Here is a 72,089-nt window from a genome sequence, read left to right as displayed (position 1 = left end):
TCTCAAATCAGAGTGGGCCCCTGGGTCATGGACTCATGATAATCCCGTCTTTGAGATGTTCTACATCCTATCAAGCTGTGTCCCTTTTATGTGGCATCATGCTATTCCCATCACTGATGTCTCCATAGCTTACCAAAGCATCCAGGATTGTTTTCTGGATCTAAGGCTTTGAAATCTAAGCCCAGGGAAGGAGCACCCGGGGGCTCAGCATATACCTCTTGATCAATATCTCTGATTTCCAGACAATGATAATGGACCAATATTGGTCTCTTAAAGGCAGCATCGGCCTCTGATTTGACAAACTCTGTTAACTTTCTAAATGCCCAGGGTCCAAAGGATATGAGCAAAAGTAATTCTACCACAGGACCCAAAATACTGGGCAACAAGGTAGAGAGGCATGGAGAAGTGGAAAACCAATTCTGGTACCAGGATTCACTTTTTTCTCTTTCTCTTTTTCTGTTTTCTAAACTCTCTTTTACCTTTTTCAGACTATCTTCTACTAACCCTGTCTTATCTGTATAAAAACAGCATTCCTCTTTTAAAGCAGCACACAGTCCTCCATGTTGGAGAAAAAGCAAATCTAACCCTCTTCTATTTTGTAACATTACCTCAGAAAGTGAAGTAACAAAATCTTTAAGGTTCTTTAACCCAGCGTGCATCTCCTTAAGATCTCTATCTATAGCCATACTAAGTTGGGTATACTGTTGATTGGAGGTCCCTAAGGAGGCTATCCTTCTTCCTGCCCCGCTGCGGCTTCTAATCCAAGGAGAACCATGAAGGTGACAGCAGGGATAGGCTCTCTCCTGTGCCTCGATGGAAGTGTGACTGTGCCTTTCTCCCAGAATCCTAGAAAATCAACAGGAAGATGTACTGTCAAACGAGGAAGCAATTTAGTCAAAACACAATATTCTCTGCCTTTTAAAAAGTTGGAAGTAACTATAAAGGTAGTTAAACCTGAAGAGCAGGCAAAATAAGTATTATTAGGGGCCATAACATATTGAAAGTTATTATTAACAACCAGAGTTTGATTACACACTTCAAACAGGGGCGAGGGGGGAAGCTTCTGGGGTCCCAAATGACAGAGACCCATACCAGATATTTGGCCAAGACTCAGCCCTTCTTTAGACTCCAGATGCAGTCTCAGGAAGGAAGTATCATTGGTGGCAATCACCTCTCCAGAAAGGAGTATTCCTTCTTAAAAAAGGAGGCTGGGACACATAACAAACCCAGCAATACCTAATAAGGGTAGAATTGGCCTCATGAATGGCTTGTAGCGAGTCATTAATCATGGTAACAATAAGTTCTGCTGAGGAGGGCAGGCCTGCAGGGAGTGTGGGTTGAAAGAAGGTAATAGAGACATTGTTATAAGATGGAACAGACTCTTTAGGGGCTGCTGGATGAAGTATAAGATTAGATCCTATGGCTATTTGTTTTTGAATGTTGTGAATGGTTAAGCAATTTTATTTTGAAAATAAATCCAGGATCCTTATTAGTAACATACATACAAAGACCCCACTCTACACCTCGGAGGCATGTCTCTAAAGAAATCTTTGTGCCTGCCTCAGGAAATGAAAATTTGAGAGGATTACACCAGCTGAAGGTGGCATGAGAATTCGAACATTAGGCCATCAAGGTTTCATTTCTATTGGAGTTTTCCCATCCTTTTTTTAACTTGAATATAATCCCAAGAGGAAACAGGATTCCACTAAGCATCTCCAGTGGTCTCACACACCCACGGTGCACAATAAAATGAATCACAATACCCACATTTATAATTTAAGGATCTATCTCTATGAGCCCCAGGGCAAACATAAAATTCTTATTCTCTAATATTAGTGTGAAGGTGGACAGTATCGCACCCAACATAATGCACATTGATCCTGGACCCATGAGGGGCCTTTTCCAAGGGCAAATACTTATCAGGCAAACCCCAATAAGAGTTTCCTCCTGCAGCCAATTTACAGAGATCTGGGGTCAAAATGGGCCACGAGGGCGATGCTGAAATACTGGATGTGGCATAGGCAACATCTCCAGACTAATTAATAGCCATCCAAGTGAAATTAAAAACCTGATGTGGAGAAGCAGAATCTACTCTTTGTTATCAAACAAGGGCTTGAGTTTTCCTGTAGTGAGTTTGAGGTAGTGGTGAAGCCAATTAATATAGCCTAAAAGACACTGAAAATCATTAAGTGTAAGAAGTGAATCCTTTCTAGTTGGTATTTTTTGAGAAATGATCTTGTTAGGGAAGAGCTCAAATCCAAAAAAACAAATGTGGAGGTTGGAGTTGTACCTTCTAAGGAGAAATTTGTAAGCCCTGTTGCTGAAGAGCAGATATAAGCTGTTGGGAAGCCTGATGACAATGATAAGTATTAGCTCCAGCCAGAAAAATATCATCCATGTAATGGACAATATAAAGATTAGGGAAGAGAAGCCTAAAGGGATCAACAGCCTGAGCAACTAAACACTTTCTTTTTTTTTTTTTTCTAAAAAAGTGTGGGACTAATAGCCATGCCCTGGGGGAGAACCCTTCATTGAAAACAAGGGGAGGTTTCTACAAAACTAATTATGGAAAGGCTGAAGGCAAAGCGTTTACAATCATCTGCGTGTAGAGGAATGGAAAAGAAAAAATCTAAGATTTGTTTAATCTATAACAATTTTACAATAATTCTTAGTGATGGCAATGGGGGATGGCAGGCCAGGTTGTAATGTCCCCATGGGAACCATAGTTTTTGTTGATGACAGATAAGTCTTGTAATAGGTGCCAATTTCCTGATCTTTTCTGTATGACAAATATGAGTATATTCCAAGGAGATGTGGAGGGCTCAATATGCCCAGCGGCCAGCTGTACCTGCTCTAACTCTACGGCCCCTGATAACTTTTAGGAAGAAAGGGACCATTGGTCAATCCAGACAGTATCATCAGTCTTCCAAGTGATTCTATTAGCCTGGGGTGCAGGGGAGCAATGGACCTCAAGAAAAACCTTTATACCCTAGCACATTATGATCACTCTTATGTGAAATGCTTATGGGTGTAGGCAAGCCTTGGCCCTCCTTTCCTAGGCCTTGTCCTGACAAAAAGCTTGAGACAACATCTGTTAGGTTACAATCTCATTTGGTTACAATTCATCTGAGAGAGAATATCTCTTCTCCACAATTTAACTGGCAGGGCTTCAACAGCAAAAGGCTTCATTGTGCCAGAATTTCCTTCTGAATCCCATGTCAAAATTTTAGAATTCTGTAAGGTATTTTTAGACTGGCCAATGCACTGTAAATGTGTAAGGGAAGTTTGAAGTGGCCAAGTCAAGGGCCAGGAATTTTTTGCAAGGAAGGTGGCATCAGCCCCTGTATCCACAATGCCCTCAAACCATCAACCCTCTAAATTAAGGCGTAGCATAAGACATTCTCTAGACACCATCTGGACCCAGAAAAGATCTGAGGACCTTGGCTGAGAGCCCCCCCCCATGCCTCCCAGTAACCGGGTTCTGGGTGTTCAAGGGGGGGGGGGCAAAGCCTGTGCAACCCTCTGTACTTGAGGGAGTAATATCACCTTGTAGAGATGGTGGAAAGACCACAGGTGCACAAAGATCATGAGTGGAGGGGTAAGGAGGGTGCCTAGAACGTACCACTGTGTTTCCACGGGTAGCCAATCAGGGTTGCAATATCAGGCAGCCTCTTCCTCCAAATCACTCTCCTCAGAGGGACTTAGCTTATTGTCCTGAGGCTTCTTAAAAATGTGACAGTTAAGCTTTGATTCTTGGAATTTTGGCTCACTGGATGTGGCTCCATTGGTGGGCAGTTGAGGATAGAGGGGTTGGACAGGCTTTTTGGGGTGAGCAGCCTGGTCCTCTGGGGAAGACATATCAATAATAACGGAGGGGCATGTTGAGGGAGGTTGTGGCAACTGCAGGTCTGCAATCTTTACAGAGGACATAGAGAAGAAGAGAGAAATTGGTTTAAGGAAATCCTCAGCCAATGAAACAATCTTGCCTGCCTCAGTTGAGGATGACTTAATGACATCTCTAATAAGACCCCAATAACTAAAGGTCTGAGTAGGCACTGCATCTGGTCATTCTTTATTTAAAAGTTCATTAAGATCACGTCCTACATTTTCCCATTTGAGGTGATGACTCTCTGGTCCGTCTATTATGAACCATTTACAGACTTGGGAGACAAAGATAAAAATTTTGTGAAATCTTAATGTTTAACTCTAACTCCTTTTTCACTGAGAGAGGCTTTGAGATCCTTAATGAAAAGTGCTACTTTAGAAAGTTTTTGACCCATTTTTTAGGATGGAGAAATGTAGACTCATCGAAGAAGACTTTCTCTCATGAGAGGTGAGAGCACTCCTCAAAACGACTTTATAGCTTGTAGTGGTGACCGTCTCAGGAAAATGGACTCCATCTGGCAAGGGTCTGTACCTCGAGCCCCATGTTTGGACGCCATTTGTCCCGATCTGCAAGACTCAGTTATTCGGGGTTCTTAGGGCAACCATGCCTGAAAGAGAAATGGGCAAGAAAAAAGGAGCGAGACCAAGCAATAATTATCAAGGTCTGTTTATTGTTAGCAAGGTTACAGAATATAAGTGGTAAGAAGGAGGAAGTAAAGAGAAACTTGCCATGCCTCAGCCCAGGGCGGGAGTGGATCTGCATAAGATGTTATCTACTCTTAGCTTAGGGAACATTCTGTGGTTTTTCTCAGGAAGTTTGCAGATACTATTAACTGACCTTGATGTTCTATCAGCTGTCATTTCAAAAGGTCAGAAGTTTCTCAAGAAGGGAGGGGAACTTTGGATTATGGCTCAGTGTTGGTCTCCAACAATTGGGAGGTATGGAGCTGTGTAACTGGAACAAATGTATCTTGTGTGCTAGTTGGGTACTTGCCTTGATATATGCTATTTATTTTGCACTTCAGGCTTTTTCCCTACATGTTGCCATTTTGAATATTTTAGAAAAATTGAGATCTTTGAATATTAAGGGGACAGCAACAAATCATCAGAAAGCATTCACATTTTTTTATATTTTGCTTATAGCCAATTTAGCTGCTCCTCATTCTCTGTGATATGAGGAGTTGAAAACACTCTTTTTAGTCAGATCCTTCCATTACTCTTTCTCTGGCTTGATAGACTGAAATCTATCTAAAAAAACTATATAAAATAATATTGTCCTCTTAAGTGCTTTATATGAGTTCAATTCTCATGATAGAGATAGACATAAATAATCTAAATATAGAATATTTATTAAAGTATGGGACAACTTCTATAACTGTGAACTGATATATTGTTCAGAATTTTGTATTTAAAAATTATTGACTATAGTATTAATTTTTAATGTTTCTTAGTAAATGTGAGTCTTAACTCAAACAATATTTTCGTGGACTAATTAGTTCATGTGTCCCCAGTATCTGTGATATATACATATAGTTTGGATAGGACAAAATACAGAGGAAGAGATAGATGATGAATGGATGATAGACAGAGAAAAAGTCAGAAAGAGACAGATCAAAGACAGAGAGTGAGAGATAAGTGGACAGAGAGAAAGAGACATGTAATATGATATATTAGATACTTAGGGAGAGAGAGGTAGCACAGAGATAGATATGTATAGAGCTGATAAATTACATATAAATAAGTGCATACACACATGCATACATACGTACTTACATACAGACATATAGACATACAAATATGCATACATTCACATCTGCATATTTATATACAGAGAAAGCAGAGAGACCTATAAACAGAGTAAGAAAACTAGACAATGAAGAAAGTAAGATCCTTTTTAAGTTTATTGTTGTTATTATTTCCCCCTTTCCCCCTCAACAATCCTTCCCCCTATACACCCTACCAATCTTCTCTAAATGGTGGATGCCTTCCTGGGTATGCAACCACCCTGGCATATATATTCTCTGTGAGGCTGTGTATACCCTCTGCCACTAAGGCTACACAAGGCATTCCAGCATTTAGAACATATTCTAATGACAGGCAATAGCTCTAGGGATAGCCCCCACTTCATTTGTTGGGGGACACATGGAAACAAAGTTTTCATTTGTTACACATGTACAGGGAGGCCTACTTCCCGCCCAGAATATTCTTTATTTTGTGATTCAGTCTTTGAGATATGTAAGGGTAGAGATTAGTTAACTCTGTTTGTCTTCCTGTTGATATCCATTCCAATTAGATGCCCCAGACCTTCTTCCTATTCTTCCATAGCTCCATATATGGTTTGGCTGTGGATATCTGCTTCTGTTTGTGTCAGTTGCTGTTTTGAGCCTCTCAAAGGACAGTTATGCTAGACTTCTGTCAGTAAATATATAATTAATTGTGTGAGAGTTAGTTACTTTCCCAGGGGATATGTGGGGAATTGCAGGCTCATCTCCAGTCAAGCTGAGGTCTGAACCCCAATGGTCATAATTCACCTACATGACAGGGTAGGTGTTCCCTCATGCTCCTGGAATCCCAGCCCCTGCCTAAGGTACCACCTCCCACAGCCTCAACAAGAGAACCATGGTCAGTATCACATAAGCATGGCTGGGCTGAAACCCTGCTAAAAGCTTTCCACTTAACCTTTTACTCTCCAGTTAAAATAAAAAGAAAACAGGGGGAAGTATGCCTCTCCCCTCATCCAGATAAGCCTGCGACAGGATTGCATGAATAGTGCTTTTAACCAAAAAATTCTCTTGCTTCTTTTTCTAAATGCTCTTTTTTCTCTCTAGCATTCAACATATATGTCAAAAAATTCTTACAACTTGTTTAAAATTTCCTTTAAGGTGAAAAAGTTGTCCAATCCTTAATTAATAGCTGGTTTTCTTTTACAGGAGAACTGTTATCTGCCTACTCCAGTTACACAATTAGTATGATATTTTCTTCTTTCGCCATCCACAAGGAACTGGGATGTGCTCCTAAGCAAACCATTACAGGCATAACTTTTGCTATCCACACTATGATAGATATCCTCTGCTTGTGTTCTGCTTCTTTGCTATAATTACTACAGGTCTATCTCCACACGAGGTCTGCTGCAACAGCTCCACCTGAGACAGCACCATCTACTGAGACTTACAGACAAAAGCTGCCTTCCTCCAAAAATCTCATCTGACTGAAGGCTCCCAAGACAAGTATTGAACCCTATTGAAGAAAGTCCTGGGACCTTCGAGCTACAGATGGAATCTTTTTGCTAAAGCCAAATGGCTGTTGAACTTTGGGCAAAGTTATATGATAGTGAGGAAAGCATAATGTCTATATAGATTAACTGATTGCTCTTCAAAAATGGATGTTTTTCCCTCAAATTGTACTACCCATGAAACAACTGACTGATGGTACACTCTTTTGCCTTCTAAACTAAATCTCTTGCCTTCTCAACTCTTACCCTTAACTCTCCTTACTACTCTGGCATTGTTCTGCTACTTCTCTAGTCTATATATTGTCTTATGATATTTCCATCCACTCTAAATTTTCACAATTAATGACACAGTCACATCAGTGACCCCCCCCCCACGCCAAATGTTTTTTCTAATAAAAAAAAGAGGAAGAAATCTGGGGAATTGCAGGCTGGTCTCCAGTTGAGCTGAGGTCTGAACACTGTAGGTATTCCCTCATGCTCCTGGAATTCCAGTCCCTGCCTAAGGTACCACCTCCCACAGCCCCCACAAGAGAATCATGGTCAGTAGTCATGTAAGCAATGGCCCAATCTTCTGACCTTCAGGCTAAACACATTTCCAGTGACCTAGCAACAGTGAAGACCATAAGAAGGGGTGTTCAGCCCACACCTCACTCTTTTATTCCTTTGTCCTCTCACCTCTCTCTTCTCTCACTTCTCTCTCCTCTTCCCTTTCTCTTTGTCTTCCTCTTTCCTTTCTTCTCTCTTCTCTCCTTCTCTCTCTCTCCCCCCCTTCCTCCTTTCTACCTTCTCTCTTCCCCCTGCATTTCCATAATAAATCTCTAAACCCACAGAGTCTCTGCTCTGCTCCATCAAATTCCAGTGAACACTCTGATCAATGTTGGGAACTTCTTCCCTCTTCCCTCTCTCCCGAAACCTTTGTGGCTTTAGCAAAGTAGCTCTGGGAAGGGGGGGGGGGCTCCTCAGGCAGGGCTGCCCCTTGACCATCACCTGAAGAGTGGGATAGAGGAATGCCCACCCAAGGATGAGTGGATAGGGTAGATAGCAGCCCTCCCATGCCTGAATGACCAGAGAATAGGGAAAATCTTGTGGGGTGTGGGCTTCTTTTTCCTTCCACTCTTCCCCAGGGCCCCAGGTACCCCCCTTTTTAGATTTTGTTCCCAAAAGGGATGGGTCTCATGTTGGGCTGGTTATTGTTTGGCCAGCCCCCCAGGATCTGTTCCATTAGATCTCCCTGAATGTCCTTTATACAGGATAAATTTTGGATTGACAGATAGGTGAGTGTATCAGAGTCCCTATCACACTATTGTGTTTCCTGTCAGGCAACAATAAGTGGTACGTACCTCCACTGTCCATAGACCCAATACTGTGAATTACATTCATGTACATCCCCATTGATTGCTGAGTCCTCTTATGTCCCAGGAATATGTCACTTCCTGGAGAGATGCTCTACATCCTCATCCCCATCAGTTGCAGATTACCATTCATTTTGTCAACATCTTTTGAAAACACATCAACAAAAGAACAAAAATGACAACAGCAGGTAACCGAAACAATCTTGAAAAAAGAACAGGACCTTGTGAAAAATTAACATCCCTGTTGACAAGGAGCACTAGAGAGCAATAGTACCCAAAAGTATACTTGTACAAAAAGAGACACATTGACCAATGAATTTGTATCTGAGACCTAGAAGCAAATCTACACACCTGTGAGAATCTGGTTTTGAAAAATTTACCAAAAACATCAACAAATGATACTGGTCTAACTGGATGACTGCATACAGGAGAATGAAAATAGATCCATATTTTTCAGCTTCCAAAAAGTTCAAGTTCAACTGGATCAATGTCCTCAACAACAGTAACAACCAAAAGATACACTAAGTCTCACAGAGGAGAAAGAGAGAAAAAAAAATGTTGAATGCGTTAATAAAGGGGACAATTTCCTGAACAAATAAACAATGGCTCAGCCTCTAAGAAAAAAGTGATAAGTAGGATACCATGAAATAGCAAAGTTTCTGTAACATAAAGGACACTGTCAGTCGTACAAAACACAAGACTCCAGATTGTGATGGGACATTCCTCAACCTCAGATTTGACAGCAGCTATTATCCAAAAATTATAAAGATTTAAATGAGTTAAACACCATCTACTCAAATAACCCAATTTAAAAATGGGCACACACAGATCTAAACAGAGAATTTTGACCAGAGAAATCTCAAGGGACAAGAAACACTTAAAGAAATGTTAAATGTCCTCAGTTATTAAAAGTTAAAAGTTAAAAAGTTAAAAGTCAGAGAAAGGCAAGTCAAAATAAAATCTTAAACCAAGGAAAGGAAAGTTACTAGATTCAAGTCCACAGAGAAAATATCCTAAGTACTGAGATTCTCAACAGTGCTCCATGAGGAACCAAGTCAAAATGAAAGTAAATATAGTATTCTAAACATGTCCAAAAGAAAGTACGTAACATAGACACAAATGACAGGACCATATGTGGTTTAATGAACATAATCACTGCCTATTTTCATTCAATTTTAACCAGAATGTATTTACTTCTATTAAGATTTAATATCCTAACATGACTGCTTATTGCTTTCTGAACATTACTTAGTGGTCTGTAGCTCTTTATATATTGTCTCATTAGCTTTCTACATTGACAGCAGCTTGTATATATTGCTGCTCAGTTTCTCATCATATATTGACAGTCATGTTGGTGATATTTTATATAATTTTACAGGTAACTGCTTCCTGTTCAGAGATACAAACTCTTAGCAGACATGCTGGTTTCATGTCTCTTGAAATTGCCTCCCACTTTTTACCAACTAACCCTGAGCCTTTGTTTCTTAGTATGTTGCAAATACACCAGTATTAATTTGATCTTCAAAATTCTGAGTTTTTAATGACTGTGGTTTTCTTTAATGATCTGCATTTGTTGCTGAGATATATTCCTTTATGATTGCAGGAAACAAGATCTATGTGTGAATATGAACATCACAATTTAGAATGTTTAGAGAGAATGTTGTGCTTGGGACAAACATCAGTAGCTGACAGTAATTTGCAGAGAAGAGGTATTGCGGATGAAAGAAAGAAGTGAGTTAGACAAAATATTTAGGAGAATCTTGCAGTCCTGACTCCCTGACAATCAAATTTCCTTTTTAGTTTAGTTATATGAAACTCTGTGTGTAGAGATCTATTCCTTTTTTGTTTTGTTTTATTTCTTTTTTTTTTTCAGTTTTTTTTCTTTCCATTTTTTATTAGGTATTTAGCACATTTACATTTCCAATGCTATACCAAAAGTCCCCCATACCCACCCACCCCCACTCCCCTACCCGCCCACTCCCCCTTTTTGGCCCTGGCTTTCCCCTGTTCTGGTGCATATAAAGTTAGTGTGTCCAATGGGCCTCTCTTTCCAGTGATGGCCGACTAGGCCATCTTTTGATACATATGCAGCTAGAGTCAAGAGCTCCGGGGTACTGGTTAGTTCATAATGTTGATCCACCTATAGGGTTGCAGATCCCTTTAGCTCCTTGGGTACTTTCTCTAGCTCCTCCATTGGGAGTCCTGTGATCCATCCATTAGCTGACTGTGGGCATCCACTTCTGTGTTTGCTAGGCCCCGGCATAGTCTCACAAGAGACAGCTACATCTGGGTCCTTTGGATAAAATCTTGCTAGTGTATGCAATGGTGTCAGCGTTTGGATGCTGATTATGGGGTGGATCCCTGGATAAGGCAGTCTCTACATGGTCCATCCTTTCATCTCAGCTCCAAACTTTGTCTCTGTAACTCCTTCCAAGGGTGTTTTGTTCCCACTTCTTAGGAGGGGCTTAGTGTCCAAACTTCAGTCTTCATTTTTCTTGAGTTTCATGTGTTTAGGAAATTGTATCTTATATCTTGGGTATCCTAGGTTTTGGGCTAATATCCACTTATAAGTGAGTACATATTGTGTGAGTTCCTTTGTGAATGTGTTACCTCACTCAGGATGATGCCCTCCAGGTCCATCCATTTGGCTAGGAATTTCATAAATTCATTCTTTTTAATAGCTGAGTAGTACTCCATTGTGAAGATGTACCACATTTTCTGTATCCATTCCTCTGTTGAGGGGCATCTGGGTTCTTTCCAGCTTCTGGCTATTATAAATAAGGCTGCTATGAACATAGTGGAGCATGTGTCCTTCTTACCAGTTTGGGCATCTTCTGGATATATGCCCAGGAGAGGTATTGCTGGATCCTCCGGTAGTACTATGTCCAATTTTCTGAGGAACTGCCAGACGGATTTCCAGAGTGGTTGTACAAGCCTGCAATCCCACCAACAATGGAGGAGTGTTCCTCTTTCTCCACATCCTCGCCAGCATCTGCTGTCACCTGAATTTTTGATCTTAGACAATCTGACTGGTGTGAGGTAGAATCTCAGGGTTGTTTTGATTTGCATTTCCCTGATGATTAAGGATGTTGAACATTTTTTCAGGTGCTTCTCTGCCATTCGGTATTCCTCAGGTGACAATTCTTTGTTCAGTTCTGAGCCCCATTTTTAAATGGGGTTGTTTGATTTTCTGAAGTCCACCTTCTTGAGTTCTTTATATATGTTGGATATTAGTCCCCTATCTGATTTAGGATAGGTAAAGATCCTTTCCCAATCTGTTGGTGGTCTCTTTGTCTTATTGACAGTGTCTTTTGCCTTGCAGAAACTTTGGAGTTTCATTAGGTCCCATTTGTCAATTCTCGATCTTACAGCACAAGCCATTGCTGTTCTGTTCAGGAATTTTTCCCCTGTGCCCATATCTTCAAGGATTTTCCACACTTTCTCCTCTATAAGTTTCAGTGTCTCTGGTTTTATGTGAAGTTCTTTGATCCATTTAGATGTGACCTTAGTACAAGGAGATAAGTATGGATCGATTTGCATTCTTCTACATGATAACAACCAGTTGTGCCAGCACCATTTGTTGAAAATGCTGTCTTTCTTCCACTGGATGGTTTTAGCTCCCTTGTCGAAGATCAAGTGACCATAGGTGTGTGGGTTCATTTCTGGGTCTTCAATTCTATTCCATTGGTCTACTTGTCTGTCTCTATACCAGTACCATGCAGTTTTTACCACAATTGCTCTGTAGTAAAGCTTTAGGTCAGGCATGGTGATTCTACCAGAGGTTCTTTTATCCTTGAGAAGAGTTTTTGCTATCCTAGGTTTTTTGTTATTCCAGATGAATTTGCAAATTGCTCCTTCTAATTCGTTGAAGAATTGAGCTGGAATTTTGATGGGGATTGCATTGAATCTGTAGATTGCTTTTGGCAAGATAGCCATTTTTACAATATTGATCCTGCCAATCCATGAGCATGGGAGATCTTTCCATCTTCTGAGATCTTCTTTAATTTCTTTCTTCAGAGACTTGAAGTTTTTATCATACAGATCTTTCACTTCCTTAGTTAGAGTCACGCCGAGATATTTTATATTATTTGTGACTATTGAGAAGGGTGTTGTTTCCCTAATTTCTTTCTCAGCCTGTTTATTCTTTGTGTAGAGAAAGGCCATTGACTTGATTGAGTTAATTTTATATCCAGCTACTTCACCGAAGCTGTTTATCAGGTTTAGGAGTTCTCTGGTGGAATTTTTAGGGTCACTTATATATACTATCATATCATCTGCAAAAAGTGATATTTTGACTTCCTCCTTTCCAATTTGTATCCCCTTGATCTCCTTTTGTCGTCGAATTGCTCTGGCTAATACTTCAAGTACTATGTTGAAAAGGTAGGGAGAAAGTGGGCAGCCTTGTCTAGTCCCTGATTTTAGTGGGATTGCTTCCAGCTTCTCTCCATTTACTTTGATGTTGGCTACTGGTTTGCTGTAGATTGCTTTTATCATGTTTAGGTATGGGCCTTGAATTCCTGATCTTTCCAGAACTTTTATCATGAATGGGTGTTGGATCTTGTCAAATGCTTTTTCTGCATCCAACGAGATGATCATGTGGTTTTTGTCTTTGAGTTTGTTTATATAGTGGATTACATTGATGGATTTTCATATATTAAACCATCCCTGCATCCCTGGAATAAAACCTACTTGGTCAGGATGGATGATTGCTTTAATGTGTTCTTGGATTCGGTTAGTGAGAATTTTATTGAGGATTTTTACATCGATATTCATAAGAGAAATTGGTCTGAAGTTCTCTATCTTTGTTGGATCTTTCTGTGGTTTAGGTATCAGAGTAATAGTGGCTTCATAAAATGAATTGGGTATTGGACTTTCTACTTCTATCTTGTGAAAAAGTTTGTGCAGAACTGGAATTAGATCTTCTTTGAAGGTCTGATAGAACTCTGCACTAAACCCGTCTGGTCCTGGACTTTTTTTGGCTGGGAGACTATTTATAACTGCTTCTATTTCTTTAGGGGATATGGGACTGTTTAGAAGGTCAACTTGATCCTGATTCAACTTTGGTACCTGGTATCTGTCCAGATATTTGTCCATTTCGTCCAGGATTTCCAGTTTTGTTGAGTATAGCCTTTTGTAGAAGGATCTGATGGTGTTTTGGATTTCTTCAGGATCTGTTGTTATGTCTCCCTTTTCAGTTCTGATTTTGTTAATTAGTGTTTTGTCTCTGTGCCCTCTAGTGAGTCTAGCTAAGGGTTTATCTATCTTGTTGATTTTCTCAAAGAACCAACTCCTCGTTTGGTTAATTCTTTGAATAGTTCTTCTTGTTTCCACTTGGTTGATTTCACCCCTGAGTATCCCGTCCCGCGGGATTCAGTTATTCGTGGGTGCGAGGGGGACCGCAAACCTGGAAGGAAATGGGAGTAAAAGAAAGAAGAGTCGGAGGACCAAGTAGATCGAACCTATCAAGGTCTCGTTTATTAGGCTGAGGTGCCTTCTTTTTAAAGCATACATCGCGGGGAATATGGGAGGGGTCGAGGGAGAATTATACAAAGAACAAAGAAGTGGGCATCTGCTGACATGGGGGCTGAAGTCAGGCGCCAGGCAGCGGGCACTCTGGATCTTATCTCTGGAACATCGATCCTCCTTGACAGCCTTGGGGGTCAGGCTAGGCTCAGGCGTAACTCATGTCCTTGGATGGCATGGGAACTCAGGAAGAGATAGGGGAGAGGGGACTATAATTCAGCTTTTACAGCCTCAGGTGCCAGGAAAGGAATAGGGAGGAAAGGGGGGTGACAACCAGTTCTCAGTACAAGGCCATTTGGCCTGCTAGGGAGATTGTGAAGGGCTCACTTTCTCACGGGATGGTCTCTGACATCTCCCCCTTCTGAATTAAATTAAATAAGGCCACACTTAACTGAGGTGATCAACTAATCTTTTTCATCTTTAGATGAGCGGGCATTACCATGGCTGGGGGGGACATTGACCCGATTCCTCCCGTGGGTGCTGTCACAGGCCCACACTTGTGGCTCTCGGTATCTTTTGGGGAGGTGAGGCAGAACCTTTGAAAAAATTATTAATTGTAACTGAAATTAGATACCAACCTCTTTCTAACCGGGTTTGTCTCTCAGGGAACTCAGAAACGGTCTATTTGGACCTTCCCCTGCAATACTTAGTTTGCACCCATGCTGGGCCCATACTGGATTCGTATTTATTACGAACCAGCATGCACAATTCTGAGTTTTGTGCAGCTCTCGTAGGAGAATTATCAACCTCAGACTCAGTAAGGCCTCTGTAGGAATTATGCCAATTGTAACACCACAATTTGTGGCTCTCAAGCTATAATAGGAGCTGGAGGTCACCCTTCTTTGTCCCTATTGTCTCCAAAACCTAAGGAACCAAGGGGACTCTGCTATAACAGCAAGGGTGGAAAACTGGAGACGAGTTGCTGTTTCTGTCTCGGTGGGAGGGGGATCTTCTTCGTCTGAGTCCCGGACATCCAGCTGATGGTAGTGGACTGCAACCGGCTTACTTAAAGCAGCTTCAATCTGTGACTTAACAAAACTGGTTAATCTTTTAAAGGCCCAGGGGCCAAAAGACAAAAGCAGTAGAATACCCAAGAAAGGTCTCAAGAGTGTGGGAAGCAAGGTAGTGACCCAAGGAGAAGTAGAAAACCAATTTTTATACCAAAATTCTTGTTTTTCTCTGTTGTTTTCTCTCTTCTAAACTAGCTCTAACTTTGTCTATGTTATCTTGAACTAAGCCAGTCTTGTCAGAGTAAAGACAACATTCTTCTAATACCTGAAATTTCTGTCTTTGTAGCCTTAATATGTTATATCCTGTTTTATTGTTGAGACCACTACTTCTAAGACATTAACCTTTGCCTCTAATTTTTTATCTACAATAAGTTGCTAATATACGTATGCATATCATAAACAAAATGATCAGTATGCAGCTGTTGATCCAAAGCTGTGGTAGATATTGAAGTTAAAATTGCAACTAAAGCAGTAAATCTAAAAATTGCTCATTTGACCTTTTCTAAGTTTGTATTTCTGAATTTTTTAAACTAAGGATCATTTCTTAATTTTAACAGGCAGCAAAACATAAGGAGGTCTCTTTAACAAAATCATAACAGCAAATTCCTTATCTAAATTAGGATCCACAGGATTAGTTAATTGACAACAATTACAATGAATATGAAAAGACTTGTCAAGATTGGTGATCTTAACTCTTAAAATTATCTAACAATATAGCATATAGGTAAGGTACAAAAGCTTTTACAGCTATAGGGGAGTTGGCCTGAATGGCCAAAAACAGTGTCTCTGATGAAATCTTGTTAAATACACTGTAGCAGTCTCTCTTATCCCGTCCCACGGGTCATCATTTATAGTTGTCCTCAAGTGGACACTAGGTAGGCTCTCATTGTTGTAGCCCATGGCGAAGATAGGAAGTTTCTTCATCTTGTTTGTAAGTGTCTGTTCTCTCTGATTCTTCTTTTTCTGTGCACTCAACACAGCTTTCTTGTCATCACTGCCAGGGCACTCATGAACTCACAGGTCAGTCTGTCACACGAATCATACTGGAAGCTAGCATGCTTTTGCAGCATTCTGTGGATAAAACAGAAACACCGCCCCCTTTTCCCCATAATAACCTTCTGTTTAGGCTCATGCCATGTGTCAATGAGTGGGTCCTTTTCATCTAACCTAGACATGATTATGTCTAGTTTTAAGATATTATGAGGCATTTATTAAGTTCTTAGACATCTAAAATTTAAAACTCTTAATAATAAAAGTATGATTTAAATAATGCACAGGGGGTATAATTTTTCCCCTTTTTTGTTTTTAAGAAGATAGAGTTTTAAAGTTTTATAATACCTTGTCTTTGAGAATTAAAAAATTTTTGACAAAACCACTTAAATACTGGACTGTTATAGTAGGTTTTAATATAACATGGACAGTGACTAATTACACTTTCAATTGTTTCTCTTGAAGAGAGATTGTAACTAGAATGTTTGAAAAGTTATTATAGTCACGTGTGTATAATTTATATATTTATTAATCAGAAATAAGAGAAAGTCTTTAAGTTGTCTCTGTAAATAACTATCTTCTAGGGAAAACCAGTTTGATCAGTAAGTCTAAAACCCAAATAATTATAAGGATCCTGAGTTTGTATCTTTTCAGGAGCTATCTGTAATCCTTATCAGTTAAAGCTTTATGTAAACCTCTATAACACAAAAGCAAATCCTGGGGGTCTTTTCCAGGCAACCTAGGATAATTTCTTAACTGTCTAAAAACAGTCTTCTTAAAGGAACAGTATTTTTTTCTTATAAGTTGCATAAGCAATTGCAAGCTAGAGAATTAATATTGACTATTAACATACAACTTAAAGCTTGACTGTTCAACATTTTTAAACACCATCTTAGCACACAATTTAATTATCTGTGCTGAAACAGGAGGAAACTCAAAAGAATAATCATGTGATTTAAATCACATATACTTTTCTCTTATATAAAGGCTATTTTTTAAACACAGTAAATGGGATGCATGCATGCATGAATTTTAGAAGATATACAAGCATGCATAAAATAATTTTTTAAACTATATTAGGATAATGATTATCAATTTTACTTTATATGATGGTATGTTTAGAACAACATCTGGCTAGGTCTGTAATAAGGCTCTAAGAAGTGCCATACAAGCCGTGCTGAGGCTGCTCCCCTCCGAGCTCAGCCTTAACCCAAATGCAAACCTTTTTTTATCTAAACACTCTGCCAGAGTCTTGTCTCAAAGACTATCTCTATGTAGAAGTATCCTTAAAGACCTGTTTTCTTGTGTTTGTTCAAGTTGTTTAGAAAGATTCTAACCTTGAGTTCCCAATTTTAAGCTAACTTTCTGTTACAAGCAAAAGGCTGCCTGCCCCTTTAAGAGCTCCGTTTGCAATCAGGCCCTCAGCAAGGCTTTTTCAGCTGTACTTGGCTCCCAGCCACAGTGTAGCTAACTTATCAACTTGTGCTGTGTAATTTTGAAACTGCTTTTTAAACAAGTTTTAACCATTTATATTTTTCAACATGAAACACAGAACAATAATCATTTAAACAACATAACAAAAACAAACATGACAGACATATGGACAATTTGTTTTGATGCATCAAAAACAGACAATAGACAGACAGGGAATAGAACTTGGTGTCTCAAAGGGACACAGATATTTTAACCAGAGCTAAGAATATCTCTATAGGAGGCAGAGAGAAAACGGGACGTCTCCTGCTTTCCCTCTGTCTCTAGGAGAGCTCTGAAGTAGCTTATTTTCATTTTTTCTCTTTTTTGCTAAAAGATCTCAAACAGGGGATAACTGCTTTTCTAAAACTTATTTTCTTTCTCTCATGTTCAGAGTCTACTTCCTTATCTCCTTCTTCTGGGAATACTTCCAGAGAAGGGAGAGGAGGTACAATGGCTGCTTTTGATAGTTACTTTTCAATAAGAAAAAACAGTTGTAGGGACTGCATCGGGACAGAAAAGACAGTTGCAGGGACCACATCGGGACCCTCATTAGCTAGTTTATCATTTAAATCTCTACCTACCTTTCACCATTTTTTACAACGTATCTCTGCTTCATCTATAATAAACCATGGACATACCTGGTCTATGAAAATAAAAAGTCTATTTAATCTTTTTTTTTTTTTTTTTAACTCGTACTCTTCTTTCTCTGAGAGCTATCTTTAAACCTTTGATGAAGGCTGCCTCTTTAGATAGCTTATGTCCCATAACCTGAAGTGGAGATGACTCAACTCACCAAGGACTTCTCGCTCTTCCGTGAGCAGCGGAAGGTGTCCTTCACTACTTTTAAATTCTTGGGGTCGCGACGAACTTCTCTGGAACCTCCACTGATTAGGAATTACGATCCGGACCTCGCCCCACGTTGGGCGCCACTTATCCCGTCCCGCGGGATTCAGTTATTCGTGGGTGCGAGGGGGACCGCAAACCTGGAAGGAAATGGGAGTAAAAGAAAGAAGAGTCGGAGGACCAAGTAGATCGAACCTATCAAGGTCTCGTTTATTAGGCTGAGGTGCCTTCTTTTTAAAGCATACATCGCGGGGAATATGGGAGGGGTCGAGGGAGAATTATACAAAGAACAAAGAAGTGGGCATCTGCTGACATGGGGGCTGAAGTCAGGCGCCAGGCAGCGGGCACTCTGGATCTTATCTCTGGAACATCGATCCTCCTTGACAGCCTTGGGGGTCAGGCTAGGCTCAGGCGTAACTCATGTCCTTGGATGGCATGGGAACTCAGGAAGAGATAGGGGAGAGGGGACTATAATTCAGCTTTTACAGCCTCAGGTGCCAGGAAAGGAATAGGGAGGAAAGGGGGGTGACAACCAGTTCTCAGTACAAGGCCATTTGGCCTGCTAGGGAGATTGTGAAGGGCTCACTTTCTCACGGGATGGTCTCTGACACCTGAGTTTGATTATTTCCTGCCGTCTACTCCTCTTGGGTGAATTTGCTTCCTTTTTTTCTAGAGCTTTTAGATGTGTTGTCAAGCTGCTAGTATGTGCTCTCTCCCGTTTCTTCATGGAGGCACTCATAGCTATGAGTTTCCCTCTTAGAAAAGCTTTCATTGTGTCCCAAAGGTTTGGGTATGTTGTGGCTTCATTTTCATTAAACTCTAAAAAGTCTTTAATTTCTTTCTTTATTCCTTCCTTGACCAAGGTATCATTGAGAAGAGTCTTGTTCAGTTTCCACGTGAGTGTTGGCTTTCTGTTATTTTTTTTTTTTGTTATTGAAGATCAGCCTTAGTGCATGGTGATCTGATAGGATACATGGGACAATTTCAATATTTTTTAATCTGTTGAGGCCTGTTTTGTGACCTATTATGTGGTCAATTTTGGAGAAGGTACCATGAGGTGCTGAGAAGAAGGTATATCCTTTTGTTTTAGGATAAAATGTTCTGTAGATATCTGTCAGATCCATTTGTTTCATGACTTCTGTTAATTTCAGTGTGTCCCTGTTTAGTTTCTGTTTCCATGATCTGTCCATTGGTGAAACTGGTGTGTTGAAGTCTCCCACTATTATTGTGTGAGGTGCAATGTGTGCTTTGAGTTTTACTAAAGTTTCTTTAATGAATGTGGCTGCCCTTGTATTTGGAGCATAGATATTCAGAATTGAGAGTTCCTCTTGGAGGATTTTACCTTTGATGAGAACAAAGTGCCCCTCCTTGTCTTTTTTGATGACTTTGGGTTGGAAGTCAATCTTATCAGATATTAGGATGGCTACTCCAGCTTGTTTCTTCATACCATTTGCTTGGAAAATTGTTTTCCAGCCTTTTATTCTGAGGTAGTGTCTATCTTTTTCTCTGAGATGTGTCTCCTGTAAACAGCAAAATGTTGGGTCTTGTTTGTGTAGACAGTTTGTTAGTCTATGTCTTTTTATTGGGGAGTTGAGACCATTGATGTTAAGAGATATTAAGGAAAAGTAATTGTTGCTTCCTGTTATTTTTGTTGTTAAAGTTGGCATTCTGTTCTTGTGGCTGTCTTCTTTTAGGTTTGTTGAGGGATTTCCTTCTTGTTTTTTCTAGGGTATTGTTCCCTTTCTTGTATGGGTTTTTTTTTTCTGTTATTAACCTTTGAAGGGCTGGATTCGTGGAGAGATAATGTGTTAATTTGGTTTTGTCGTGGAATACTTTGGTTTCTCCATCTATGGTAATTGAGAGTTTAGCTGGGTATAGTAGCCTGGGCTGGAATTTGTGTTCTCTTATTGTCTGTATAACATCTGTCCAGGCTCTTCTGGCTTTCATAGTCTCTGGTGAAAAATCTGGTGTAATTCTGATAGGCTTGCCTTTGTATGTTACTTGACCTTTTTCCCTTACCACTTTTAGTATTCTATCTTTATTTAGTGCATTTGTTGTTCTGATTATTATGTGTCGGGAGGAATTTCTTTTCTGGTCCAGTCTATTTGGAGTTCTGTAGGCTTCTTGTATGTTCATAGGTATCTCTTTCTTTATATTTGGGAAGTTTTCTTCAATAATTTTGTTGAAGATTTTTGCTGGTCCTTTGGGTTGAAAATCTTCATTCTCATCCACTCCTATTATCAGTAGGTTTGGTCTTCTCATTGTGTCCTGGATTTCCTGGATATTTTGAGTTAGGATCTTTTTGCATTTTCCATTTTCTTTGATTGTTGTGCCGATGTTCTCTATGGAATCTTCTGCACCTGAGATTCTCTCTTCCATCTCTTGTATTCTGTTGCTGATGCTCGCATCTATGGTTCCAGATTTCTTTCCTAGGGTTTCTATCTCCAGTGTTGCCTCACTTTGAGTTTTCTTTATTGTGTCTACTTCCCTTTTTAGGTCTAGTATGGTTTTGTTCATTTCCATCACCTGTTTGTATGTTTTTTCCTCTTTTTCTTTAAGGACTTCTACCTGTTTGATTGTGTTTTCCTGTTTTGCTTTAAGGACTTGTAACTCTTTAGCAGTGTTCTCCTGTATTTCTTTAAGTGATTTATTAAAGTCCTTCTTGATGTCCTCTACCATCATCATGAGATATGCTTTTAAATCTAGGTCTAGGTTTTCGGGTGTGTTGGGGTGCCCTGGACTGGGCGAAGTGGGAGTGCTGGGTTTTGATGATGGTGAGTGGTCTTGGTTCCTGTTAGTAGGATTCCTACGTTTACCTTTCGCCTTCTGGTAATCTCTGGAGTTAGTAGTTATAGTTGACTCTGTTTAGAGATTGTTCTTCTGGTGATTCTGTTACCGTCTCTCAGCAGACCTGGGAGACAGATTCTCTCCTCTGAGTTTCAGTGCTCAGAGCACTCTCTGCTGGCAAGCTCTCTTACAGGGAAGGTGCACAGATATCTTGTTTTTGGACCTCCTCCTGGTCGAAGAAGAAGGCCCAAAACAGGGCCTCTCTCAGAAGCTGTGTTGCTTTGGCAGTTCCCAGAAGCTGTCAGCTTCTGTGGTGCAGACTCTCACCTGTGCAGACTAAATTCCTAAGTTCCAGGGAGTCCTGGAACCAAGATGGTGACCGCTGCTCCTGAGGCTGAGGCCGTCTCCCGAGCCAGGCGGACACCTGTCCTCTGGTCCGGACGGTGGCCGGCTGTCTGTGGCCCGCCAAGAGTGCTGCCTCAGCGGCTCTGTGCTTCTGCCCGTCCCAGAAGCTGTCCGGTTCTCTGGCGCACCCACTAACCTGTTCAGACTAATTTCCTAAGTTCTGCTGAGTCCCGGAACCAAGATGGCGACTGCTGCTGCTGAGGCTGAGGCCGCCTCCCAAGCCAGGCGAACACCTGTCCTCTGGTCCGGATGGTGGCCGGTTGTCTGCGGCCCGCCCAGGCTGCTGCCTCAGCGGCTCTGTGCTTCTGCCCGTCCCAGAAGCTGTCCGGTTCTCTGGCGCACCCTCTAACCTGTTCAGACTAATTTCCTAGGTCCCGCGGAGTCCCGGAACCCAGATGGTGACAGCTGCTGCTGAGGCTGAGGCCGCCTCCCAAGCCAGGTGGACACCTGTCCTCTGGTCGGGATGGTGGCCGGTTGTCTGCAGCCCGCCCAGGCTGCTGCCTCAGCAGCTCTCTTGTTTTATTTCATATGTCATATGTTTAGTCATTATTGATAATTCATGAAAGAGCAGAATAGTCTTTTATAACTGTTTCCCCTTAACAAATATATCTTATCACTTAAGATTACTGAGGTAAATTTTGTAAAGGCATGACATTCCTTTTCTTGGTAAGAACAAAATCTGTGCACAGAGTGAAGAAAGGTTGAACAAGGAAGGCACAACTTGGAATCAATTCCATTAATAGGCGCCAATCTTTGTCATTATTACTCATATAAATTTGTGTTTGAAGATATGAGCTTACACTGCTTGGTCTGAGACCCCACACCAAAATGTAGCAGAAGACAGCATTGTGTGGCCTCAATGAGAGAGGAGGATCCTAAAACTTTAGAGACTTTATGCCCAAAGAAAGGGAAAGGCCTGGGGCAGGATGAGCACTATCTCCAAGGTAAAGGAGAATGGGAATGAGTTGAAGAAATCTGAAAAAGGAGAACAATAGGGGGCCAACTTTTTGGTTGTAAATTAATAATAATTTTAAAAATAGAATCAAGATAGATGTTTTCCCAAGACATGACAGACGATTCTCAGGCTGGCAACTGTTGAGGTTTCAAGGGCAGTAGACATAAATACAACATGCCAGCTAGCATGGTAACCTTTTATGTTCCAATTGCTGTGTTATCAATTTTTAATGTCCAAAGTACTAATTGTCATTTGGGTACAGGAATACATTCAGTCCAAACTTACTGTAATTATTTTGAAATACTGGTACAATGCAATATTTATTTTTTATATCATGATAAAACTTCATTTGTTTAATAGTGGTCTTATGTTGTTCTTTGGTCATTAGACACCACAGAGGCCTTTTGTAACCTAACTTCCACAAGTAAGAGAAGTCCTGAGTTTTTTATCGTTTTTTGTTTGTTTGTTTGTTTTGTTTTGTTTTGTTTTGTTTTTTGTTTTTGTTTTTGTTTTGTTTTTTTTTTGTTTTTTTTTCATTCATCCAGTCTTTCTCTTTCTATCAGGATAAGCACTGTGAAAGAAATATAAATGCCAGACATTTTAACTTTGTTGGTGTATTTTTATTTTATGGGGAAACATACCTTAGGTAAAAACCCAATCTTATATGCCATGATATTGCCTGAGTGAATTGTAAGAAAAGGCTTTTAATTTGATCCTGTTGCACATTCTTTTCACACTTAATCTTTTTTTGCTTTTTCAACGTTTACTTTATTGGGATTTTTTTTCTCTTTTGTTAATTCAAAAGCATATTTTCTAAATATAGCTTGAAACCATTTCATAATAGGGTGATCTATGTCATATCTATGTGTTTCATAACCTCTACAATGAAAGGTTATCTTCAAGTAGACCCAGATAAGGCTACTGAAAAGCAGGGTAGGTAGTATACTTAAGAAATTCTTGGGGAAACTTATGAAAATACACATGGAATGTGGCATAAATGATTCTGAAGAAATTTTACTTCAATCTAATATCTCCAAGGTATACAAATAACAAAAGCCTCTCTACAGCCTGCAGTAGGTAGAGATTCAGAAAACTATTGAAAAGCAGTTGATCATGATCTTAACATAGAGGTCTAATTAATTAGGTCTTTGTGAAACAGCTGTGTTGTCTATTTGATTTTCACTGTTCCCATTATGTATGAGTTTGCCAATGGGTGTGCCACTGTTACCTTAGTAATATGTTAGGTATATGTTTCCCTCATGCCATTTGTGCTACTGGGAAGACTTAAATAGATTTCCAATGAAGACATAAAGCCCCTCTAGTTGAGCTGGCCAATAGACAAATATGAAAGTTACAAGGATATAGTTATTAGAGAAAGATAGACCATGACAAAATGCCCTATGTTGTTGTTCTAACCATTTTATATTTGGTTTCTTTCATATAACCCTGGGGACAGAAAAAATATTATTTTAAGTATAATGTATATTATTTGTACAAAATAATAATGAATCATGGAGGAATGAGTAATAATAAAATCAAAAGTTATAAGTGATTTTGAATTATAATTGAGTATTTTATACGAGTGTACAGAACATTAGGTTAGAGAAAATTGAATGACTAAAAATCAAATGAATAATTTATATTAAAAAAAATAAAATTCAACACGAACAAGTTCTGTTACCAGGAATTCTCAGATGAGTTGATGCACCAGATAGGTAAATACTATATAATATATGTGTAATTGACTAAATTTAAATGCATATGGCAGTAGTCATGAAACTTACATACAGTTGAACATGTCACAAATTTTGTCAAACTATGAATATGGGCTCTAGTTGGATTGCTCTGATTGACACATATTATATTTTGAATAATAAAACATTTTTCTGAATGAAACTTCACACTGAGTTAGTAGGTAACATATAATGTCATGAACTAGAATGCCATAAAATTATAAATATTTTCATTTAATTTAAGACAGGTGGTGGATTCAATATAAATAAATAAATTCAAACAAAACATTATATATATATATATATATATATATATATATATATATATATATATATATATATATATATAAATTCAATAAGAGATTTCCAAACATTATGTTGTTCATTTCCAAATATGGTATATTGAAAAGTAAATATGTAATAAATTTAAAAACAAGTTATATGACAATTTTATTGTTATTATGATTAAATAATAAACATTAAGAAATTACTTTCAAATGGATTTTGTAAACTAAATGTTTTGTCATTTCAGGAAGAAAAAAAATTCTCATGAACTTTAATAAAATTAAAAAAAATAAATAAAAAAGAAGAGTTTTCATTGAGAAAGGACACAAATATTTGACGTGATCTAGGAATGGAGCCATCAGTTCTTAGACTCAGAGAAGCTGTTTAACATATCAGAGAACAATATATGAATGATGCCATTCATGAGGTTGTTAAAATAAAAGGTAAATTTTTTCAACTATATTTTAGGAAAATTCTTCTTTCTAGAGGATGTTTTCTTCCTGATATAATTAAATGAATTCTTGTCTGGTCTCAACAAGATAATGTAACACTTGGGACCAAATATGAAGGCAAGGAGTGCTGTGCTAGAAGCCAAGATAGAGAATACTTCCATGGCTACCATGACCTTCCCTTTAGTGCTGTGGTAGACAGGAAGAAAGGTGACCCAGACACAGAAGAACACCAGCATACTGAATGACAGAAATTTGGATTCATTGAATGTATCTGGCAAATTTCTAGACAAGAAGGCCATAGCTTAACTCCCAAGGGCCATGAAGCAGAGGTATCCCAGGACCGAATGGAAGGCAACAGATGAGCCCTTGTTGCACAAAATGATGATATGTCCATACTCCATATGAGCATCTTGGTCAATGAATGGTGGGGATGCTGCCATCCATATTCCACAAATAAGAAGTTGGATCAGGGTGCAGATTGGAATGATGTAGTTAGGACCCCTTGATATCATTAGCCACCTTACAATTCTCCCTGGAAAACTGACCTTAAAGGCAAGGACTACAGTGATAGCTTTGGCCAACACAGTAGCAAGAGCCATAGTGAAAGCAACTGCAAATGTGGTCTGCTGGAGGATGCAGGAAGCTGTGGTTGGCTTACCAATGAAGTTCAAAGAACATAAGAAACAGAAGGTGAGTGTGATGAACAAAATGTAACTCAGAGCTCGATTATTTGCCTTGACAATAGGAGTGTCTCTGTGCTTCACAAAGATGCCAATAACAAAGGCAGTGAGTGCACATAAGCACAAAGCTATGCTTGCTAATGCCATCCCCAAGGTGTCTTCATAGGCCAGAAAGCTCACAGATTTTTGGAAGCAGTTGCTCTTCTCTGCATTTGCATAATGTCTCTCTGGACACTTCACACACGTGTCTACATCTGGTCAGAAATATAGGTTACCTTGAGATCAGGAGTTCAGTCTCTGAAGATTTCTTATATTTTTAGACATCTCTAAATACAGGGACTGTCACAGAAGTCGTTGTATTTTACTTTTTCATGGACAAAGTAATAGTACACTGGTATGAATAAATCTAGATTTAGAAACTGCTCCTTAATCATTAAATATTTCGTTCCATATTTATGTTCACATACCATAGGATTTGATGCAATCTTTATTTAAATACTACCATCACACACCTTCCCTTTTCTACCATCAGATTTAACTCAAAACTCCTTGAGCTCCCTACATCTACCTACTACATTTTAATAGCCACTGAGTCCATATAGATGAGCCAGTGTATGCACAACTGGGTGATAGCTTCAGTGGGAAAATATTTATAATTTCAAGCCCTACCCTTGTAAACAAAACTATTATATTTGTTTAGGTACCCTTCAACTTCCAATAAATTCCTTAAAATTTCATGGTTGTCACTTAAATTTTATTACCTAAATGCATTTGTTCTCTGTATATACGATATTTCTCTTCCTTTACTGACAATGCTGTAACTCTTTTGAAATTTACTACAATACTAAATTACCTTGTAAACATCTTCTGTGACCTTGATTGTACTTATATTTGACAGATTTGTTTAATTTTATTATGGGATATGTAAATTAGAGGAAATATTTTTCCTAATTTTTCCAGTTAATGCTTTCTTTTATGTGAATTCTAAATTTACTTTTCTCCATAAAATTTATTGTGTTTTTATATTCTATACATTCTCTACTGGAGGTTATGAAATAGATACTATTACATTTGATAGTGCTCAAAATTACCAAACAATATATTTTCATAACATTTAAAGCAAGCATATATTTTCATAGACAGACTATTCTTAGAAAATGTGAGAGATTTTGAAAAAAAAATGCTCTGCTATGGAACTTTTAAATATTTTCATAAATACTATGATGAACATAAAATAGATGCAGCAAAATTTATAAACTATATTATGTTGGTATGGTAGATTGAATATGCTAGGTTTAAAGAGTGGCACTATTTTAAAGTGTGGCCTTGTTGAAAGAATTATGTCATTGTGGAAATGGGTTTTAAGACCCTCATCCTAGATAACTTGAAATCAGGCTTTTCCTAGAATGTTTTACCTGAATATTTTGAACTCTTAGCTCCTCCTGTGCCATGCATGCCTGGCTGCTGTCACTCTCTGAACTTGAGTATGTTTTACTAAACCTCTGAATCTGTAATTCAGTTCCAATGAAATGTTGTCCTTATAAAAGTTGACCGTGTAAAAGTGATTGCTTACAGCAGTAAAACCCCAAGACATAAGTTAGTACCTAGAGTGTTATTCCTTTGATCGACCTGTTTATGGTTTTCATTGGAAGAATTTGGGTTTTGAGATTTTGGATGGAAACAGTAGAATGTTTAAGTTAGGCTTAATGTGCCATTCTTGTAGGAATATGGGGACCTTTGTGGCTGAGGATGATTTTATCTATAGAAGCCTGGGTCTAGATGTTTCAGAGTAGAAGTGTTTTAATATGGAGGTCCTCTTGTAATATTTTGGTGAAGTGTGTGGATACCCTTTGCCTTTGTCTAAGGAGTTTACCTGAGGCTAAGATAAAGAGGTTTATATTAACAGAATTAATAAAGGAAATCCCAAATAACTGAACAGAGATTTGGATCTCTGGAAAAGTCATATGAAGAGCATTTTCTTACAACCACAGCCATCGTAGAAAGGAAAAATAGAAAACATATGTTTTAAGTAAAATAAAGGGGCACCAGAAAATTAAATTAAGCTGAATGCTAGTTTCAAGGAGAAAAAAGTAAATTGAGTAGTGATCTCTGAGCAAGATCTCACCAACCAAACACTATTTTTTTGTTTTTGCAATTGAAAAGGGAATACATTTGAGTTTTAATATGGAGTGAACTACAATCCAGAAATAGAGGGCAAACATGTGAAAGAGACCTTGACGCTCGAAGACAAAGGCTTTTGACCCAGACCATGGACAACAGTGGCCATGAGAAATTTAGACCTAGGCATGATGGTACACTTTTTCCTTCCAGTAGACAGAGTCAAGTTGATCTCTGAGTTTGAAGCCAACCTGTGACAGGAAAAATTCAAAGTAGAGATAACCTTAAAACAAGGGGTGTTAGTATATGCATTACATCTCAGCATTCTGGAGTCAGAGCCATAGAGATCTTGAGTTCAAGGTTAATTTACAGAGAAATCCAATGACAGCCAAGTTCATACAGTTATATAGTTGTAAAACAAAAGCTGAAAATAGAATAGGGGGAGAGATATTCTAGCCCCATTAAGAAGCTGAACTTGTGAGCATTGGCCATGTGGCAATGTCTTATGAGTCAAAAAGAGAAGGAGATACCAGAACAATTTAATCTGGATAGATGGAGCTATAAATCACCAATAATTAAGAAAAGATCTGCATCACTGAGGAGAAATTATGTGGGAAGTGTCTTCTGAGATTAAAAATGCTATGTTCCACAGATACCCAAAGTTATAACACAATTTGCTGCTTAACTTGGTGTTAGAGACACCCAGGTTTTACTGGATTTGAAAGTATGAAGGGGGTCCTGGAGAGTAACTGGTGATTGATATTTTGAGAAGCCAGGAAATGACATTGGTAAAGGTAAAGCCTCATTTGAAGTTGATGGCACAGGAATAGAGAGATCATGCAAAAAAAAAAAAGTGAGACTTAGCACTATTAATAGAGCCTATGAGAGGCTGCTAATGAAGCCTAGCTGCAGAGCAAAAATGCAGTGTACTGCAGATGCCAATAGAATTGTTTGATCACAAAAACCATCAGCAAAAGTAGAGTGTAGTCAACCAGAATCTAAAGTGCTAGATCACAGTGCTGGAGAAATAATGCAATGAAGAACCTAGAAAATCATGTGTAGACCCCAGACTGTGGAGGAAGACGAAGGAATAATGGTGAAATAGCCTTTGAAAATACCAAAGTGTTCAAGATTCTAGAACCATGGGATATATGCTGAGGAAAGCTGATAGCAGGGATTCGAATCAGCACAGGTGAATGAAATGTGTTTCAATCAACTAAGATGAAAAAATGGTGGATCCCTGAAGACCTCCTTGACATCAAACATGGAAATCCAGAGTTTAGAGTTTTCCCAACTGGCCTGTGACTTTCTTTGAGGCTTACACTGAAGAGTTTAAATTAATGTCTGAAGAGTTTTGTACTTGGATTTTTAACATTGTTGAAACTTATAAAATATGTGGATGTTATAAGTTTGACAATACACACTTTTTTAATGATATGCCTAGCTATTGCCTTTATAGATATAAATATACCTATGGCACCTCGGGTATGTAATGTCCCAGTTGAATATGTTTGGCTTGGGGACTGGCACTCTTTGTAGGTTTGTCTTGTTGAAGGAAGTGTGTCATTGTTGGAAGGGGCTTTAAAACCCTTATTTTATGTGCCAATAAACCAGTCTTTTACTAGCAGCCTTCAGAAGAAGATATAGAATTCTCAGGCCCTCTGCATCATGCCAGATTTAATGAAGCCATGTTCCTACCTTGATGATAATTGACTGGAGTTTTGAACTGCTAAGCCAGCACAAATTAAATGTTGTGCTTTTATGTGTTGACTTTTTAATGGTGTTTGTTCACAGCATTAAAAACATATGACAGTGTATTACACAATATTTCTATATTTCTAAAAATGTAATTGATAATCAAAGTATCTATTTAATTTCATCAATAACATTGAATTGTGTATTTTAAAAAATAAAATATAGTATTATCTTAGTGTTCAAGTTTCTATCAACAATATTTTTAAACATACAATGTTTAGCATTTCTTTGAGCTGCATATTTTTGAGCAATATCATTAATTAACAGAAAATAGCCAGATTTGTTCTTAGTGTCTGAATGGCTCTATTTATTTATTTACTTATTTATTTTTATTTTTTATTTTTTTAGTTTTTTGAAACAGGGTTTCTATGTATAGCCCTGTCTTTCCTGGAACTCACTCAGTAGACCAGTCTGGCCTCGAACTCAGAAAGCTGCCTGCCTCTGGCTCCCAAGTACTGGGATTAAAGGTGTGTGCCACCATACCCGGTTCTGAATGGCTCTTTTTATGCATACAGAGGATACATTAAAATTCATTTATTTATTCATGTGTTTGTCTGAGTCTGGGGGGGAGGCATTTGTATGTAAGGATTTCACTTGTGTGAAATTTTATACAAAGTAAAATGTATTATTATTGATAGAAGACAGTATGGACACTTCATAAGATTCAGAATTCTCCATATGAAATTGATAATTGTTGTTTCAAATTTTTTGAAGAATTTTGTTGGAATTTTGGTGTTGTTTGCATTTTAATTGGGCATTTCTTTTGGTCAGAAGGCCATTTGCACTATGTTAATTATATTGACCTACAAGAACAGGAGCTGATTTCATCTTTTGATATCATCCTCAATTTCTCTCTTCAAGGACTCGAGCTTTTTGTCATACAGATTTTTTGCTTACTTGGTTAGAGGTACATGAATTAGGTATTATTTTTGTTTATTGTGAACAGTATTGTTTCTTTAACATCCTTCACAGACATGTTATTGCTTACATACAGGAAGGTTCTGATTTCTTTGAGTTAATTTTGTATCTGCCCACATTCTTGAGTGGTTATATCAGCTGTAGGAATTCTCATTTAGAATTTCAGGAATGCAGAAATGGTTCAATTTATAATTAATTAATGTAATCCACTATATAAACAAACTCAATATAAAACATCTCATTAGAAGCAGAAAAGACATTTGACAATATACAGCACCCCATCATATTAAAAGTATTTGGAAGATCAGGACATCAAGGCCCTTATATAAATATTATAAAAACAATATACAGCAAGCAATCACCCAACCTCAAATTAAATGGAGAGATACTTGAAACAATCCTAGTAAATTACAGGAAAAAGACAAGGATGCCTACTCTCTCATTATCTATTCAATATAGTACTTGAAGTTCTAGAGAGAGCCATGAGACAACAATAGCACATCAGAAGGACACACATTTGAAAAGAAAGAGTCAAGGTATCACTATTTGTGCATGGCATGTTAGTTTACATTACCAACCTCAAAATATCTACCAGAGTTCTTCTACAGCTAATACACAACTTAAGCAAAGTAGCTGGATATTAATTTCACTCAAACAAATAAGTAGAATTCATCTGCCCAAGAGATAACAAAACTGAGAAGAAAAAATCAAACCCTTCACAATATGCAGAAGTCCTATAAAGTATCTTGATATAACACTTATCAAGTAAATGAAAGATCTATATGACAATAACTTCAAGTCCTTTAAGAAAGACTTTGAAGAAGAACTTAAAAAATGGAGAGAACTCCAAAACTCAGAGATTTGTAGGATTAACAGAGTAAATATGGCCATCCTACCTAAAGCAATTAATAGATTCAATGCAATCACCATCAAGATTCCAACAAAGTTCTTCACAAACGTTGAAAGAGCAATTCTCAACTTCATATAGAAAAACAAAAACCCAGAATAGAAAAATCAATTCGTTTTTTTCGTTTGTTTATTTTTTGTTTGTTTGGTTTTTTTTTTTTGGTGTTTTTTGTTTTGTTTTTTGTTTGTTTGTTTGTTTGTTTTCAGTTTTTTTTTTTTTTTTTTTTTGGTTTTTTCGAGACAGGGTTACTCTGTGTAGCCTTGGCTGTCCTGGAACTGACTTTCAAGACCATGTTGGACTTGAACTCTGAAATTCTCCTGCCTCTGCCTCACAAGTGCTGGGATTAAAGGCATGCACCACCATGCCCAGGTGAAAAATCCATTCTTAATAGAAAAAGAACTACTCGAGTAATTATAACCCCTAAACTCAACCTGTACTACAGAGCTATTGTGAAGACAAATCAAAACAAAACAAAACAAAATAAAACAAAACAAAACAAAAACCAGCCAAACAATCAACCAAACAAACAAACAAGCAAATAAAAAACACATTTTATTGGTCCATATATAGATAGGCCATTCAATGGAATAGAAGTGAAGACCCAGAAATAAGTCCACGTATATATGGATTTTATATATATAGTTAGATAGGGTTCCTCTATAGCCCTGGATGTCCTGGAATTCACTTTGTAGACCAGGATGGTCTTGAACTAAGAAATCTGCCTGCATCTGCCTCCTGAGTGCGGGGATTAAAGACGTGCACCAACATGCCCAGCAGGACACTTTATATTTTCAACGAAGCCAATAACGAACAATAAAAGAAAGAAAGAAAGAAAGAAAGAAAGAAAGAAAGAAAGAAAGAAAGAAAGAAAGAAAGAAAGAAGGGAGGGAGGGAGGGAGGGAGGGAGGGAGGGAGGGAGGGAGGGAGGGAGGGAGGAAGGAAGGAAGGACATACCATGAATGATCCTGGTCTAATTAACAGTATGTATTCAGCAGTATGAAAAATATCTGTAATTATCAACTTGCAGAATATTCAATACCAAGTGGATCAAGGAACTCTGTAAAAAACAAAGAATTCATAAGAGTGGAATATCAAATGGCTAAAAGACACTTAAAAACTAAAGTCCTTAGTGATAGTGAAATGCAAATCAAAACAACACTTAGATTTCAAGAATGGTTGAGATCAATAACTCAGGAAAGAGCACATGCTGACAAGGATGTGGACAAAATGAAACTCTCCACTATTAGTTTTGGAATTGTATGAATGGTTCAATATATGGAAATCCCTCAAACACAAACACAAAAACCATCTGATCATCCCATTAGAAGCCGAGAAAGCATTTGACAATATCTAACACCCATTCATCATAAAGGATTTGGAACGATAAGGTATTCAAGGCCCATACTTATACATAATAAAAGCAACATACAGCAAACCAGTAGCCAACATCAAACCAAATGTAGATAAACTTGAAGCAATCCCACTAAAATCAGGGACTTGGACAAGGCTGCCCTCTCTCTCCCTACCTATTCAATATAGTATTTGAAGTCCTACACAGAAAAATTAGACAATAAAAGTATATCAAAGGGATACAAATTGGAAAGAAAGAAGTCAAAATATCACTCTTTGCAGATGGTATGATAGTATATGTATTAGAGACACCAAAAATTCCACCAGGGAACTCCTAAAACTGATAAACAACTTCAGTGATGTAGCTTGATATAAAATTAACTGAAAAAAAATCAGTGCCCTTTCTCTACTCAAAGGATAAACAGGCTGAGAAAGAAAATGGAAAAACCACATTCTTTACAATAGTCACAAATAATATAAAATATCTTGGTGTGACTCTAACTAAGAAAGTGAAAGGTCTGTATGATAAGGACTTCAAGTCTCTGAAGAAAAAAATCAAAGAAGATTGCAGAAGATAGAAAGATCCCCTACGTTCATGGGTTGGCAGGATTAATATAGTAAAAATGGTTATGCTGCCAAAAGCAAACTAAAGATTCAATCCAATCCCCACCAAAATTCCAACTCAATTCTTCATGATTAAAAAGGGCAATTTGCAAATACTTCTGTCATAACAAAAATCCTAAGATAGCAAAAACTATTCCCAACAATATAAGAATCTCTGGTATAATCACCATCCCTGACCTCGAGGTATACTACAGAAAAATTGAAATACAAACTGCATTTTATTGGTACATTGACAGACAGGTAGATCAATGGAATAGAATTGAAGACACAGAAATGAGTCCACACACATATGGTCACTTGATCTTTGACAAAGGCGGTAAAACCATCCAGTGTAAAAAAAAGACTATATTTACAACAAATGGTACTGGTTCAGCTGGTGGTTAGCATGTAGAAGGAGAATTGATCCATTCTTATCTCCTTGTACAAAGCTTAAGTCTAAGTGGATCAAGGTACTCCACATAAAACCATTGATACTGAAATATATAGCAGAGATGGTGGGGAAGAGCTTTGAAGATATGGGAACAGGGGAAAATTCCTGAAGAGGACACCACGGGATTTTACTCTAAGATCAAATATCTACAAATGAAACATAAAATTACAAAGATTCTGTAAGGCAAAAGACACAGTCAATAAGACAAATTGGCAACCACCAGATTGGGAAAAGCTCTTTACAAATCCTGAATCCCATAGGTGGCTAATATCCAATAAATATAAAGAACTCAAGAATTTAGACTCCAGAAAACCAAATAAGCCTACTGAATACTGAATACCTGAGAAGCACCTAAAAATGTTAAACATCATTAATCATCAGTGAAATGTAAATCAAAGCAACCCTGAGATTCCACCTCACACCAGTCTGAATGGCTAAGATAAAAAACTCAGGTGACAGCAGAAGGTGGCAAGAATGTGGAGAAAGAGGAACACATCTTCATTGCTCGTGGTAATCTAAGCTCCTATAGCCACTCTGGAAATCAGTTTCACTCTTCCTCAGAAATATGGACATAATAATTCAGGAAGATGAAGCAATACCACTCCTGGGTATATACATACAAGATGCTGCAACTTGTAATAAGGATACATGTTCCACTATGTTCATAGTAGACTTATTTATAGTAGCCAGAAGCTGGAAATAACACAGATGTCCCTCAACAGAGGAATGGATACATCTACACAATGCAGTACTATGTAGCTATTAAAAACAATGAATTAATAAAATTCTTAGACAAATGGTTGGATCTAGAGGATATAATCCTAAGTGAGGTAACTAAGTCACAAAAGAACACACATGATATTCACTCATTGATAAGAGGATATTATCCCAGAAATTCAGTATAGCCAAGAAAAAAATTTGTAAAACACATGGAAGTTAAGAAGAAGGACGAACAATGGATAGATACTTCAATCCTTCTTAGAAAGGGGAACAAAATACCCATGAAAGGAATTACAGGGATAAAATTCAGAGCAGAGACTGAAGGAATGGCCATTCTTAGATTGCCCAAACTGTGGATCCATCCCATAATTTGGGAGTTTCAAACTGGTACAAACACTCTTGAAATATATCTGGCAGTTCCTCAGAAAATTGGAAATAGACCTATACCCAACTATACCACTTTTGGGTATATACCCCAAAAATGGCCCAATGCATCAAGGAACACATGCTCATCAATGTTTATAGTGGTCTTATTTGTAAGAGCCCAAAAGGTAGAACCAACTCATGTCCTATAACAGAAGAATGGATGCAGAATATGTGGTATTATTAATCAGTTACTAAAAGCAGTGTCATAATGCGATTTGAAGGATCATGGATGAAGCTAAAAATATCATTCTGATTGTAGTAACCTAGACCCAAAAGGACATATATCATAAGTTCTCAGTAGTAAGTCGATATTACCACCCCCCCAAAAAAAAGGACACACAGAAGGATACACTTAGGATGTATCTCACAGTTTCAAAATTTAGGAAGCAGAAAGGCTAAGATAGGGATGAAGGAATAAGTTAATGGACTGTGGGAGGGTTGCCACAGAGTGGGAACAATGATTGGATTGTAAATAAAGAAATGAATTCATTAAATGTGGTGTGTACTCATAGATTTAGAGTATTTGTTCAGTTACATAATAGAAGTAACCATAAATGCATCCAGGGATAAATCTTGATTTGAAGGAAGCTGCAGGAAAAAAATAACATATAAAGTAAAATAATAGAGTCCAGATGTCACATGGACTTTTATAACCTAAAGCCAGTCCCTAGATATGCACCTTCCCCTAAAAGAACACAACCCTAACTCTTTTCTAATCAGTCCAGTTTAAAAAAAAAAAATCTGTAAAATTCTTATCCAAGAGAAGCCAGAAAATTACTAAAATTTTCAGTGTACAGAATAACACAAAATAATTCTGTTTTTTGATCACAGAGAAATTGTCCCCATAAACTCAAAACAAAAGAAAATGTTTCAGATGTATGCTGCCTTTACCCAGGCAAATTTCAGTATAGATATCAGAGGTAGTCATTAAGAATCCCCCATCTCCAGAAAATGAGGTATTAACAATTGATAGCTACTTGGAATATAATCAGCTGTATACTTCAGTGTGGCGAGTATGGTTGGTTAACAACCATTAATTGACATACACACATGTAAGTATACATTAGTATCATGAACTTAATTAGATAGTTTAAAGACAGATTCGGGGAATGAGAAAAGGGGGTAAATAAATCTGGGAAGAGTGTGAGTAATGAATGTGATGAAAACACATTGTAGCAAATTATCAAACAAATAAAAATGAGAAATGAGCTATTAATTATTTCTATGAAAATGCAACAGATCTGACTCTTATATGGTTCTTAAAAATCATTGAAATACATTTTCAAAAAATCTGTGATACTTAATTAAAATGTGTTAAATGGAAGAGTAAATTGAAAAACATTGAAAGTACAGAGGAATATACTATATCATCCAATATCAGTATTGGCACTAGATTAAAGATATTAATCAAGAATAATATGAAATGGCTGTTTTGACCTATTTCAAGGGGATGGTGGTTAATATGACATAGAAGTGCCTATAAAAATAATAAATATAACTCATACTTGACTTCACCTTAGATCTCTTTTAATTGCTAGCACATTGTAAAACACAGTGAAGAAATAGGAAGTTTTCTATAAAATCTGCATTTACCTGTCTCATTAGAAATCACATTGTCTGCACAAGGAGTGCACTTGTAGCAGCAGATGGCCTTGCCTTCCAGGGTTACTTTCCTGAATCCAGGCCCACAACTCTCACTGCACACTGACTGAGGGATCTGAGAAGAATGAATAATGTTATTTAATTCTTAGGGTTTTATAAAAATGAACAAATAATTTTTGAAGGTCATACACTGAAAAGCAAATATTTTTATTAATAATTAGACTCATTTAAAAGAGTATTTGTAGTAATAAGGGATGGGATGCTCGTGTAGCTTACAGAAATTCCCAGATGCCTGGATCCATTGGGGATGACATTAGTTGATATACCCCACAATACAGAGAGAGAACTTTAGAGGCCATATCAATAGTTTAGGCAAGGCCCTTGTTTGAAGGATGGGGGAACCAATCCATCTAAAAGAATATGAACCAAAATTAAATAAAATGCCAGGTCAAAGAGTTGAGCAGAGACTGACAGAGGAGTCAAACAGATACTGTCCCACCTTGTGTTACATCCCAAATACAATCACCGAAGAAGACACTATTGTTAATGCCAAGAAATGCTTGCAGACAGAGTCAGATATAGCTGTCTACTGACAGTCTCTGCCAGTACCTTAACAATATAGATGAGGATGTTAGCAGTCAACCATCTGAATGAGTATAGGGACCCCAATGTGGTAGTTAAGGTCTGAAGAACTGAAAGGGTTTGCAACCCCAAAGGTAAAACAACAATAGCAATAATAAAGAATCCCCAGAGCTCTCAGGTACTAATAAACCAACCAAAGAATATGCATATAGGAATCCATGGATCCAGCAGTATATGTAAGAGACTATGACCATATCTGGCATCAGTGGGAGGAGAGTGCCTTGGTCCTTTCAAGACTTGATGCCCAGCCTTCAGAGCAGAATGACATCACTAGGGCGATGATGCAGGAATATGGGGGTAGGAGGAACACCCTCATAAAATCTGGGGATGGGGGATGTGAAAGGGGGTTTATAGATGAGAAACTGTGAAGGGGTATAACATTTGAAATGTAAATATATAAAATAACCAGTACAAATTTTAAAAAGGAATTTAAAATTTTTAAAGATAATGCCCTTGAGAAGATAAAAGTGTTTAAATTTTGGTCTGACAATTATCACAATGCTAAAAAATTTGGGATCTTAATGAATTAAGGACATATTTGTGAAACATTAGAGACTAGGAACGTGATATTGGAATCCATGTGGTCCATCTAGCCTAATACTAATTGTGTACTTTCTGACAACAGTGTTGAGCATCCCAGCTTCCGCCATTGTTGTGAATAATGACTGTCAATTTGAGAGGATTTAAAATTATTATGGAAGCAAATAAACATATGTTTGTAGGAAGAAATATATAGATAAATTTAGCTAAGATGAAACATCCTAGTAAAAATTTAATTGTTACTACTTATTGTAAGAATGTCACAATTGCAGAGAAGATAGAAGAGAGCTGCAGTATTCATTGCATCCTGCATTCAAAGGATGATATATCATTTGTGCACTCTTTCCTATGAAAGCCATGCATATTCAAATATAATGCCCTGCACCCTCACATAGGTCTTTAAGGTCTTTCAAATTATTATTATACTTTCGATCAGATAGCACATATTGAGAATCAAAGGACAATTAACGATGGCTAATGTAGATATTATATGATATTTTAAAGGATAGTATTCCATATAGTGCAAATCATTTTAATGCTTATTTCCTATTTGGTAACATTATATGGAAAGTTATAGAATATTTAGGGGATTGAGACTTGGTGATAAAATCAGGACACTAGTTGGGAATAGAAAAATGGAAATGTTTCCTTAATCCTAGGATACAAATTTTTTTACAGTTCATACTTGGGGATAAAACATTATCTCTCCATTTCCTAAGCCTTTCTCCATTATAACCATTTGTTGTTATTCTTCTATCCTCTGCAGACTCTGATTCTTCTAGAACCACAAAACAAAATATAGTCTGTCTTATAAGTCATTTTGGTCACAGTGTTTGAATGAACAATAAAAAATAATTCTAATAGTGTTTTATGATATTAATCCCCAAAAGAGATTTTCCTCCAGTATATTAACACATGTGTAATTTGGAGATGAAAATTTTCTCTTAGCACCTGTCCCATATGTCATTTTTGACAAATAGAGGAAACATGATCCTCATATGAGTTAGCAATGGGGGATTTATTGAACACTGTATTCTTCCATTGATCTTAATCAAGGAAAATTAAAAGACAGTATACTAGAATTACATTAAAATATTTTATACTGATACTCCAAGTGTAATGGAACTTGAGTCAATAATCATTATATAAGAGAAAACGATTATTTCAATAATATAAGCACAAAGCATTTAGATAATACATAACCCACCTCTGAAAATATTGCTGGCCATTGTATCATCTGTTCAGATAAAGACAACTGTTGACCCTGGGGAGCATTTGCAGAAAAGGATCCTATTTTCACTTTTAATCCAAGACCCTTTGGTAAATTCCAAATGTTAAGAATGTCATACTCTGTATCTATTGTCTGTCTCCAATCTAAACTCCTTTTGTCTTTCACCTCAATATCCTTCAGGAAAGTGTTAAGCTTAAAGAGAAACATAATTTTATATTTCATTGTTCATAAGGGTTAAATTCTGTTGTGAACATCAACATTAATGAAGATTCCATTAATGATGACTTAGTGAAAACCTGACTGTACAGAATACCTTTATTATTGGTCTTCATATGAAAACTTAGAACCAAGTTCAAGTAAGCAATCAATGACAACTGATCTATGAAAAGATGAACTATTTTGAAATTTTGCAATATTCATTTGCATTTAGAATATGTAAGAGCTACAGTGTCCAAAATGAGGATACTGATGTCAAGAAATAATTAAAAGGCGTCATTTCTATATAAACAAACCATCATTGTTTCACATAAGTGTCCCTCTTATAATTTCTTTTGTAGCAAATATATAAAGCAATGAGTACATTAATTGCCTCTATTACCGTAAGAAGGGTGAAAAGCTAGATGTTGATGAAAAGAACTTGGTTTTCACAAAGCATATCTGCTCCTGGTACCTTGCCCATGATTTCAAAACATCATACATTTGAAACTATCCTGACTTCTATCTAAGATTAGAAACACAAACAGTTTTTGATTGTGGAGAAAATAACTGAATTTTACTTTGCCTAAGTTAGTTGTCTTGCAAATCACTTACGCCAGAGTGCTGACAATAAAACACAGTAGAAAGGTAATTACCTGCCATGGAAAGAACACCATCCCATGGTGATTTTCATATGGTTGCATTTGAAGTTGCTGAAGTCTCATCTCATGGAGGCTGTAAGCCACAGCATACACACCATTGTAAATAATTGTGCTCTCTGCATTCATGGCCACATCAAATATGTGACGAGGGAATACATCCAAAGAAGCATTGGTTTGACAGGTTTCCAACACATGACAATTAGTGTCAGAAAATGAGCACTTGAAGAACAAATACCACAGCTTAGGAAGATAAATGTCTTCTGGGTATTTATTGGGATTAACTGTTTGAATAAAATTTTTAAATTCAAAATTCTCTCTATAATTGTGCTTAAAAATGAGGCTCCCATGGAATGAGTCTAACATGAAATAATCTGCTCTGTCAATAACATGATGTTCAATGTTCATGATCCATACATTCCATGTCAATAACCTTTGCTCAATATTCCTCATTATACCTTCCAGCGAATCAATCTCACCATAAATAATTGTTACATTAGTCTCATCCATATTTTCCCAGAATTTGGCAACATATGAAGTCCATGTTTCTGAGGTCATTTTTACAAAAGCTAGGCAGATGCCATTGCTCTCCATCTCTTCCCTAAAATCTGATAGAATTTTATTTCCTTTGTGGTCATCGGGAAGGATGAGACCAACCCATGACCACCTAAAATGAACCATCAATGAAACAATGGCAAGTGAAAGAGATGTGTCTTTGGGGGCCATCTGGTAGATATAAGGATACTGACCATGGTCACTCAGGAGAAGATCATAAGGTCCAAAACTAATCTGAAGCAAATTGGAAAGAAGAAAAAGAATATTAACATCTAAATAAGTTTTATTCCTGAAAGAATAGAAGTCAGGAGAATATTTTAAAGGGACATTACAAATACTACATTTAACTGAATTTTTTTTTAGGCCTCTAAGTTTCAGGGACTTATCTGACTTCATTTACTACATAAATCATTCTCTTAAAAGCAAGAGAAACCTGGATTGACCTCCATGTTCTGAGTATTGCTTTGATGTTTGGATAATTGATCAACCATTCTTTCAATTTAAAGACACCAATAACATGAACAAAGAGAACTGACTCTCAGTTCCCAAAATCCAAATTTTCTCACCTGTGGAAATTTAAAGAGTTGAAGCAATGTCCCAATTTGGGCAGAGGTTATCCATGATGTTCCTGTGAGTGCAGCAGTGAAATTTCTCTTTTTACAATTGTAATTAGGTATATGATTTCCGTCACCAAGAGCTGTGAGCCAATTGAAAGTATTACTATGAATATACTTCCCAATGTATCTGACATTGTAGAAATCAAAACCAAGAGATATGTTGGGTAAAAGATTGGGATTCGCATTGATCTCCTCAATGGCAAATTGCAGAGCGAGAATATACTGGTAGTTCTTAAAGTTATATCTGTTTAAGTAGCATAAAAATGATAAGATAATGATCAACTTTATCATACACATCTACATATTTAGTACAGTAAATTATATACTTTAGTTTGGAATTTATAAAATATGTAATTTAATTGCCTTCCCATGAACAGATGAACTGAATTAGATAAATATGTTAGGTTTAAGCAAGCTCCTTTACCTTTACTACTCATTATTTATTGATCCTTAAAGCATATATTATTTGTATTTCATAGATTGATACTTTACACATTTTGTTTATAAATCAGGAATCATTTTCCCCAAACTATCACATCTACTGGAATGTAGATCTGTGAATCTCTGGGGTCTTCACATATGAAAACCCACTATTTTATTACCAACCCAACAAGTTTTTAAAAACATTATCTTAATTAAATAATATTCTCAAGTTCACTTCATGGCATGTGACCATGGAATCTATTTCTCTGATATAAATTTTTTAGTATTGCAGCATGTATTTACTAATGTCTTAAAGAAACAAAAGAAAGCCTGCTTCTATATGTGAATAGATGTCATTAAATTGTACAGTACATTCCCTTTATATTTTTATCATTCTAGTTATGATGTTTTATGTGTGACTGCATGCACGCATGTCTCTTAGAATGTACATTTGTATGAAGTTCAGAAAGAATACATTCAAGTTAAACAACCACAGTTTTATTCATATTCACCTTACTTATAGTATATGAAATATATATATGTATATGTGTGTGTGTGTAGATAGATAGATAGATAGATAGATAGATAGATAGATAAATGCACTTATGCATTTCGCTCATTTAATATTTAATTTCTTCCTTGGTTTATTCATTAACACAGTGTCTACAACTTGACTCTAATTTGTAGTGCAAATCACACTGATCTTGAACTCAGAAATACCCACTAGTCTCTTATTCTAGACTACTGGGAATAATGTCTAGTTCTAGCATATTTGCCTGCTGGATTTCTTAATTTTCTTAACACATATGCCTAGATCTCTTCATAGGAAACCTGTAGAGATTCTCTTGATTCACTCCCCTACACTCTTTATTTTCACTGGATTACAGGCATGTACTCATATTATTTTGGTAGGTATGAACTCAGTTCATCACAATTGGTGTTTGCTACTCTCTGAAACATCTCTTTATCTGTTTAATTATATGTTTTGATGAAAATATCTTTTACTCTGAAAGGCTCCAAATCCACACATACAGAAGAATATTACTTAATATATCTGTCAAGTGGATCACGGAAAACAAAGCCATTAAGTTTTCATTATATAATTTTTTCTGATCCTCCAGTGCTAAAAATTTAGGTCAAAAGATGTGGAGAGAAACTAAAAACCAGAGATAAACAATAACCTCATGGAAAAAATGAATTCTCAAGACAGGAGTGAAGTTATATTAAGGATCTCACCCTAAATATAATAACATGCAATGATCTGTTGATGTTCAAGTGAATCAAAACAGTAGTAAGGAAAATGGAAGTCAGCATGAACTCTGAACCCTAACTAAGTGAGAATTCTTAGTTAGGAATTTATTGCTGTGAGGAGAAACAATGAGCATGACTATTCTCATAAAGGAAGATATTTAACTGGAGCTAGCTTATGTAGTCTCCTCTCCCCCAGCATGAAACCTGCTTGCTCAGGGGTGGAGCTTCCTGCTCATTCGTTCTGTCACGCCCACTGCTGGACCGTGCCACTTTATTGTTGGTGCCACCATGTGCTCATCCTACTACTGGACTCCGAGATTATTCGGCGGGAATCGGGTCCCCTCCCTCTTCTTTTATAACTGAGTGTTGCAACAGTAAAAATTGAGCTTTGATCAGAATGACTGTCTTAACTACATTTCTTTATCTGGCAACCTGGCCCCTCTTCTCTTCCAGGTTTCCAAAATGCCTTTCCAGGCTAGAACCCAGGTTGTGGTCTGCTGTCCGGACACAACAAGCTTACAATTTTATAGTTTTAGTCTATTATTGTCATGGTGGAAACCATGGTTTTATTCCTGCAGAAATGGTCTTTAAAATTCATCTGACAGTTTTACATCCTTAATCCACAGGCACCAAAACTAGAAACTTGAGCACTCTGACTAGACTTGTTCTTCTTAGAAGTGTAACTCCACCAACAAATTGACACACTTTCTTTCACAAGTCCATGCCTACTCTAAGGAAACATATCCTAATAGTGCCACAATGCATGGTGAAACATCTAAACAGAATAGTCTATGTAGCCATTCCTGTACAATCCAGTACATTCTACTTCTTGACGATGATAGTGTTATAGCCATAAACTAGTACAAAATTAATTAAGTCCACTTTAATTTCCATAATCTAAAAGAGCCTCGGGTTTGTTTGAAGTCCAAAGTTCAAAGTTTCTTCTGAAATTTATGTAAAAAATGCAATATAATCCCATGAAAAATATAAATAAATATGTATAACACATACTTCCAACTTATAATGGAACACAATATCATTTAAATTTGAGAAAAAAAAAGACAGTCAGAAAATAATGTACCAAAGCAAGATCAAATACAAGCTGAGCAAACTCCAAACACTACAAGTCCATGTCTGATTATAATTTATCTTTACATGTACAATTACTTTCATCTCTATTAAATTCAAAATACTTCTTTCTCTTGGGCTTTTTCCAATCCAAGTTATCAGTGCCTGTGGGCAGTTATACCACAGCTCTGTCATCTTCAACATTCAGGCATCTCCTTTGGAGTTTGACAAAATGGATCTTCTATGTCTCCTGACACAGACATCCCTGTTATAATACTGACCTTAACAAATGCCCTTAGTCACAGAGAAAGATGCCAGAATACCTTTTTTCAATGCTTAACTGTTAATGCCAGAACCACATGGCTGATCCTGCTAAGTTATGTTACTTTCAAGAAAAATAACATGTCTCCCTTGGAAAAGTAAATCTTTACCAATTTTCTATTCTGTGGTTTTCTTTTACTTTCTGAATTAGTATATCCTGAAACTCTGTCTGTAGACAAGATTGGTGGCCTTAAACTACTTCTCACAAATATGAAGCATAGTTGGGAAGAATTTTGCCAAGATATTTTCACTACCACCACCCCCCTTTTTTTCATTTTGCATTATTCTTTCTTTTGATATGTGTATGTGTTTGAACAAAGGAATTAGGTCAATGGCAGTTTTTAGTATTATTAGTACAATTTCTCCACAGTCTGTATATTGTGAATTTTTGTTATTTAGATTTGTACATTTCTCTATGTATCTTCATATGCTTGAATATAAATGACCACATGACAATACAATAAAAGGCTGTGTTGAGATTTTCTTTTCCAGTGGAATTGATCAGTAACCCTATTCTTTAACTTCAGGGTCACTTTCTGAAAGTCAAAATGAAGCATCATTCTTTTCCAATATATCTAAAGAAAAACACTAATTCTCAAATCCTTTTGTCTACTTGACTCAACCATTCAGAAGTCAAATTACACTCAGCAACATTTTTTTTTTGCACATACTTCATTGGTTGTCTCATTAAGCATAACTTAAAGTATTTCATTGTTTTCCTTTAAAAAAGGGCCAAAGTCAATCTTCCTCAAGAATAAATAAGAAAGTAACTAAACAAATGAATAAGTATTTAACCAGAAATCAAAAAACAGAAAACAAACAAACAACAAAAAAAAAGCCCTTCAAAATAAGAACCCTTTTTCTAACATCAACTTTTGTCGTCTTTGTGTTTGGTGGATGTGAAGACTCACAACAACCATAATATGTCTTATGAAGGACAACTTACACTTTCAGAGATCTTGTCCATTTAATCCTGGTGGGAAGCATTGCAATGTGCAGACAGAAATGGTCTTCGACAAGAAGCTGTGAGTTATACATTTTTATCATCAAGCAGCAGAAGTGAAGGCCCTAGACAAAACTGAACTTCTTAGAGTTCTAAATCACCATTTTATAGGAACACAGCAACTCTACAAAGGCCACAGCTACTCCTAGAAGACCACTCAGTGTGACCCAGGCATTCACATACCTGAATCTCTGTGGCACATTTCTACTAACAGCACAAAAGTATTGCTATTTGATAATTTCTGAAAGCAGAGTCAGGTTTCTTCAATGTGGTTTCTCCCAGATAAATCTTATTCTGGGATGGCTGAGCCTCAAAGATACCAAGGGAATACACAGTGATCTTGATTAAGAATTGTATTAAACTTTGTCAGGAGCAGTGTTTCTGAGTGCAGAGGTGATTTCATTATGTTGTAAGATTTTTCTAATTTACCTTCCTAAAAACATCAAAAATATTTTGTTATTGAATTAAATTGATCCTCAGCTCCATGCCTTGGACCAGAAAACATACTGGGAACTTGAAAATGTCCAATAGAGAAAAGGCAACCTCTAAATTGAAGCAAGATTTGTAGTTCTGAAAGTTTGGGCTAAAATGTTAAAATAACTATTAAAAACTGGACACTTTTTAAAAGTGGTTTGTTCTTAGTATTTAAAAGCTGAAAACTACTGTCATAGACTCCATTGGTTATGTAAAGTTTTCTTGTGTGAGTAAAATCATTTTAAGTTCTTAATGATTGAGGTAACCTGTTTGAGAAGGAGTCAGAATATAAATATTTCTGTGGAGGTTGAGTCTTGTACTGCCAAGGTTTGCTTGATGCAGCTGTTAGAGAGGTATCCATTGTCAAATGGATTGGTTGCCTGAGGTTGTAGAATTCCAATATTGTTTAAGCGGCATGAGGTAGGTTCCTCAAAGTTTCCCTGCCTTGATAAGATTCATATATTATTAGGGATTACAGTAGCACCAAATAAGGCAGTTACATTTTTATGAAAGCTAGTCTGGCACTCTTTCTGCCACCTGTACCCTTTCATGCCAGGTGGATATCCAGTTGGATTTCTGTTCTCAGTGGAGCCAGAAGCATTAAAATTTATTGCACCTCCTGCCTTACTGAGACATTGTTTGCTGTTATGTCCAAGCTTTTTCCCTGAATAATTTTGTGCGCAAAACGTGATTTACTAAATATTCTGTAGTTGATTAATAAGATTTTGGATAGTGTTCTGGCCTCATGAGGTTTTATAATGAATATACCTTTAAAATATGAAGTAGAAATCACAGCAAATGCTTTCAACAAATTTCAGACTTTTACATTTTCTTTAGCAGAGTTTATCAAGTGGGTGTAACATTTTCAAAGGACATATCTTTTAAACAATATCTTTTGATACAGTTGAACAAGGGTTGTCCTCAATAAAATTTTTGGTTTCTTCATTATATTATCAAGTCTTTTGAAAATATGGTATCTCTACTAGGCACCCATCTCCATGCTTCTGGATCTGCAGCTGCATTTTTTACTAGAACTTCCTTTGTCACTTTTTGTGAGTTTTTTCTTCAAAATATCCTCACATTCCCATAAACATTTCATATTTTAATATATTTTCCTCTTCTTTCAGACATCTTAGATAACTCTTTTTCATCCAAGTTCATATATATAATGTCAATGGTTCCATAAGAGATTCTTCTTCTCTTTCTTATTCTACAAACACTCTGGGAAACAGTTTAACAACTTTACTCTGTTGTGGAGTTTGGAGTACACCAGGAGCAGATCCTGTAGACTTCTTTGGTTGCTTTTTATATCTTTAAGGGAGTCTTATAGAATGATTTATATTTAAATGCTTCGGTGTAAGCCAGTTTTTTTTTATATATATATTTTGGTAGTTTCATTTTTTCAGTTTCCTCTTCATAGGTTGATTTTAATTTTTTTTGATTTTTTATTTGCCTGTCCTGAGCTACTTTTCATAGACTTTTATATCAAGGAATAAACATTGTTCTTAGATCCTGATGGAGACAGTATTAATCAATTCTCCTCACAAGGAGGTGAATGTAATGACACTTGAGCATATATTGCTTTTATGGCCTCTGTCAATTCCTTCTTAAGCACAGTCCAAATACCAAATGCTGTAAGGGGCACACCTAGTCCTCCATTCTCTATAATCCAGTTGTTAATATCTAACTCTGTTTTCTCCCACGCATCCATATCTAAAGTTTCCTTTCTTGAAACAAAGGACTGACCATTTTTACAAACTGAAGAATGTCAGTCAAGTGGCTGGCGTTAAACTTAATGACTTTTTTTTTAGAGTATTCTTAATAACATCTGTAAAGAACTCTCTGTTGGTAGAATCAATTTGTTCTGTCCTGATAGATACATGAAATGCTCACAATCCAGATCTGATGGCTCCTGATCTAAGGATGTTGCTGACAAATCCCATTAGAACTGCTGGGAGAACTGCCTTGTTACAGCAGGCAATTAAGGATAGAGTAATGGCTCCTGCCCTACTGTAGGCACTGGTGGTACTCAACTAACACAAACAGGTTCTGATGGCACCTACTATATGTTTTGCTAATGGCAGCAGGCAATTTCAACTCAGTTCTGATGATTCATGGTATAAAGCAGGTGATGATGGTACCCAAAATCAGCCTCTGCTGATTGCATTAGACAATATCAACTCCTATTTCTCACCCTCCATAACCACACACTCAATGATCAAGGGGTTTGCAAAGTTCAGCTGAGAGTCTTATCTGTGTTGACATATCTTCTTCAAAATTCCTGTTTCAAAGAGGGAATTTAGATTATGGAACCCCTGACCTAGAGAAGGTGTAGACAGGGTACAGGGTAGGACTCAAGTATGACTTTAAGTGTGAGAGTCTCCAGACATTCTAGCTTTCATACTATGCTGAAATGCTGATGACAACTTCTTAAAAGTCCTAAAAATGTTCTTGGTATTTCTGAGGGTAAAAGGCTGTAGGTTTAGGAGAATGGCATCTGTAGCCTGGCTATAAATGGTTAAGAAAAGAGTCCTTGATCTATCTCAGCAGAAACTGCACAGCTTGAAATTTTAGTATTCTAGTTGTATGTTTCAAGAACTAAAAGGGACACTTTAAAAAGTAATTTTACAATTTATTTCTAGGTTCTAAAGCATTTCTGATTAATTTATCTAAAGATTAGGGAAGAGCATACAGATCCTGAGTGGGGAAGTGAAGAAAAAAAAAAAAAAACGTACTCATTTTCTTCTTTGTCTAAGAAGCTTTCTTTCAAAAAAAACAAAAAAAAAAAAACAAAACAAAACAAAACAAACAAAAAAAAAACAAAACAATACAAACCAAAACCACCACCACCAACAACAAAAATAAATAAATAAACAAACAAACAAATAAATAAATCTTCCCAGTTCCTTTGACTCTTCCCTTTGTTCTCAGCAGTTATACATCTTTCAAAGTACATGATCATATGTTAAAACATCCATCATAAATTTTTCACATAAAATCAAATAATATATTGAAACAGGAGTTTACAACAGAGAATGTTTACATGCATATCCAATAGGAATATTTATCTGCCTAAGAATTCAAATCTAAAGTTTCCTTCCTGGAAACCAAGAACTCACCATTTGTACAAACTGAAAAATTCAGTCAACTGGCTAGTTCTAAAGTTAATGAACATTTTCCTTAAGAGTGTGCTCAATAACATCTGTAAAGAACTCTCTGTCAGTATAATCATCTGTCACACACACACACACAGGTTTATTGAAAATTAAAAAGAAAAAACATAACTAAGCTATTAGTAAAATTTTGTATAGATAAAATCAGTCAATATTTTATCTTCTGTCCTAGCACCTATAATAAAATATAGTTCCCCTTTTATGACATTTGCTTAACTGTTTTACAAACTCTTTGAATGTACTCTGAGTAAAAGGAAGTCTGGTTACTATGTAGAAGTAATTAACTAATGACACATGGGAGACTGGCAGAGTTCTCAGATAAGGACTGAGTAGGAGTCCAACTGTAATAAACAAAGGTTAATAAACACAAACATAACTTTATGCTGAGGAGGAGGAATTGCTCAGCAATTAAGGGTGTCATTTTTTCAGAGAAACCAAGTTTGATGCCCAGAATAATCTTAGACAGCTCACAAATATCCAAAGCTTGAGAATCTAACACAAGAAATGGACTCAATTGGTTTGAAAATGAAAGGGTCACATATTCACACATGTAAAAAGACACAAACACACACACAAAGAAAGAGAAAAGGTAGTCATAATAATATCAATATGATGGCAAACAATAGAGGTACTAATACAGAAAAGCAAGATCAAAAACCTGGCATGCTGGGTATAAGAAAATTGTTTGTACTACCTACTTGAATATATCTATGAAATTAACTAAAACCCTCTTTTGTTAATGCATGCATGTATTTTGAAATTAACTTCATATTTATTTTAATAATTAATACAGTTATTTGATATAAAAGATTAAAATGATAAATGTTAAAACATATTAATTTTAAAGTAAAGCATACAGATAAAATGTATATGAGATAATATGTTCTGGATGATAAGTGATAATTAGGAGTTTTAATTTGGGAAATAAAATCAATGACATTTTCTCATGCATAAATATTATATATTCAAATAAATAAATAAGTATAAAAATTTAAAGATACAAATAATTTTTGAGAATTCCGTATATGCAGGGAATTAAATAACAATCACTAATAACTGAGCAGATTAACTCAATATCTACAGTCACAGAAGAGTGATCAGAGTCCACTTCCCTAAAACAGACTTGATCACTCCCTTTTTCATACCTAATTCACAAAGCACATGCTTCATAAAAATATATTTTGAAAATGAAAACTATTTTTATCATTTATATACTTGAGATTATAAAATGATTGCATAATTTCCCCCTTTCATTCTTTCCAGGTAAATTCTTATGTACTTCCTTAATCATTTTAATTTCATGGAGTCTTCTTCCATTAATTGCCCAGGAGGACTCGAACTTGCTAGTCATGCATACACACACATGCAAACATCCACTCACAGGTACAACTAGAAAAACTCACAAACACACAAACATACCTGTATCCTCACACAGACACACACACACACACACACAAAAAAAAAAAAAACAGAAGCATCCCTTTGAATGCACACACACACACACACACACACAAATTGTAGGTAACTAATGAATGATGTGAAATAGTTTCCTCAATGTTTAATATTCTTCCACAGGAAAGATTATAATTTTCCACATGAAAGATTTTATGTAAATTCTCTCTACATCTGTCTTATTAGTTACAGAATGTAAATGTTTTAGCTGGATGCACAAATATACTTCTAAAAGATGAATGGTAAAATAAACGTTACAGTGCTGACAAAATGGTCCATCAATCCTTACCACAGTGAGAACTTGCCAAACAAACTTATGCTGCAAGCCTGAAATATATGCTATGAGCTACTTTTGTTTGCATTTTTAAATTTGATTGACTATAACGCTGCAGATTATGTCTTCCTTAGACTACACACAGAGAAAAAGAGAGCTCACAAAAACGACATTACTGTCAAGGACAAGTACAAATGTTATGAATGAAGGCAAGTGGTTACAACAGCTTAGGCACCAAGAAAGAACTTTTGTAGTTAATTCAAATAAAAATAGGGCCATGAAGGAATTCTGTTTGCATTAAATAACAGTCAATATTTTATACTGAAAACTGCATTTCTGAAATTCAAAGGAAGAGTGAGATCAAGTATAAAGCCAATTCAGAATCACAATATAGTTAGGAATGGGCCATATTTACTGCTAATATACCTGAGAGAAACAGGGTAGAAAGAATCCAGAATCACATTTCCTACATGAGAAATGTTCTAGAAAATGGGCTTGTTTTTAACATGAAAATTGCACGCAATGGTATATAGTCCCAGTAAAATAATGAAATCTATTAAAAACAATATTGCCTAGAGTGGAGTTCTTATGATACATCAATTTTATCAAACTATGAACAGTAAAATCAGACTAGTTGCTCATGTATCTGGTAGTACAGCCTGTACAGTGAAATGCTAGCTGCTGCACATATGATTCCCTAAAAATTAAGAAATACCATTAGATATTTTACACAAATAACAAATTTTACATACCCATATTTGATATGTTTAAATATTCAAAATTAATGTATCCAAAAAGAATTTAAGTTTCAATTTATATCTAAACATTTCCCCTCCATTCTCTTTGATTTAATAATTCAATACATCAAATGATTTAGCAAACACAGAGTATTCTCTCATAGAGCATAAATCACCTTATGCTTTATTTGATGTTTTTAATTGTTATTTTTATAGAGTCCCTTTTAGCGTTTATAAAATCTTTCCTGTATTTCCTTTGGTCATTTTCTGCTTCTCAATTTCTAACATATTTCTTCTTGTGTTCACAGAGATAGATAAGAAGTATTGTTCTATTTCCATGCCATACTACCTATTCCATACATGCAAAAGAATGTATTCTTGGGAAAGGAATTCTTGCTTGGATAAAAATATCTTATATACTTTATTAAGAAACATACAAGAATATTTCTGTCTAATTCAGCAATACCCATCTGACACTATCCATTAACCTGGATTATTTATCTAAAGATAAGAAATAGCACCACGAGGAAACTGTTATAGTCACAAAGCCTAGGTAGACACACGTATAAAAATGAGAGTAAAGCCAGGTATGGTGGTGCAGGCCTTTAATCCCAGGACTTGGGAGGCAGAGGCAGGCTGATTTCTGATTTCGAGGCCAGCCTTTTCTACAAAGTGAGTTACAGGACAGCCAGGGCTATACTGAGAAACCCTGTCTCAAAAAACACCAAAAGAGAGAGAGAGAGAGAGAGAGAGAGAGAGAGAGAGAGAGAGAGAGAGAGAGAATGCTGCAAACCAATGGAGTAAACAGGTAAACACAGGTAAACTGTCTGAGATTAAAATTTAAATTATCAAACAAATGCATAAAAAACATGAGATAGATGAAATATCTATGTAGCATGGAAGTATTCTCCACTACTAAAAAAGAGAGCTCACCTCTAAAAAAGAGAATACTCTGTGTTTGCTAAATCATTTGATGTATTGAGTTACTAAATCAAAGAGAATGGAGGGGAAATGTTTAGATATAAATTGAAAGTTAAATTCTTTTTGGACACATTAATTTTGAATATGTACACATATCAAATCAGCTGCATGTAACACACATAACCTCTTCACTCAAGTTTTACAACATTCTCACAGAACTTAGAGCATTTAGTGACATCACCTAATACCACTGGTACAATCAGTACGTCCAAAATGCTAAGAACAAGAAGGCCAGACAGGCTTAGAATAAATCATTCTTCCTTGAAATTATAACAATGAAAACTCTTCAGTCATTTTGGCATAACAACAATAAAAAATATGAGATTATGGTTAACAATCAAAGAAGAAACTAAAAGGAACTCAGTTTAAGTTTCGATTTCCTTTCCCTCTGAGTGAGGATAATAATTTAGAAGGAACATAAAACTGATGTAAAGATTTTAGAAATTCTAAGAGTGAATTGGCCAAAATACAATATAAAAGATTAGTAAATTTTAATGATTATACCATTGTAGATATAAAAATTCTGAACTCAAAAAATAAATAATTGAACTTACTGTATGACATTGTCCAAATAGTAATATGGGATAGTTGAATGTGACATTTTCTTCAAAGAGTAGAATGTGTGAAGTGGGAAAAATGCACCAATTACAACATCTCCTTCATGGTTAAATTCTTCAGAGATTTTGTAATAACATGTACTGATGTTATAGGAAAAAGCATAGAAAAAATTGGAAATTTGCAGGAGTCTGAAGATAAAAATCCAAGAGAACATCCTTTAGATCACGGGTCTGCTTGATGCAGAACAAATAGAGTCCAGTACATATATGCTTGGTTCATGTTTTTGTAAGTATGCATGTTTTGTGTTTGTTGATGACTCAGTCTGTCACACTGATTATTCTAAGAAATTCAGGATGACTTTGGGAATTTTGAAACTATTTTTTCATAGGAACTCTGCTACTGAGGCCTTCTATTCAAGTGCAAAACAAGTTTGGAATTATGTTTGTTCACATTCTTCACTAGCCAAAGGCACCATGACTTCAGCAAAGACTACAGACAACAATAGCTCTGGGTTGATCTTCTCCTGGGATGAATTGGCTAACCATAAGAATCAAGAATCCTTTAGTATGAAAAACAATTCAGGCTGTTCCCCACAGGTTACCTCCTAGGAGGCCAACTAACTGAAAAGTGAAAAGGCTGAAAAGAAAGCATTGCAGGTATAACCACTCAAAATTAACATGTTGCAGAACTTTGTGGCAACTAAAAATTGTGAATTATAGGAAACAATTTCCAAGACATTTGATACAATACGCATTGGTGTATGTTACACCAACATTTTCTGCTTTTAGTCCAAGAAAACAAATTTATCTCTAATAACTTTAAATGGCACACAACAATTAAACTTATGAGAATTGTCAAGGCAAGAATTAATACTACAGTGTCTAGTTCATTTGTATTCATAGCTTTCAGTAAATTACTTCTATTCTATCTTATTTAGTCCAAGTTCTGTAAAGGGATTATGTAAAATGAGCGAAATTAAAACTGCATTTCAAATTGAGACTTTGAAGACAACCTAAGGAAACGTTAATTTTAACGTCTGTGAACATGATATTATCAGAACTTCACTGATAATTGTTAACTCTGGATTTAGGAATCCCTATCATTAATCTATTTTTCAAACACATGAAATACCTGTGAGGGAAAATTTTCACTTGAGTAACAAGTTTGTTTAGAGCAAGTAGCTTCTGTTTTAAATAAAGACAAAGAAATAATGACTCCTTGGAGAGTGTCTCAAAGTTTATCTGTGTCAGTGCAGACATCCATTTGGCAGCCATGCCCAGAAATTCTGACTGTGAACCAGAATTTTTTAGGAATCTCCTGCCTTTTATAGGAAATTTGGCGTAATTTCCTATTCAGTATGTTGCTTGTCCAAAGTTTCATCTGTATATTTTCATCAGTCAAGATAAAGGGCTCTTTACATCCTAGTGGCCAGTTTTCACACATTTGTAGCAAACTCAAGGAGAAAATTGACTTTTGCCCACAGTTTTCTCTAGATCAGATACAAAGTGCTGCCTTACTTGATTTGTCTATCACAAAAAGCTCTTTTATTAAAATATCTTACATGCCACATTCTCAAGGTCACTGAGTGTATGAGAACTACCTATATCTATAAAGACTATCAAAATAGAAAATAATCTTTGCCTTTTGCCTGTTAGTTATTCTAAGCTTAAGCTGCAACACATGTACAGGAGATGATGTTAGGCTTCTCGACGTATTTAAGTGCATCAATTCAGAGCATGGCCACAGTGTTTGTTCCTAATGCACTAAATGATTTTATCATTTGTATGATGACTGACTTCAAACAAGAATTTCTTAATTATTACTAACAATATATATCAGTAGCCTTTTAAGTGTAGAAGCTTAAACTAAGGATTTTAAATTCAAGCTCTATTATTATCAATTTAAAAATGTAATCATGGACACAGACTATCAGGAGACAGGCCACTTAAATGAACATGAAAATAGGCAAAGTAATGAAACCAAAATAGTCACTCAATGGGTTAAATGGAAAAGGGAAATTCTAATTTGCTAAAACTCTCTTCCAGGAAATCATTCAGAAATTCTTGTATCCAGCATTGACTATGACATGGCAATAGGTACCAGTTCTATATGAGTTGAAGGGACACATGTTTCTCTTCCCAGTGATAAGGAGAATTACTCTAATTTTAGCAAGCAGCCACCTTCTAAACCTTCTGATGGTTTGGGATTCCTGTCTAAATCACTGAATTTGGGAAAGGATTTTCTTGGGAACCAAAAAAACCTATCTTTTTACTCATGTAAAGTATTTAACAGCTTTTTGGTGAATAATTCTCAAAGACATAAGTAATTAAACATACATCTTATATTAATTATTATAAATCTAATTAGATCTTTATAACAATAACTTTTCAATCATTTCTAAAATCATTACTAACCTAAGAAAGTTCAAACTTATATCACTTTTATATTTTAAAAGGAGATACAATATTCTACCTTTCTTTTCCTTTTCCCCACTTAATTACCCCTAGTTTCACACCCTAACACTAGACAGAAGGGAAAGGAGAGAGGAGAGAGAGAGTCTCACAAAGAGATCAATGAATATTTTTGTTTCATCCTTGACCATCTAAAAACTGCAACCAACCTTCCTATATGACCAAAATCTGGCAACAGCAACCATCCTCTCCACCTCTCACAGTAATGAAAGAATTGCTATCTACAGAAATCTTCCTCTTAGGTGTCAACAACAACATGTTTGTAGAGACTAAGAAAATAGGTATATTGGCGAAGTCTTGGGAGAGCTGGCTCTTTCATTCAGTGTTCAAGCCTTTTGGCAACATCTGTAACCAGAAATCAACAAGCCTTCCTGATGCAGTCATTGAGTCTGGAATACCTATGGCTAGTGTCTTTGAAACTGTCTTGGATGCATATTTTGAGGAAACATCTGTGCCAGGCAGAACTCTGGAAGTGATTTTGGACTTCTCATCTAAGAGGAGAATCTTGTCAGAATGATAGTAACTTTCTTGTTGTCTGGTGCTTTATTCTGAAAATCAACAATGTTTAAAAAGTAAGATTGTTGGAACTTCTTAGTATTTATATATTAATGAAAAGTGTGGTATGTGCAAAGCAACTAATGTTGGCTCTGCTCTATGCATGAGTAAATGAATGACATCTGTCCATCTGTTAAAGCCACTTTGGACTGCATAAAAGAAACTATAACCACCAAACCCAGACGCTATTGCATATGCCAGGAAGATTTTGCTGAACAGGATTCTGACATAACTCTCTTACGGGAGGCTATTCCAGTGCCTGGCAAATACAGAGGTGGATGCTCAGTCATCTATTGGATGGAGCACAGGGCACCTAATGAAGGAGATAGAAAAAGTACCCAATGAGCTAAAGATGTCTACAACCTTATAGGAGGAACAACAATATGAACTCACCAGTTCCCCTCCCCCCTCCCCCCCCCTCCGCTCAGAACTGTGTCTCTAGTTGCATATATAGCAGAGGGTGGCCTAGTTAGCCATCAAAGGGAACAGAGGCCATTGGTCTTGCGAAGAACATATGCTCAAGTACAGGGGGATGCCAGTGACAGGAAGCAGGAGTGGGTGGGTGGGGAGCAGGGCGAGGGGAGGGTATGGGGGGTTTAGGGATAGCTTTTGAAATGTAAAGGAAGAAAATATCTAATAAAAATTCAAAGAAAAAAAAGAAACTCTAATATGGGACATATCCCCAAATGTGCCTTATGAATGGATGACATATAACAGTAAATCAAGACAACCAGGGTACCAAAAGGCTTCATTAGCTACTGTAGAGATGGTTATATTTCCTCCACTTATCCCTGTGATAGTTGCGGGTGTTTGGGGAAAAAAAAAGCATTATGACCTGTATAGTTAATATGAATACCATAGCCAGGATGAAGTTTTAAGCAGTAAAAGGTTTTTCACCTCTTTCTTTTGAGCTATTCCCATGTAATGGGTTCATCATTCGATTTTCAACTGCCTTGCTGTTTTCTTTTTCTTCCCCTTTGTACTTTCCATGGTAGGATTCAAGAGCTTTACGACTCTCACTGACATTCAAAAGTTTTTATGACAATAAACCATTACTAAAGCATCTCTAGGAGATCTCATATCCCTGCTTACTTTTATTATTATCTCACTTAAAGTACAATTAGATTTTTCTACAGTAGTTTGCTCTATAGGATTGTACAGAATCATAATAATATGATTTATGTTATAATATGTAAAACTTGTTTAATTTTACCACATACATAAACCAGAGAACTGTTAGGTTTAATGTGTAAAGGTATTCTCATTATAGCCTTTACTAACTCTTGAGGATTTAATTCAAAGTAGAGCCAAAACCAATGAATATCTTCCAGGAATTTTCTAAAATAATTAACAGTTTATAATTAATCTTGTCTAATCTGTAGTTTTTGTCATTGAATTTTCTTTTTTTTTCCATTTTTTATTAGGTATTTAGCTCATTTACATTTCCAATGCTATACCAAAAGTCCCCCATATCCACCCACCCCCACTCCCCTGCCCACCCACTCCCCCTTTTTGGCCCTGGTGTTCCCCTGTACTGGGGCATATAAAATTTGCAAGTCCAATGGGCCTCTCTTTCCAGTGATGGCCGACTAGGCCATCTTTTGATATATATGCAGCTAGAGTCAAGAGCTCCGGGGTACTGGTTAGTTCATAATGTTGTTCCACCTATAGGGTTGCAGATCCCTTTAGCTCTTTGGGTACTTTCTCTAGCTCCTCCATTGGAAGCCCTATGATCCATCCATTAGCTGACTGTGAGCATCCACTTCTGTGTTTCCTAGGCCCCGGCATAGTCTCACAAGAGACAGCTATATCTGGGTCCTTTCGATAAAATCTTGCTAGTGTATGCAATGGTGTCAGCGTTTGGATGCTGATTATGGGGTGGATCCCTGGATATGGCAGTCTCTACATGGTCCATCCTTTCATCTCAGCTCCAAACTTTGTCTCTGTAACTCCTTCCATGGGTGTTTTGTTCCCAAATCTAAGGAGGGGCATAGTGTCCACACTTCAGTATTCATTCTTCTTGAGTTTCATGTGTTTAGCAAATTATATCTTATATCTTGGGTATCCTAGGTTTGGGGCTAATATCCACTTATCAGTGAGTACATATTGTGTGAGTTTCTTTGTGAATGTGTTACCTCACTCATGATGATGCTCTCCAGGTCCATCCATTTGGCTAGGAATTTCATAAATTCATTCTTTTTAATAGCTGAGTAGTACTCCATTGTGTAGATGTACCACATTTTCTGTATCCATTCCTCTGTTGAGGGGCATCTAGGTTCTTTCCAGCTTCTGGCTATTATAAATAAGGCTGCTATGAACATAGTGGAGCATGTGTCCTTCTTACCAGTTGGGGCATCTTCTGGATATATGCCCAGGAGAGGTATTGCTGGATCCTCCGGTAGTACTATGTCCAATTTTCTGAGGAACCGCCAGACTGATTTCCAGAGTGGTTGTACAAGCCTGCACTCCCACCAACAATGGAGGAGTGTTCCTCTTTCTCCACATCCACGCCAGCATCTGCTGTCACCTGAATTATTGATCTTAGCCATTCTGACTGGTGTGAGGTGGAATCTCAGGGTTGTTTTGATTTGCATTTCCCTGATGATTAAGGATGTTGAACATTTTTTTCAGGTGTCTCTCTGCCATTCGGTATTCCTCAGGTGAGAATTCTTTGTTCAGTTCTGAGCCCCATTTTTTAATGGGGTTATTTGATTTTCTGAAGACCACCTTCTTGAGTTCTTTATATATGTTGGATATTAGTCCCCTATCTGATTTAGGATAGGTAAAGATCCTTTCCCAATCTGTTGGTGGTCTTTTTGTCTTATTGACGGTGTCTTTTGCCTTGCAGAAACTTTGGAGTTTTATTAGGTCCCATTTGTCAATTCTCGATCTTACAGCACAAGCCATTGCTGTTCTGTTCAGGAATTTTTCCCCTGTGCCCATATCTTCAAGGCTTTTCCCCACTTTCTCCTCTATAAGTTTCAGTGTCTCTGGTTTTATGTGAAGTTCCTTGATCCACTTAGATTTGACCTTAGTACAAGGAGATAAGTATGGATCGATTCGCATTCTTCTACATGATAACAACCAGTTGTGCCAGCACCAATGGTTGAAAATGCTGTCTTTCTTCCACTGGATGGTTTTAGCTCCCTTGTCGAAGATCAAGTGACCATAGGTGTGTGGGTTCATTTCTGGGTCTTCAATTCTATTCCATTGGTCTACTTGTCTGTCTCTATACCAGTACCATGCAGTTTTTGTCACAATTGCTCTGTAGTAAAGCTTTAGGTCTGGCATGGTGATTCCGGCAGAAGTTCTTTTATCCTTGAGAAGACTTTTTGCTATCCTAGGTTTTTTGTTATTCCAGACAAATTTGCAAATTGCTCCTTCCAATTCGTTGAAGAATTGAGTTGGAATTTTGATGGGGATTGCATTGAATCTGTAGATTGCTTTTGGTAAGATAGCCATTTTTACAATGTTGATCCTGCCAATCCATGAGCATGGGAGATCTTTCCATCTTCTGAGATCTTCCTTAATTTCTTTCTTCAGAGATTTGAAGTTTTTATCATACAGATCTTTCACTTCCTTAGTTAGAGTCACGCCAAGATATTTTATATTATTTGTGACTATTGAGAAGGGTGTTGTTTCCCTAATTTCTTTCTCAGCCTGTTTATTCTTTGTATAGAGAAAGGCCTTTGACTTGTTTGAGTTTATTTTATATCCAGCTACTTCACCGAAGCTGTTTATCAGGTTTAGGAGTTCTCTGGTGGAATTTTTAGGGTCACTTATATATACTATCATATCATCTGCAAAAAGTGATATTTTGACTTCCTCTTTTCCAATTTGTATCCCCTTGATCTCCTTTTGTTGTCGGATTGCTCTGGCTAATACTTCAAGTACTATGTTGAAAAGGTAGGGAGAAAGTGGGCAGCCTTGTCTAGTCCCTGATTTTAGTGGGATTGCTTCCAGCTTCTCTCCATTTACTTTGATGTTGGCTACTGGTTTGCTGTGGATTGCTTTTATCATGTTTAGGTATGGGCCTTGAATTCCTGATCTTTCCAACACTTTTATCATGAATGGGTGTTGGATCTTGTCAAATGCTTTTTCTGCATCTATCGAGATGATCATGTGGTTTTTGTCTTTGAGTTTGTTTATATAATGGATTACATTGATGGATTTTCGTATATTAAACCATCCCTGCATCCCTGGAATAAAACCTACTTGGTCAGGATGGATGATTGCTTTAATGTGTTCTTGGATTCGGTTAGCGAGAATTTTATTGAGTATTTTTGCATCGATATTCATAAGGGAAATTGGTCTGAAGTTCTCTATCTTTGTTGGATCTTTCTGTGGTTTAGGTATCAGAGTAATTGTGGAATGAGTTGGGTAGAGATCCCTCTACTTCTATTTTGAGGAATAGTTTGTGCAGAACTGGAATTAGATCTTCCTTGAAGGTCTGATAGAACTCTGCACTAAACCCATCTGGTCCTGGGCTTTTTTTGGTTGGGAGACTATTAATAACTGCTTCTATTTCTTTAGGGGATATGGGACTGTTTAGATGGTCAACTTGATCCTGATTCAACTTTGGTACCTGGTATCTGTCCAGATATTTGTCCATTTCGTCCAGGTTTTCCAGTGTTGTTGAGTATAGCCTTTTGTAGAAGGATCTGATGGTGTTTTGGATTTCTTCAGGATCTGTTGTTATGTCTCCCTTTTCATTCCTGATTTTGTTAATTAGGATTTTGTCCCTGTGCCCTTTAGTGAGTCTAGCTAAGGGTTTATCTATCTTGTTGATTTTCTCAAAGAACCAACTCTTCGTTTGGTTAATTCTTTGAATAGTTCTTCTTGTTTCCACTTGGTTGATTTCACCCCTGAGTTTGATTATTTCCTGCCGTCTACTCCTCTTGGGTGAATTTGCTTCCTTTTTTTCTAGGGCTTTTAGATGTGTTGTCAAGCTGCTAGTATGTGCTGTCTCCCGTTTCTTCTTGGAGGCACTCAGAGCTATGAGTTTCCCTCTTAGAAATGCTTTCATTGTGTCCCATAGGTTTGGGTACGTTGTGGCTTCATTTTCATTAAACTCTAAAAAGTCTTTAATTTCTTTCTTTATTCCTTCCTTGACCAAGGTATCATTGAGAAGAGTGTTATTCAGTTTCCACGTGAATGTTGGCTTTCTATTATTTATGTTGTTATTGAAGATCAGTCTTAGGCCATGGTGGTCTGATAGGATACATGGGACAATTTCAATATTTTTGTATCTATTGAGGCCTGTTTTGTGACCAATTATATGGTCAATTTTGGAGAAGGTCCCGTGAGGTGCTGAGAAGAAGGTATATCCTTTTGTTTTAGGATAAAATGTTCAGTAGATATCTGTCAGGTCCATTTGTTTCATAACTTCTGTTATTTTCACTGTGTCCCTGTTTAGTTTCTGTTTCCACGATCTGTCCTTTGAAGAAAGTGGTGTGTTGAAGTCTCCCACTATTTATGTGTGAGGTGCAATGTATGCTTTGAGCTTTACTAAAGTGTCTCTAATGAATGTGGCTGCCCTTGCATTTGGTGCATAGATATTCAGAATTGAGAGTTCCTCTTGGAGGATTTTACCTTTGATGAGTATGAAGTGTCCCTCCTTGTCTTTTTTGATAACTTTGGGTTGGAAGTCGATTTTATCCGATATTAAAATGGCTACTCCAGCTTGTTTCTTCAGTCCATTTGCTTGGAAAATTGTTTTCCAGCCTTTCACTCTGAGGTAGTGTCTGTCTTTTTCCCTGAGATGGGTTTCCTGTTTGCAGCAGAAAGTTGGGTCCTGTTTGTGTAGCCAGTCTGTTAGTCTATGTCTTTTTATTGGGGAATTGAGTCCATTGATATTAAGAGATATTAAGGAAAAGTAATTGTTGCTTCCTTTTATTTTTGTTTTTAGAGTTGGCATTCTGTTCTTGTGGCTGTCTTCTTTTTGGTTTGTTGAATGATTACTTTCTTGGTTGTTCTAGGGCGTGATTTCCGTCCTTGTATTGCTTCTTTTCTGTTATTATCCTTTGAAGGGCTGGATTCGTGGAAAGATATTGTGTGAATTTGGTTTTGTCGTGGAATACTTTGGTTTCTCCATCTATGGTAATTGAGAGTTTGGCCGGGTATAGTAGCCTGGGCTGGCATTTGTGTTCTCTTAGTGTCTGTATAACATCTGTCCAGGCTCTTCTGGCTTTCATAGTCTCTGGTGAAAAGTCTGGTGTAATTCTGATAGGCCTTCCTTTATATGTTACTTGACCTTTCTCCCTTACTGCTTTTAATATTCTATCTTTATTTAGTGCATTTGTTGTTCTGATTATTATGTGTCGGGAGGAATTTCTTTTCTGGTCCAGTCTATTTGGAGTTCTGTAGGCTTCTTGTATGATCATGGGCATCTCTTTTTTTATGTTTGGGAAGTTTTCTTCTATTATTTTGTTGAAGATATTAGCTGGCCCTTTAAGTTGAAAATCTTCATTCTCATCAATTCCTATTATCCTTAGGTTTGGTCTTCTCATTGTGTCCTGGATTACCTGGATGTTTTGAGTTAGGATCCTTTTGCATTTTGTATTTTCTTTGACTGTTGTGTTGATGTTCTCTATGGAATCTTCTGCACCTGAGATTCTCTCTTCCATTTCTTATATTCTGTTGCTGATGCTCGCATCTATGGTTCCAGATCTCTTTCCTAGGGTTTCTATCTCCAGTGTTGCCTCACTTTGGGTTTTCTTTATTGTGTCTACTTCCCCTTTTAGTTCTAGTATGGTTTTGTTCATTTCCATCACCTGTTTGGATGTGTTTTCCTGTTTTTCTTTAATGATTTCTACCTGTTTGGCTGTGTTTTCCTGCTTTTCTTTAAGGGCCCGTAACTCTTTAGCAGTGCTCTCCTGTAATTCTTTAAGTGACTTATGAAAGTCCTTCTTGATGTCCTCTATCATCATCATGAGAAATGATTTTAAATCTGGGTCTAGATTTTCGGTTGTGTTGGGGTGCCCAGGACTAGGTGGGGTGGGAGTGCTGCGTTCTGATGATGGTGAGTGGTCTTGATTTCTGTTAGTAGGATTCTTACGTTTGCCTTTCGCCATCTGGTAATCTCTGAAGCTAGCTGTTTTAGTTGTCACTGTTAAGAGCTTGTTCTTCAGGTGACTCTGTTAGCCTCTATAAGCAGACCTGGAAGGTAGCACTCTCCTTAGCTTCAGTGGGCAGAGTATTCTCTGCAGGCAAGCTCTCTTCTTGCAGGGCAGGTACCCAGATATCTGGTGTTCGAACCAGACTCCTGGCAGAAGTTGTGTTCCACTCACTAGAGGTCTTAGGATCTCCTGTGGAATCCTGTGTGGGCCCTTGCAGGTGTCAGGCGACTCCGCTGGCAAGGTAGCCCGGGGCTCGAGTGGAGCGGAAGGGGTTTGTGCCCCAGATCAAGCCCGGGTAGCCTGCTTCCCTATGTACAGCAGTCTCAGGTTCCGCGCGATTGGATTGGGGCAGGCGCTATGTTCCACACACCAGAGGTCTTAGAATCCCCGTGGGGAGTCCCGTGTGGGCCCTTGTGGGTGTTGGGCAAGACTCTGCTGGCAAGGTAGCCCGGGGATCAAGTGGAGCTGAAGGGGCTTGTGCCCCAGATCAGGCCCGGGTAGCCTGCTTCCCTATGTACCTCAGTCTCAGGTTCCGCGCGATTGGATTGGGGCAGGCGCTGTGTTCCACTCACCAGAGGTCTTAGGATCCCGTGGGGAGACCCGTGTGGGCCCTTGCGGGTGTTGGGCAAGACTCTGCTAGCAAGGTAGCCCGGGGCTCGAGTCGAGCGGAAGGGACTTGTGCCCCAGATCAGACCCGGGTCTGAATTTTCTTAAGACAATTTTATATGCTAAATAGTATTTTTTCCAGAAAAAAACCAACAAAATTCTTTTACTTCAAATAATTTTAAATGTATCATTATTTTAATTATTCTACAGTATATTGTCCATTGCATGATGAAATATAGGTCTTGAAAACTTTTTATTATTATTCCCAATATCAGCTTTTAAAATTATTATAAAAAGAATGGCTAAAGGATTAAAAAAATCCTATGCTAAAACATTTCATGGATATCATTTCATTTTGTGTGCACCCCTAAGGGTATTTTTATTTGTCTTTTTCTCTTAAGAATATGGTTTAAAAAAAGCAATCTTTTAACTTAATCCCTAAAATAAACCATGATTTAGACACCAAAAATTAAAGATAAATTATATTGCATAGAACATTGCTGAATTTATTTATAACTTCTAATTTAATTAACATTCACCTTTTTATGAATTTTATTTAATTTTAAATACTGGAGAATTCTAAGCACATGTGGACTCCCCTATATGCCCAGTCATCACTTCTTGACCCAGCTCTCTAGGACCAAAACTATTTCTTAGTTAATGGTCATTGGGCTAAATGACCATATTTGTTATGGTATAACCATTTTAATGTTATGAGTCAATGACCCACTTCAAACATTTGGAGAGTCAAAACATGCCATGTCCTTCTGATGGACTGTGTTTACTTGTTTTTGATAACAGTTTTCAATCTATGTTAGGAACATTCCCTACTTTGTGGCTCTCTATGAAGTTGCAGAAACATTATTCTATTTTACCCACTGTTATAATAGGTTCCTTCAACCTAATTCCAAGTGTATATCTGCCACATATAACTTTCATCTCAATATATGACCTTCTGGACTAATACATTTAATATATTATAATCTTTGTTTTATGTAAGGGAATATCCCAATTCCCAGAAGAAATGTAGACAGTTTTTGAGGTGGACAAGTTGAATTCCCTGAGTCATGTGAAATTATTATTACATCAGTCCTGGTATTTACTAGGCACTCAATTCTAATTCCATATAATTGTAATTTTAGTTTTGGTCCCAGAACCCATTTTAGCATTTATAGCTATTATAGTTTGCCAAAATATGTTTTTCCTAATACCTTGAGAATCTTGTTTCACTCAATAGAATTGTTCTACTCCTTTTAAATATGTTACTTGCAGTTAAATTTAGAGCACATCACTCTGTCATATCAGGCATTAATTTTTCAAGTTGCTCTCTAGAATAGTCTCCCCATGATTGACAGAATAAATAGCTCACTTCATTTTTGTGGGTTACAGAGCAAGTCTCACAATTTGTTTGGTATTAGTAAGAATCGAATTTCCTCATATGTATTTGATGAACTACATTCATAAGCTCTATGTGCCTTTTTCACATCTCTTAAATATCCCAGGAAACATTGTCTTTGAATTATCATTAGAGTTAATATTATCCTTAGGTGTTATGAAAAAAATAAAACACAGAGACATCTATACAAAGATATTGTTGGGCAGGAAATTAAAAACTATTTTCTAAGTTATACAATGTAGATAGCTTAGGGTTTCACTGGTACTAATGGACATTATGAACCATTCAAATGAGAATATTTAATCAGGCTAGGCAGAATGTTCAGAGGTTGGCTCAATTGTCATCAAGGTGGGAACATGGCAGTATAAAGGCATACCTGATGTGGAAAGATCTGACAGTTCTACTACTTCATATGAAGGCAGCTAGGAAAAGGGTCACTTCACAGCAGCTAGGATTACAGTCTTTAAGCCCCCATACACAATGGTACCCTTAATTCAACAAGGTCACACATATACCAACAAGATAATACCTCCTAGTATTATCACTCCTTGGGGCAAAAATATTCAAACCATAAGAAATGATAATATGATTCACATGAATCTCTAAGTTATATCATCTGTATTTGATATTGTTCTTCTAAAAATGAATATTACTTTACTTAGTCATTTCTTTATGAGTTAACTGGAGGGTTTTTAACCTATAAATAACTCAAGACCTAGGTTTCTCTGGAAGACATCACTGTTTTTCCTGTGACAATCCCTAACAGTTGTAAAGATACATTTTGAAGTAGCCAAGTTGGGTTCTAATTGCCTAGTAAAATTATTGTTATATTTGCCCTGGTATTCACTATGCCTTCAATATCTTAAACTTAATTTTATTTTCAACATAGATCCATTATCATTTATACCAGTTAGCCAAAATACATGTTTCCTGGTACCTTTAAAATCTCATTTTCTATCCACTGGAGTGGGATACACAGCTATTAATAACATTTATCACAGCATAATAACATATAAATTATTTGTTTCAAGATTGCACACAGTGTCATACAGGGGAGATGACAAATTTAAGCTTTAGTTTCATTATTACATTCTATGACATTTGCCCTTTACATACGTTCTTATGGAAATATACAGTTGGTTATGGAAACAGAGAGAGATATGCAGATAAACTGGGACTGTCTGAGACAAGATATATCATTACAGAACATTTGAATAGAGGAAAAGAGGAAGGAGTACTAGACACTAACCAAAGTCAACTTATTTGGCTACAGAGTCATTGAAAACAAATTGAGGTAGGCCAATCAATGAGTAACAGAGGAAGGAAGACTGTCTATACTAGAGATTCTGTCTAAGACAAAAGAGAAGGATACTCTGGTAGGTCAGTGATCTCTGTGTTCTCTTGACTGTTGACATGTTTAGGGAACTGTCTCCTTAATATATTTGTCATGACATACTAGAACCTGCAATTCTTAACCCAAAAGAACTTTTTCTCCCTTCTTCTTTCATTAGAATCTTTTTTCATAGCAACTAAAAATGAGACACCACCCTATCAAACTAATCTGAGATAAGAGTGTAAAGTTCTGGCATTTTTTTTCTCACTACCCATCCAAACATCAAAGACTCCATATCACCCACCATTACTAACTTATTCTTCTCCCCTCATAATAGACAAGTATACAGGCATGTAATGAGTCCACATAATAGAAAGAAAGAGTTAGACTGATCTACAAAATGACAATAGTTGAGAGTGGAAGTTAATGAATGTTCAGAGGAACAATGAAGATTTCTCTTAGAAATTTCACTTAATTTACAAAAAAAAATTTAAAGTTATGGCACAGTATAAAACATGCAACCTTCATAATGGGGAAAAGCCTCGAAGATATGGGAACAGGGGAAAAATTCCTGAACAGAACAGCAATGGCTTTTGCTGTAAGATCGAGAATCAACAAATGGGACCTCATAAAATTGCAAAGCTTCTGTAAGGCAAAAAACACCATCAATAAGACAAAAAGGCCACCAACAGATTGGGAAAGGATCTTTACCAATCCTAAATCAGACAGGGGACTAATATCCAATATATATAAAGAAGTCAAGAAGGTGGACCAGAGAAAATCAAATAACACCATTAAAAGATGGGGCTCAGATCTAAACAAAGAATTCTCACCTGAGGAATACTGAATGGCTGAGAAATACCTGAAAAAATGTTCAGCATCCATAATTATCAGGGAAATGCAAATCAAAACAACCCTGAGATTCCACCTCATACCAGTCAGAATCGCTAAGATAAAAATTCAGGTGACAGCAGATGCTGGCAAGGATGTGGAGAAAGAAGAACATTCCTTTGTTGTTGGTAGGATTGAAAGCTTGTACAACCACTCTGGAAATCAGTCTGGCGGTTTCTCAAAAAATTGGACATAGTACTACTGGAGGATCCTGCAAAAGCTCTCCTGAGCATATATTCAGAAAATGTTCCAACTGGTAAGAAGGACACATACTCCACTGTGTTCATAGCAACCTTATTAATAGTAGCTAGAAGCTGGAAAGAACACAGATGTCCCTCGACAGAGGAATGGATACAGAAAATGTGGTATGTTTACACAATGGAGTACTACTCAGCTATTCAAAAGAATGAATATATGAAATTCCTAGGCAAATGGATGGACCTGAAGGGTATCATGCTGAGTGAGGTAACCCAATCACAAAAGAATTCACATGATATGTACTCACTGATAAGTGGATATTAGTTGAGAAATTTAGAATACCCAAGATACAAGATACAATTTACCAAACACATGAAACTCAAGAACAAAGTCCAAAGAGAGGATCCTTTTCCCCTTCTTTGAATTGGGAACAAAACACCCATGGAAGGAGTTACAGAGACAAAGTTTGGAGCTGAGAGGAAAGGATGGACTGTCTAGAGACTGCCACAACTGGGGATCCATCCTATAACAGGCCTCCAAACTCTAACACCATTGCATACACCAGCCAGATTTTGCTGAAAGGACCATAATATAGTTGTCTCTTCTGAGGCTATGCAGGGGCCTGGCAATCACAGAAGTGGATGTTCACAGTCAGCTATTGGGTGGAACGCAGGCCCACAATGGAGGAGCTAGAGAAAGTACCCAAGGAGTTAAAGGGGTCTGCAACAACAATATGAACCTACCAGTACCCCCAGAGCTCATGTCTCTAGCTGCATATGTATCAGAATATGGCCTAGTCGGTCATCATTGGGAAGAGAGGCCCCTTGGGTTCAAACTTTATATGCCTCAGTACAGAGGAACATGAGGACCAAGAAGTGGGAGTGGGTGGGTAGGGGATTGGGGGGGGTATGGGGGACTTTTGCGATAGCATTTGAAATGTAAATGAAAAAATACCTATTAAAAAGAAAAAAAATAAAAAAGATATAAACAAATGAAAAACATTCCAAAAATGAATAAATAAATGCAACCTTCATAGTTTTATTTCATTTAAATTTGCATATATGTATGTATATGAATATTGTACTTGGATGTGTGAATAATTAAAAAATTAGTGAAGGTTGTCACTTTTAGTACCTCTACAGTTTAGGTACTTGGTTTACTAGGTTCTTTAATGGAGAAAGACTTTAAGTATTGATTATTAGATTTTCTTTGTTGTATAAAAGGAAGTGAAATTATAAATGCAGATGCAATTTAAATAGAATTATTTTATGTTATATTTTAACATATTTGTTTGTGCGTGTGCATTTGTGTGTTCCTTATTGTGGAAATGATAGGGTAACTAGGTGGAGGCAGTTCTGTACATCTCTGAGATTTTTGTAACTATATTTTTTGCTTAGGCTCACAAGCAAATGATTTTAATGCTTTAGCCACATTTCTCTCCTCAAATTTCTTTCTTTTTGAAAAAAAATATTTCATATTTACTTCATGTGAGTGAATGCTTTACAAGATGAATGTAAGTGTACCATGGACATTCAGTACTAGTACAGGTGAAAAACCGAAGGCTTCAAATCATTTAGAAGTTTCTTATTAAATGAAGCAAATTGGAGTACAGAACTGTATAGAGAATTTTCAACTGAGGAATCCCAAATGGCTGAGAAACACATAAACAAATGTTCACCATCCTTAGTCATTTGGGGAATGCAAATTAAAAGGAACCTGAGATTCTACTACACACAAGTCAGAGTGAATAAGATAAAAAATTCAGGTCACAGCAGATGTTGAGAATGTGGAGACTGAAGAGTACTCCTCCATTGTTGGTGGGTTTAGAGCCAAAGAAACCACTTTGGAAAAGAATCTGGAAGTTTCTGAGAAAATTGGAATTAGTTCTACCTGAAGACCCAGCTATATCACTCCTGGGCATATACCCAAATGATGCTCCATCGTATAAAAAGGACATATGGTCCACTATGTTCATAACACCCTTATATGTAATAACCAGAAATTAGAAATAAACCAGATATCCTTCAAGAGAAGAATGGATACAGGAAATGTAGTACATATAGATAAGTGGAGTACTACACAGCCTTTAAAAACAATGACTTCATGAAATTTGCCCTTAAATGGAAGGAAGTAGATACTATCAACCTGAGTAAGGTAAATCAGACAAGAAATTACACACATTGCATGTACTCACTAAAAAGTGTATACTAACCTAAAAGCTCACAATACCAATTATAAAACCTATAGACCATATGGAGTGCTGAAGGTAGAGCAATGTGTGGATGCTTCAGTCTTGCACTGAGGGGAGAAAAGGACAATTATGGAAGGTGGAAGGAAATGTAGACTAGGAGGGTGAATGGAGCGGCAGGAATTAAGGGTAGCAATACCAGATACTGGAGATGTGAAAGAGTTACTGCGGGTCAGGAAATTGGACAAAACTTGAAGCAGGAGGGATGAAGACTAGGGACAACACTGTAGGGTCACAGACACCTTAAAATGAGGAGGCTCCTAAGATCCAACGGAATTGACTTTAACCATAATGCAAAAGGAAGGGGAAGATGGAACGTGTGGAGATCATCTCCACTAGATAGATATGGCCCTGGTTAAGGGATGGAGCCACCTACGCATCTCAAAGTTTTTTACCCAGAAATGTTCCTTTCTGAAGGAAGAACAGGAAAGAAAAAATGGAATAGAGACTGAAGATGGGGCCAAACAGGGATGACACCTGGGGATTCACCATGTTAGCAGACACCAAAACCAACACTATTACCATCGCCAAGAGGTTTTTGGTGATAGGAACTTGTTTGGTGGAGAAATTAACTAGGAAGGGGGATATCATGGGGTGGGGAGTTGGTGGAGGGATTAATGTGGAAGTGGGATGTCATTTGAGATGTCAGCAAGTTGAATTATTACTTTTTTAAAAAGTCAGATATGTGCTGTTTTCACTGTAATTGAAACAACTGCTCTAACTGAGCCATCTTGGTGACCATGCCTGTCATTGTTAGACAACATTTTGTAATTTTAAAAAATTGGGCAGTTTTTGTGAGAATTTTCAAACAAAGTCGGTTTGTCATTTACATTGCTTCTCTTTCCACCCTGTGTCTGCTTTTGGCCATTAAAGGATCCTTCACTGAAAATTATTTGTTTAGAAATTCAGTTATTTGGTTTGTTGTTGTCTAGTTTCTTGAGTTTGTCTTATATTTTGGAAATCATCACTCTGACAGATATGTATTAGTTTTGGAAATATTTTTTTTTAAATGGCATTATCCCATACTATAACCAGAAGGAGCAGGCCACATGGCACTAGTAGGATGTTCTCTGTGGAGAGCCGTGCTGCTAGCAATCGCCATTATAAGATGGTGCTGGCCTCCGCTGTGCCTAACTAGTAAACAAGCCTTGTACGCAGGTACGAGAGTGAACTCACACCTAGTCACTGCCCATCTCGGGGCGTAGTAATGGGGTGATGGGCGAGCAATGAATCAGGAGCTGACATGCCACATCAGGTGCTGAAACACCATGGCTGAGGGCTATATAAGCAACACCATTTTCTGGGGTCAGGGTCTTCCCTCCTGAAGAAGCAATAAAGCTTGCCACAGAAGAACCGGTGGTTGTCTTTCTTGCTGGTCGAGTGGGATGCGACAAGTGGCACCAAGGAACCCAGGAACTTCATACCATCACACCTGCGCAAGGGAGATTCCCCAGTTCTCGGGGCCAGTTCAGAACTGCGGGACACGTAAGGCTCTGTAAGGTATGTACAGTCTTGAAATTTCTCCAGAGTTAGACGCCCTTTTGGTTGTTTTCATGGCGATTATTCCTTCCCTTTCAGTTTCGTTTTGCTTCCACCGCTGGAACTGCTGACTGGTTCTCAGTCGTGGTCAGGCCTGGACAGTGACCAGTATTGCTGACTGGTTCTCAGTCGCGGTCAGGCCTGGACAGCGACCAGTATGGGAATCTCCCACTCTGTAGTAATGGCCTTATGGTCAGTCTTGAATCAGTGTGGCCTGAAAATTGCCACTAAGACTATAGAGGGATTTGTCAGGGAGATAGACTGTGTGGCACCATGGTATGCTTGTTCAGGGTCATTAACTGTCGCCTCATGGGACAAACTGAAAGGAGATCTAGTTAGGGAACAGCAGAACGGCAAATTTAAAGCAGGGACCATGCCATTGTGGAAACTGGTAAGATCGTGCTTAACAGATGAGGATTGTAAGCAAATGGTTGAGGCAGGGCAGAAGATCCTGAAGGAAGTTCAAGACAGTCTATCAGAGACAGAGCGGGGAGAGAGAGTAAGAGTTGAAAAAAACAAGGTGCACTGAAGAATAAAGGCCTTTCCACGGGCCTTGAGCCCGAGGAAAAGAGAAATAAGGGAAAAAATGCCCTGGGAGAGCTTAGAAAAAGGGATGGAAAGGAAGAGAAGAAGAGAAATTGAGCTGGGGAGGCACATAAGGAAAGGAGCCTCTACCCACCATTAGATGAGTTCAAGGCACTAGCTGTCAGTAGCTCAGAATCGGATAAGGAATTTAGCTCCTCTGAGGAAACAGACTTAGAGGAAGAAGTGGCAGGCTATGAAGGAGAAAGATAGCAGCCAGATGAAAGACGAGTTAATCAGTTACAGAATAACATGAAAGCAGCTAGAGACAAATGTCAAATCGCTATGCAGTCTCCGGGCCCTCAACCTCTGGGTCCTAGTGCACCTCCGCCCTATATGCAGAGGTATCATTCAGACTCGTTCATTTCAAAAGAGGAACAGAAAAAATTGCAGCAAGCTTTCCCAGTCTTTGAAGGCGCCGATGGCGGACGCATTCACGCCCCGGTGGAGTATATACAGATTAAAGAACTTGTGGAGTCAGTCCATAACTATGGAGTCAATGCCAACTTTACTGTAGCCCAAGACGAAAGGCTTGCTACTCTG

At 37.2% G+C, this 72,089-nt stretch overlaps 1 pseudogene; it reads right to left on the bottom strand.

Moving 5' to 3' along the window:
* Vmn2r-ps117 (vomeronasal 2, receptor, pseudogene 117) lies at nucleotides 24,946-41,128 on the bottom strand (annotated as a pseudogene).

Source organism: Mus musculus, chromosome 17, assembly GCF_000001635.26.
Source record: "Mus musculus strain C57BL/6J chromosome 17, GRCm38.p6 C57BL/6J".
Lineage (NCBI taxonomy): Eukaryota > Metazoa > Chordata > Mammalia > Rodentia > Muridae > Mus > Mus musculus.
This window is presented reverse-complemented; position numbering and strand designations above follow the sequence as displayed.